The sequence below is a fragment of the Akebia trifoliata genome, chromosome 8, assembly GCF_017979445.1.
Source record: "Akebia trifoliata isolate Shusen 1 chromosome 8, ASM1797944v1, whole genome shotgun sequence".
NCBI classification, from domain to species: domain Eukaryota; kingdom Viridiplantae; phylum Streptophyta; class Magnoliopsida; order Ranunculales; family Lardizabalaceae; genus Akebia; species Akebia trifoliata.
The window spans coordinates 3,953,511-4,023,136 of NC_141382.1; the positions used below are offsets into that span (position 1 = coordinate 3,953,511).

Below are 69,626 nucleotides of genomic sequence, written 5' to 3' on the forward strand. Positions count from 1 at the left end.
GTGAATGTATGGTCATGGGGGGTGGATCGGGTTTCATATTGAGAATGAGAGGAGGTAGTGATGATTTGGGTGTAGTGATGGTAGGGGAAGTTATGTGAGGAGTCGATGGAGTATATGGAATGACGAGTGGTGGACGTGGAGATGAAGTATATGGTATATGGAGGGGGGGTCGAGTTGATCCTCGGGAATATGGTGGTGCGTAGGGTATAACAAGGGGAGGCCTGGTTGAATTTTGATGATGGGGTGATCCGTAAGGTATGACTAAAGGAGGTTGGGTAGTAGCATTTTGATGAGTGGGATGGATGGTGAGGTCGGCTAATCTGAGTGGTAGTGAATTTTGGGGTGAGTTGGTTGTGTAATGGTTGACTGTGCTGACTGTTGGTGCTTCTGATCCTTGAGTTAGATGGACCCTGATTTTGGACCCGATAGGTGCTATCAGATCCGAAGGATTAAAGTAGAGTTCTCCACAGATGACATTTACCCTGTGCCCACTCCCCTCTCCATTGTGGGTAGGTAGGGGGTTTTGGTTGATATTCTGTTGTTGGGGTGGGTTGGGAGGCCCATCCAGGATAAGAGCCTTCTTGTCAATCAAGTTCTGTACCTGATGTTTGAGCTGCCAGCATTGGTCTGTCGAGTGCCCCGGTGCACCCATATGAAATTCACAAATCAAATTGGGGTTGTACCCTGGCCCTTTGGCAGCTTCAGGATTTGGTGGACGTTTGACAAGATACTCACCCTTGAGCAAGATTGGCAGTAACTCAGATAATGTCATGGGTAGCCTGGTAAACACTCTATTAACCCTGTTTGGTCTCGCTTGTTGATTCTGCCCATATAGTGGTGCCTGTTGGTTCTGTCCATATTGTGGTGCCTGCTGCGCTTGTGGAGGAACTGTCCGGAAGGGATTCTGCGGTGCTGGAGCCCAGGCAGCTCGAGGTACTGGCGCCCAATGTGCCTGGGGTGCCTGTGGCCGCTGAGTTGGTGCTTGAATGATGAGAGGTTGGCTGGGTTGTACATTATTGACTTGGGTATCCTCTTTCTTCTTGACAAAAGGCACTGATTTCTTTTGTGCCGAGGTCCCCGCTGCTGCACTCAAGGCTGTAAAGTCAAATATTAGACCGGTTCGGATCCCGTCCTCGACCCGGTCTGCCACTTGAACTAAATTCGAGAATGTGCCTGTAGTGTGTCCAACCAAATGAGTGTAAAAGGCATGCCCCAGTGTTGAGATAAACGTAGTGTTCATCTCCTGTTCAGTCATTGCGGGCCGTACTTGTGAAGCGGACTCCCGCCATCTCTGGGCATACTCTTTCACTGTTTCCTTGTGTTTCCTCGTCATCTTAGCCATATCGTTTCGATCCAGACCCACATCTGTATTGAACCGATAATTGTGCCAGAACATTTCAGCCAAGTCCTGCCAACTCTTGATGAGTGTATGGTCCAATCCTGAGAACCACTTGAGAGCCGGTCCTGTCAAGCTTCTTTGGAAAAGTTGTACCAGCAGTCTGTCATCCTCGCCATATTGGCACATTGACCCACAATACAATTTGAGGTGTGACAGAGGACACCCAACACCATTATATTTCTCAAATTCCGGGCATTTAAACTTAGCCGGCAGCTGTGCGTTGGGATAGAAGCATAGGTCCCTGAATCTTGTTCCTCCCAGGGTATTTGTGCCCTTCATCCGCCGCATTTCCTCCTGAAGAGATTCAATCTGTCGGGCCATTTTGTCGTCAGTAGCACTCTTAGCTTCAGGAGCCCTAAAGTCACACTCGTCATCTGGGATCATCACCGGAGGCGGTGGGTTCTGTGGTATATAGAGCGGAGGACCCTGATATATTGGCACAGTAGGAGGTGGGGTGGTTTGTTGGTCTGGTCGTATTTGCTCGGGGGGTTCGGGGTTTGACCCGGATGCTTGATGCTGAGTTGCCTGTGCTTGCAGAAAATTGGTGCTACTCAAGACAGCCGCTAAGATTTGTTCCTGCCTTTTCGTTGTTTCTAACAGCTTTGCTATCATTGCATTAGCTTCGGCCAGTTCATTTGTAGCAGGTTGTGGTTCATCTGAGTTACTCATGTTTGATGAAGATGATCGGAGAAAGTATGGAGGCTTCTCAGGAAGTTTGTACTTTTTTCGTTTGGCCACCTGTGGGTACAGAAGACCAAGTGTTACTATCTTATTTACAAAAAGGAAAATGCATGATGTTTTATTAGGTCCGGTAATTATTATGGGATGGTACTCAAAAATGGAAATTTAGTTAGGTGAGCTTGAAAACATGGTTCGTCAGCGCGGAGCTGGATTGTTTTTGAGAGAAAATAATTACATCAGCGCGAAGCTGGCATCGACACGGAGTCGGTAAAACGGTTTTGAAAAGAAATTACATCAGCACGGAGCTGGCATCGACACGGAGTCGGTAAAACGGTTTGAAAGGAAATTACATCAGCACGGAGCTGGCATCGACGCGGAGTCGGTAAAACGGTTGGAAAAGAAATTACATCAGCACGGAGCTGGCATCGACACGGAGTCGGTAAAACGGTTTGAAAGGAAATTACATCAGCACGGAGCTGGCATCGACACGGAGTCGGTAAAACATTTTGAAAAGAAGTTACATCAGCACGGAGCTGGCATCGACACGGAGTCGGTAAAACATTTTGAAAAGAAGTTACATCAGCACGGAGCTGGCATCGACACGGAGTCGGTAAAACATTTTGAAAAGAAGTTACATCAGCACGGAGCTGGCATCGACACGGAGTCGGTAAGATATTTTGAAAAGAAGTTACATCAGCATGGAGCTGGCATCGACACGGAGTCGGTAAAACATTTTGAAAAGAAGTTACATCAGCATGGAGCTGGCATCGACACGGAGTCGGTAAACGTTTTTGAAAAAGGTAATTTCATCAGCACGGGACTGGCATCGACACGGAGTCGGGAAACATTTTGGAAAAAGGTAATTTCATCAGCACGGGACTGGCATCGACACGAAGTCGGGAAAACATTTTGAAAAGAAATTTCTGAGATAAATTGAGTTAGAATAACCCGTATTTTTGGCAGCCCCCAATTCAGTTCTCTGAAATCATCGTCGGCCAGGCGGATCTCCAAGGAAGAGGCGGCGCACAATGGCACTCTTAAATCACCTTGTTCCCTGAATAGACGTAGTCTATCCCCCTCGTATCAACAGGGTAAGATCTTTCTAGGCACCGACTTTGATCAAGGACTGCAATTGGTGCTTTGTTAACATCCTTTTTTTTTTTTTTTTTTTTTTTTTTTTTTTTTTTTTGTTTTTTTGTTTTTTGTTTTTTTTTTTTTGAAAAAGTTGAATGTGTTTGAGTCGATTGATTGGTTGTTGTCTTTATTAGATCATAGATGGATCATGAACTTGATTCGCTATGAGTCGTGGACTTGATTTGTTGTGGATCTGGATTGTGGATCCAGTTGAAGTGGATCTGGGTCGTAGACCCAGTTTGATTGGATCTGGGTCGTGGACCCAGTTTGATGCGGATCTGGGTCGTGGACCCAGTTTGATACGGATCTGGGTTGGGAACCCAGTTGGACATGGATCTGGGTTGGGAACCCAGTTTGATGCGGATCTGGGTCGTGGACCCAGTTTGATATGGATCTGGGTCGTAGACCCAATTTGAAATGGGTCTGGGTTGTGGACCCAGTTTGGTTGGATCTGGGTCGTGGACCCAGTTTGAAATAGATTTGGGTCGTGGACCCAGTTGGACATGGATCTGGGTTGGGAACCCAGTTTGATGCGGATCTGGGTCGTGGACCCAGTTTGATATGGATCTGGGTCGTAGAGCCAATTTGAAATGGGTCTGGGTTGTGGACCCAGTTTGGTTGGATCTGGGTCGTGGACCCAGTTTGAAATAGATTTGGGTCGTGGACCCAATTGGACATGGATCTGGGTTGGGAACCCAGTTTGATGCGGATCTGGGTCGTGGACCCAGTTTGATATGGATCTGGGTCGTAGACCCAATTTGAAATGGGTCTGGGTTGTGGACCCAGTTTGGTTGGATCTGGGTCGTGGACCCAGTTTGAAATAGATTTGGGTCGTGGACCCAGTTGGACATGGATCTGGGTTGTGGACCCAGTTTGAAATGAACACTCGATGAAGGACAAGTTTGATTATGATCGAGATTGATAGTGAGCCGCGTTGGGCAAAATTCGTTTGGAGCGAGATCGATTACAAGTGGTAGGCCCTGAGTTTTCTAGTAAAGTTAATCATTTGATCATTTTCAAGCTTTAAAACTCAAAACTAAAAAAAATTTCAAGAAGAAAAGTTGTTAAGACTGATGTAAGGAACGAAATTAGCAAAAAAAAAAAAATTTTTTTTTTTTTTTTTTTTTTTTTTTTTTTTTTTTGGGGTCCGTTTTTCAAGTACGGACCTAAGACTTTTTGGCTGGTCCGTGCTTCAAGTACGGACCAGAATATCAATTTTTTTTTTTTTTTTTTTTTTTTTTTTTTTTTTTTGGGTCCGTTCTTCATGCACGGACCTAACACTTTTTGGCTGGTCCGTGCTTCAAGTACGGACCAGAACATAAAAATTTCCACTGGTCCGTGCTTCATGTACGGACCTAAGAACATTTGCCCAGTCCGTGTTCTAAGCACGGACTTGACAAAATTTCTTGAGTCCGTGCTTCAAGCACGGACCAGAACCTTTTCTGGCCTTCCAACCTTGCTCTGTTTTTGATCCTCATCCCATTTTGGCCATGTTTTTCTGGATTTTGAGGCACATAGCCTCTGTTTTTTGGCTTGGGCCACAAATGTCACTTTTTTTTTTTTTTTTTTTTTTTTTTTGATGATGCACATGATAGCATAAAAAAAAACAGATTTCCCCCTTTTACCTAGGGGGACATATGAACGAGAACAAAGTAAAAAATCCTAAAATCTATACAACTTGCCTTCGTGGGCTTAAAAAAAAAGAAAAATACATCACATATGAACATGGGATGGATACGGAATTAGTTTTGTAAGTCTTAGTGTCCTTTGTCTATTAATTACGCTTCGATGCATGCGGTTTGTGGGTGGTTTTTCGGCTACCCATTCTTCAAACCTTGATGGACACCAAAGTGTACACATCTTAGGTTGGTGAATGGGGTGGATGTTCTCCTCCCAGCCACCCAAAATAGCGATCTCGGGGGCTTGAGAGTACCGGCATCCGGGGTTAGAAATTTAAAGAGGAGGAGGGGTGGCTTATGCATGGGGGTGTGAGTCGCATGTGCATGTGCGTGCATTCTTTGAATTGTATCCATCCTTACATCCTTTGTCCAACATACATACAAAACACGAAATAAATAAATATTACAAGCATTCTCCAATGAAAATAAAAATAGAAAAAAGAGACATGAAAAATGTTAGAAGGTAAACACAAATATGGAAATGAAAACACATTCCCCTTTTTTTTTTTTTTTTTTAGAAATAATGACCGAATCAAGGAAGAGGGTCGGACCCACTAGTATGGTACTCCCCAGTGGAGTCGCCAAGCTGTGGACACGGGATTTTCGATATTCTTCAAACATCCCTCCACTTTGGGGTGTTTTGGAGTCGCCACCATTCAAATATGGAATTGGGTGTGAATGGTCACCCGATGTCTCATTTTTTGAAAATTAAATTATTTTTGATGTGATGACTCTCGTAGGATAAAGCACGTGGTCCAACCTTTGATTCAAGGTAAGGGGGTCCATTTATGGAGTAGGGAAGGTGTTAGGCACCCTACTCCACCCACCTTAGGTGGTAACCTCGGATTCGGTCTTTTGAAAATAAAAAGAAAATGAAAATGAATAAAAGGAAGAAAATGGATATGTGTCCTCAAATTTGAGGGACCTTCGATGTTGGATCCAATCATTAAGGGGCACCCTTATATAGAAGGGGCCCTTTTGTGATTTAACCCATGGTGGTGTGTGCAAGTGCGTAGGAAAGGGGAAAGTAGAAAGGGGGAATGTAGAGGGGGTGTTCCTTTTGTGAACCCACCTTGTCCCAATCTTGATCTTCAAGCCTTTTCTTGATATTCTTCTTTTGAGTGGACTTGGACTTGCTTCCTTGAAGTTGTAGAAGATTGAGTTGAGTTGAGAGTGATGTGTTGAAAGTAGAGTGTTGAGATGAGATGAGAGTTGAGTGTAGTGAAGAGAGTAAAGTAGAGAGTTGTAGTATTTTGAGGATTTTTTCTTAATTTTTCATTAGTTGTTGTAAGAAGAGAATGAAGGGGTTTTTATAGAAGTTGGGATGTATTTTAGGGGTATAATAGGGTGAGGGTTTAGAATGGTGGATAATGGCATGGGTTTTAAAGGAAAAGGGTATGAAATTTGAGATGAAAGTGAGGGTATTTTTGTAATGATGGAAATGGGTTGTGTTTTAACCCAAATGGTTTGGATCTTACCCAAATCCATTTGGGTAGAGTGTTTGGTGGGGTGAGATGAGTGATGGTTGATGGGAGGAGTGGTGGTGTAAGGGAGTTGTTTGGAGAAGGAGTGTTGAGATGGTTGAAGAAGTATGGTGTTTGATTTGGAGAGATGAGTGGTGATTGGTTTGATTTTGAGAGGATTGAAGGGATGATGACATGTGGCAAATGGAGAGATGGAGAGATTGGTTGATTGGTGATGGTGGTTAGATGATTAGAGAGAAGAGTATGGGAGGTATGGGTTGAGGTATGGGTTGAGGTGATTTTATGGGAGTGTTTTAAGGGAAAGTGATGGATAGATATGGGTTGTGATGTGGGTGGTTAAAGAATGAGGGATAGGTTAGGGTGTATAGGGTATGGGTTGAGTTGTGGGTTGTTGATGATGAGAGGATGGGGAATAGGTTAGGTTAGGGTAGGGTTATGGGTTGAGTTGATTAGATGAGAGAGGTGGGAGGATGTGATGACATGTGTCATTTGAATTTGTGATTGGTTTGATGAGATTGATAGGTTGGATTGGGTTGGGTATTGAATTGGGCTTGTGTTGTGAGTTGGGCCTTGGGTGGGTTTGGATAGGAAATTGAATAGTAATTGTAATGGATTTGGGTTTAAGAGGAATGGTTGGGCTTGGGTAGCATAGTATTGGGTTGAATGGATGTGGGTTGGACTTGGGTAATGAGTTGGGTTTAGGTTGGGTTGGATTTAGGAGTATAGGGTGGTTTGGGTTTGGATAGAATAAAGATGGGTTTAGGTAGAATAATGTGGGGTTGATTTTAAGGACGTAGGAGATTGGTGAGGTGTGCGGGTCCATGGGCCACGTAAATGGCCTCGAACATTCACTACTTGAAACGTATTGGATTTTGTGTAGGTTTGGGCTTCAGGGCCCATTCCAATTTTTGATTTTTGGGGGCATCTTACGTCGAGGGCCCGCTCAAATTCGGGTGTCTACAATATGGATAAGGGACATTGGTTTATATAAGATCTAGATAATGGTAGGGGTGCAACTTGGTTCAAGTTGATTTGGTTTAGAGCAAAATCAGAACCGAACCGATCAAGATTGGTTCTATTATATGAGAACCAGAATCGAACTGAACCAATCCAAACCGACCTTATTTCGGTTTGGTTCCATGGGTTGCCTAGGAAGAGTCGAAATTCTCTCATATCTCCCATTGTTTGGTTATTTTGCAGATTGAGAGAGAGAGAGAGAGGGAGGGACGTACCGTCGCAGGTCACATTGATGCAGACGCAGTCGTAGGTCGCACCATCACAGATGTAAAGAGGGAGGGAGAGGGAGAGACGCAACGTCGCAGGTCGATGCAGATGCAGATGCAAGTCACACCGTCGTAGACGCAGAGAAAGATGAGCCGGTGGCAGCCGTAGAGACGAAGGTTAGGTACTGGTTTTGTAAAAAATGTAAAAAATTAAATTAAAAATTAAAATAAAATTTTAATATTGGTTCAGTTTTTGGTTTGGTTTGATTTTTTATTATCTGAACCGATAACCGAACCGAATTCATCAGTTCTTTATTTTATAAACCCGAAACCGAACCGATACCCGTCAAAATCGAACCAAATCAATCCAAATTTTACGGTTTAATTCGATTCTCGATTTGAACCGAATTAAGTTGCACCCCTAAGTAATGGGGTCCATTTAGGAAATAGATAAGGTGTCAGGCACCATATTTCTTCTACGTTGGGTGGTAACCTGTGGCATGGTCATTTTTTATTTTTTAAAAATTTTAAAATAGAAAATTGGTAGAGATGAAAATTTTATACTCTCAAATTTTAAGGGATTTTGTTTTGGGCATAGATCACGGGGATGACCTCATTATAAGAAGGACCCCATTGTGTCTATGTTTACAAGACTTACATTTTTAATAAGAATGGACTTTCAAAACCTAAAAAAAAAATGAGAAGTAAAAAATAAGAGAAGGAAATGGAGATGGGAGAGGGGAGTGGGGGGATTACATGATCCTTTTACACCCTACCTTGAAGCTTTTTTTCCTCTTTCTTATTCTTTTTGAGGTATGTCTTGTCTTTGACTTGAGTGGCTGGAGTGTTAATATTGAAAATTGAAGTGGTGAGAGGAGAGTTCTAGATTTTTTTAGGGGGTTTAAGAGTGTGTTTTTTAAATGAAAATTTGATAAAGATGACTTAAGAAGGGGTTGAAAGTACATGGGACTTTTAGATAAGGTTGAGAGTGTGAGATATGACTTAAGAGGAGGGTGAGAGTGTTATTAGGGAGGTTGAGAATGTGAGAGAGATGATTTAAGGGGGGTGAGAGTTTGTTTTTGATTTGTGAGAAGATGGAGTTTATATAGAGTTGAGGGATGATTTTTAAGGAAAAAAAGGTCCAACCCTAAAAATAAATAGAAATGACATTTTATTTGTTTTATTTTTCTTTTAAAATTTTCAATTGTATGAAGATATGAATGAAATTTGTCTTAGGATGTTGGAAAATTCGTTATGAGAATGACATGTGAAAAATATGTTAGATGTAGAGTAGGATAAGGTAGTGGAGTGATTTGAGCAGTAATTTAAGAAATGTGTTGAAAGAATGATAGGATAGGATAGGATGGTGGAGTAATCTAAGGAGTGATTTAAGGAATGTGTAGGGAGAATGATTTTTGATTTGAATTTTATGGATTTGGGTATTGAGTAATGGTTGTGGTTGGATTGGATTTAAGATTGATTTATATCTAATAGGCTTAAGGGTTGGGTTGGATTTGATTGGGTTAGAGTAATGTATAGGATTGGGTTGAGTTTAGAATTGAGGTGATGCAATTTAGGTTTATAAAGGAAGGTAGGTTTTAGAAATTATGTAAGTCTTGTAATAGGCCCATGGGACTTGTTGGAAGTTATAAAGCCTTTATTTTGAATAAAACATCGAATTTTAAAATTTTGAGTCATTAGGCTCGTTGATAATTTTTTGACAAAAATATCTTTTTTTTTTTACCTAGTTTGGTCCGTTCAAATTGGGGTGTCTACAGTTACCATAAAAGTTGAAGAGTTTAAAGCTAAATCATTTTGGAAAAAAAAAACAAATATGATTTTTGAGAAAATTGGAAACATTAGCATTTTGGGTAGAAAAGATTTTATCAAAGGACTAACTCTAAGTTGAAAACGAAGAATTCAAGATAAAGTTGAGTAGATATATCATGGAGGTTGGAGAGTTTGAAGATGATTGATTTTGAGAAGAAAATCTAAGTTTTTGGCTAGAGGTTGAGAGGAGGGCATTTGGGTATTTTCCTATTATTCTACTTAAAAGATTGGGGCCAAGGGGGCATGCCATCAATTTCAAAATAAGAGAGGTATATCTAATATTCAACAAAATGTGATGGGGTATGTGTAAATCACCCTTTATTTTATTATTGTCTTTGTTATTAAATAAAAATTGGTGTGACAAGAGAGGTTTTTATTTTATTTTGATGACACTTTTTAATGAATATTTCCCATTATCACCCCGAACTTCAATTACAACACAACAATTGATGAACTTGTATATCACCCCCAAAGAAGATTAAAAGAGGCACAAAATATCTCATCTCCATTAGGAACTTCTTTTATAAACCCTTAAAAAGAGGAAGAAAAAAAGGATAGAGAAAGATAGATCCCTTGTTGAACACTCCATTAACATTAACATCCCTTTTGGACCACTCCACCGATAGTGATGTTTCGATTAACATCTTTCTGAAATCGTTGATTGTTCTCATATTCAATATTTGAATCTTGAAAAAAAAAAAAAAACAAACAAAGAAACTAAATGATGGATCAATATCTATGACAATAACAATAGGACAAGAAAATTGAAGATTTAAAAGAGATTCGGATATGACAGGAAGGAATGTTTTAGGATGGGTAATTATCATTTCGTGTACCGAATAAGGAGAAATTCTCATTCTAGTACATTGTTCATTTTAATACTGAAACCATACTCCACATGTTTTAAAAATTATTTTTCAACAAAATTGTCACTTTTATAATTAGTGAGATTGTCACTTTAGATTAAATACATATGATCACCCTACCTCATGTTCTAATTTTTTATGAGCGAGTGGTAACTTTCAAATACTTGTGATCTCGTTGTTTATGTTTTGGGAATTTAAATTAAACGTGTCCTAAAATGAGAATTTTAACAAAAGTTGTGGGAATTTTCCTCTCTAGGACATGACAATTGACAAAAAGTATAAACTACTTAATTGCAAGGTTCAAACATCCATCCATTCACTGCCCACGTCTACCTTTGGCCTCCTCTTATTGTGGGACAAAGCATGTAGATTTGGAAAATGATAGAGAATCAAAAATGGATAAAAACAATTTAAATTGACAAATATTAGAGGGAGTGATGACAACAAATAACATGTTTTTATGGAGACTGAGAAGTAGAGTAGGTGTTCACACTTCACATCATCTAAAAAGAGACTTGAGTACCATTTTGGGTGGGAATTTTTTTTTTTTTGTGGTGGTGTCTATCTTTGGTTACTATACACATGAAAGTGGATATGCAGTTGGATTTTCCTAGAACAGGGTTTAGAAAGTTGAGTTTTCAGGTAATTATAATGATGGGTGAGAGATATTTTTGAAAAAAAAAATATATATAAAAAAAAAAATCTTGAAAAAGAAAAGAGAGGAATGAAAAATGTGAGTAGAGAAGTGAAAATGAGTTTAGATCATGATATAGGAAAAAAAAAATGGGGGTGTGATTATAAAAAAGGGGGGGAAATTGCTATCTACTTCCCAAATAGATTATTTAATTTGAAGCATTATTGATTTTAAAAGTTGTGGTAAAAGTTATTGTAGTCACTATTCCATATTGGTAAAGGGGAGATATTTTAAGAGAAAATTTGTATCATCACATCAAATTTTCATTATAACACACCAATTAATAATATTAAGTATATATAACACATTAATAAGTAAATGAATGCAAAATATCCTTATCTTTTAATCTTCTTCTTCTAAAGTTTTCTTTGAAATGTGATATTAAAATTTATTTTCTTTTATAAAATACTATTTATTTTCTTATAATTTTTAGAATCCTTCTCCTTTGCTTCTTCAAAAGGAAATTTTTTTTCATATGTTGTACGGCCCTTTCTCTATTTATCACTTATAGTTTTCTATTGAGTCTCCCTCTCAAATAAAAATAAAATTCTAAACTCTTTCCATCTTGCCCTGTCTCTCTACTTCCTCTTTTCTTAGACTCTTCTCAACTAGCCACGCCTTTCACTTTATATATATATATATATATATATATATATGGGTCCGTTATTTGGCCAACAGTTTGGCAAACACTTTTTCAAAACATGGGTTAGAGGTCTTGGAATGAGCTGATTTTTTGTGAGGATGATCTCTACGGTGAGGAGATCATCATCACCAAAAATCAGCTCATTCCAAAACTTCTAACCCCAGTTTACAAGTTGAAAAATCGTGAACCGTCCATTTTTTGTAAATCATTTTTGATGGGGTTAGAAGTTTTGGAATGGGCTGATTTTTGGTGATGATGATCTCCTCACCGTAGAGATCATCCTCACCAAAAATCAGCCTATTTCAAGACCTCTAACCCATGTTTTGAAAAATGTATTTGCCAAAATGTTGGCCAAATAACGCTACCCTATATATATATATATATATATATATGTATATATATATATATATATATATATATATATATATATATATATATATATATATATATATCAATTTATCTCACTTATAATTTGAAATAAGAGTTTTGTTGACATGTATCCTACGGACACAAGATAAAGTGCATTAAATAGAGAGTTGAGAACTGATTTTTTAATCAAAACTGCTCTTAGAAGGTTTGTTTGTTAAACCAAAAATACCTTCCAAAGGCTTACTTCCAAGTGTATTTAATTATGAGTGAAAGACAAAGAGTAAAAAAAATAAAATAAAACGAATCGTAATAAAAAGATGCACTAAAACACATATAGTTTGTACCTAGTTTATGTGGTAAGTGCACAAAATCATAGATCTTTTCTTCAGGATACACAAGAAAAAGGATCTACAATTTTATGCACTTGCCATGTCAGCCATGTATAAATCATATACGTTTTGACGCATCATTTCATCGGTAAAAAAATAAAAATTATCCTCAACTGTATTATTTAGAGAATTATGTGATAAATCTAGATTGCATGCACCCAGGGTGGAGGATTGAAACCCTCCTTCTACATCTCATCACATGCCACAAAAGTCATAATCCAAGGAATTATTTAAAAGCGTCCAGATCATATGCACCCAGGGACCAAGGTGATGAATTGAAGCTCTCCTCCCACACCTCAACATCTGCCACGTAAGTCGTAATCTAAGAAAATTTTAAAAAAGAGACAATTTAGACATTAATTCAGTGAATTATGTCTTACGTGGCATGTGTTGAGGTGTAGAAAAAGAGTTTCAAACCTCCATCTTGGGTGCATACAATCCGGTCTCATTTTTAAAAAGAGATATTTTAGACGTCAATCTCTTAATTGTGGCATGTGTTGTGATGTGGGAGGAGGGTTTCAATCCTCCATCATGGGTGGATAGGATCCAGACTCTTATGTGATAGAGTCTATTAACAAATAGTGTGACAATAGACTTTCCACCTTAGTAACGTATACTTTCGTAATTGAATTATTGGAGTGCCCACAAAGACACGTAGGCACAAACACTAAACTCTCAAATCACATATCAGCAGTTCACCACCTTTAACCTCTCTTGTTTTTTTCTTCTCTACTCCCTAAAGAGTAAAGAGGGTGAATTTAGCTGCAATTTTTGGTGTTTGTGTGCTTCTCTCTCCTCAGTTGCACCAGCCTCGAGAAAAAGAAAGAACGGATCTTTCTTCTTTCCTGCTTTGATTCTATAGATTCTCTCACTTTTCTCAATTGGGTTTGTGAATGATTCCCTTCCACTCTTTGGGTTTCCAGCACATGTGCTTTTCTCAAGCTTTTTGAGTTTTTCTTTATCTGGAATTGGAGGGAGTTTATAGAGATTGGAGTTGTAGAGAAAAATTCTTATAGATTTTTTCAAAAGCTTCATCTTTTCTTCAAATTTCTCAACTATTTATAGTTTATTTCATCCGGGGTTTTCGTAATTCTCTCTCTTCAAGTGGTTTCAGATCTGCTAGAGTCTTCTCTCGTCACCAAGATCTTTCTTTTATTTGTTTTTCCAGATTTCTTGGATTTTTGAAAGTTGGGTTTTTTCTAGATTCTTCAGATTGAGCTTCTATGAAAAAGTATTCTGATTCTGATTCTTATTCGCTTCCAATGGTTCTTGATTAATACCTCTCTACACCTCTACTTATTCTGTGTGATCAATTTGAAAGCTTTTGAACCAATACCCTTGGTTCAAATTGTTGAATTATAGCCAAAAACCAGGATTAGGAGAGGTCTCAATTGTGAAATTGCCTTCTTGGATGATTTTTCTCTGTAATTCAAACTGATGAAGTTGGAAATGGAAATTCTCTCTCCAACATCTTACACTAATTGGTTGCTCGACACGAAATGGACCCAGGAAGAGAACAAGTTGTTCGAGAATGCTCTTGCCATATTCGATAAAGAAACTCCCGAGCGATGGCAGACAATTGCCTCCATGATCCCGGGAAAGACTGTTGTTGATGTGATGAAACAATACAGAGAATTGGTAGATGATATAACCCATATCGAAGCAGGGTTGATCCCAATTCCGGGGTACACCACCGCATCCTTCACATTGGATTGGGCAAACAATCATCGTGAATTCGATGGGTACAAACAGTCTTACGGCTCAGGCACAAAGAGGGCTTCGTCGGGTAGGCCTTCTGAACAAGAAAGGAAGAAAGGGATCCCATGGACAGAAGATGAGCATAGGTAACTTACTTTAGAAATCATGTTATCTTTTTGAATTTTAACAATTTGTTAATGTTGAAAGTTTTATATAAAATGGGTGGAAAGTTTTGTTCTTTCTAGAACTTCCAATTAGTGTGAATTTTGATTCTTATATTATAAGTTATTTGGTGTATTTTTTTGAGGATTTTGTATTTAGATGAGATATTAATTTCTAGACAAATTAAGAATATTATCTAAAAGCAATCTTAATATTGAATTAGTCCTTGCAATGGGGTGTATTTTGTTCTTGAACTTCCAATAAATATGACTTTTGATTCTTATAGTATAAGTTATTTTGGCATATTTTTTGAAGATTTTGTATTTAGATGGTATGTCAATTTCTATACAAAGGAGAGTACAATCGAAAAGTAATTAAAATTTTGAACTAGTACTTGCAATGGGTTCATCAATGGGCATGATTGCACCAAGTTTGTCATACAAATGAACTACTTAACCTTGTAAAAAAATCGAACTAGTTAGCGTATTTTTTTCATGAGAAGTTAAAATTGCTCTATGAATTGTGGACTTATAATGTTTTTCGGTGATTAATTGCAGGTTGTTTCTGCTCGGTCTTGAAGAGCATGGTAAAGGAGATTGGAGAAGTATCTCCAAGAATTTCGTGACCACTAGGACTCCGACTCAAGTAGCCAGCCATGCTCAGAAGTTCTTTATGAGGCAACAACCAGGAGGGAAAGATAAGAGGAGATCAAGTATCCATGATATCACAACCGTCGATCGCACAGGCACTACACCACGTTCAACAGGTGATAGTAATTGTTCTCCCGATCAACCAACCATGCTTCCCAATCAGGACAATCAGGGAGCCAAACCCAAAGCACATTTTGATTGGAACGAGTTCCACGATGGAGCATCCATGGTTTTCAGTCCAACACATAGGGACATGGCTATGCTACCCCATCACAGGATAGCTTCATATGGAGTGAAACATCAAGAAAAATATCTTCAAAGAGGCAATCCTCACAACGCCGCTCTCATGGATAAGGCAGCATTGTTTTCATTTCTCAATGGATCAAAATTCTAAATTCATTTCGGTTCAGTGGGATTCCTCTGTCCATGCTTTTTTCATAGTTTTATGTGAATATGTAGTGGTAGTGTACTAGTCTTTGAACATTAAAGGGAGATAAGATTATATATGGCTTTGAATCTCAAACTTTAAACTATTAATTCAAATGGAAGGTTCTCAAATTTGAATTTTCCTTGTATTAAGTGGTCCTGTTGTGGAATTTAAGATTTTCAACTTGGGTTATAAATATTATATGCTTGAAGAGAATGGTGATCTTTCCGTGTTATATAATGTTTTTTTCTTCAAGGTACGTGGGTTTACCATAAGCGGCCTTGAGTTAAACTGGTTAAGTAGCTTAGTCTGATTCGTTAGTGGATCCCCTAAGGTGGTTACCCAAAATCAAAATTTCTAGGAAAAGAAATTTGTATTGGCATGGGGAGCCATGCAATATTGTGGTTTGTGGAGCCTGATGGTATTGATCAATAAGGAGGTACTATAAATCGAGCCACATGTTACAAGGGTATTTTCGTGATTTCACTAGTATTATGTAAAATCCTAGTTAAGTTTTGCTAGTATATATATCTTTTTTGATGAAATAATGTAATCCGTAACTACGAGTTTTCTCTTCATAGTGGAATCAGTGTGATCCATGGACGTTCCTCAATCTTGAGGGAATCACGTAAAATCTGTGTTTTTATGTGTGATTGCATCTTATTTTTTTCTTCTCGTTCTCGTTGCTTCTGTGTTTTTCTTAACATGCAGCTGCCAAGTTCTTCCAGTGGTGGTGGTGCCAGTGTCTGTGAGACGGTCTTTTCTAATGTGCAAGCTTAAGGCTTGGTTTGTTCAGGCACAATTTATTTATTATCCGTTGTTGATGCAATTAGGCTTAGACAATCAATAAGCTTGTTTTAGTTCTTAAATATCATAAATTACATTTAGACCCCAAACTAGAAAGACACATTGAGCTTAATTTGTATCACTTCTTTCCTTTTACTTTGTGAATTATGCTTATACTTGGTTATTCCCTATTCCTAATGTAGATGATCGGTTTGAGCTGTTCGACATCCATTTTACTTGAATTTGCAGATTGAAGCCTAAACTACAAACATTTGAAATATTTGTAGCCACACCATGAAACCAAGAGCTAGGTAATAGCTTTTAACTATTGAGTTTTTACGTCTTTTTGAACATCTGTTTGATTTTTACAAGGAGACGTCATTCTAAAATATTAAAGAGAAAAAATACCTCAGAGATGCGTAAAAGAAGACATCGAGATTTTTTATTCATCTTGGGGCTTGTTTTACCAATCTTGAGGTGTTTTTTAAGGTCGATGAGTCTTAGCAAGCCTTTTTTTACTCACTATCTTAGTAAGTCTAGTCGGACTCAATATTAAATATGTATGTTTTGATATGTGGAAATCCAAAATCATCCATTGGACTAAAGTACAACTAGTTGGAATCAGACGAGAAGCCATGTCATTGGGTGCTTAATCCAACTTGGCTGAGTCACATGGCACCACGATCTTTGCTTTCCATGGTTGTATGTCACTGCTCACCTTTATTTTGTGACCCTTTCTGCAATTCAAGCTTTATTCTTGTGGCCTACCTCAATGAACTTTACCACCAACCATAGTTTATGCTGAGCCTACCTTCCACTAGCTCTTACATCACTTGCTTCACTGAGTCTTCCTTTTCTGTTTCATTTTCTTCATGAGGAAGACTTTTGAGGATATGATCCTATATAGTAAAATAGAATGTGAAAAAAAGCTACACAATGTGAAAAAAAAGCTCAAATTTGATGGCCTTGGGCTGTCAAATTTCATAAAATTCGACAGACCAAGAGGTCGAATTGGCATCGAATTTTTTATTATCAAATATTTTTTTTCGACAAGTCGAAACTGTCAAATTAATGAAGGATAAGAGAAATTCGATAGCTCTAAACTGTCAAATCTGGGAACATCAAGAATTTTGATGGTCCTAGACCGTCAAAATTCAGTTTCTAAATGTCGTGGGCCTTTGCCCGTTAATTTTTTCTGTAAAATTTTTCAGTTTTCACGTAGTGATATTTCGGTCTTTTTGTCGATTTAGTCATCAATGGTATGAAAATAATCATAATAGCAAAGACAATATAATTGCACAAAATACAAAGATTTACATGGTTTGGCAGTGTGCTTACATCCACAGAACAAAACAAGAACAAGAATAATCGCTATTTTCTCATAAGTTTTACAGTCCTAGAGATCTCTACTTATATAATCAAGAGTTACCAAAACATGTAAAACTCGCAAAAAATATAAAATCCCCAAAACATTATAGCGCTGCCCCCGCAACTCGGCGTAACGCAACAGAATACAAGACATGTACACCACAAAGGGTTCCATGGCATAAACCTTGCAAAGGTTTTTTGGGCTGCTGTTGTTGATATTCTTCTCTAGTGCTAAAACAAATATTCTTGCTATTCTTCAATCTCAAGCACACATTGTGTGACTTTTGTTGTTTAACAAAGAATCTACCGTTTGCATTATAAATCCAGGATAGACGTAATCATGCAATTCTTAAAAAATATTGGCTTGGGATGAAATTTGGCTCGAAAGGTTTTACAAAAAATGTCTCAATTTGAGGTATTATTTCATTAAATGTCTCAATTTGAAAAATAAAAACTTCTTTCCATAATGCATGGGCCCTCAGCATTTTGGTGAATATTTGAGATACCCCTATGTATTAAAATTCATGGCATGGGGGGTCTAAAAAAACACTTGGGGACACAGCTTGACCAGGTCTGACCGATTTATTTATGGTCAAAGCCCAGCTCATTCTTGATCTAGGATAGAGTTGGTCTAGACTTGGGCCTAATTTTTGGATGGTTGGCCTGATTAGCCCAGTCCGAACCTAGAGGCTAGCACGACTCCTCCCGAACTGGGAGTAGGATTCGAAATTGACATAAAATACCAAAATATACCTTCACCTACAGAATACCTGCAATATGGTCTTGAGCTCGGTCAAAATTCTCCAATTTTTCCAAAAGTTTGTAAAAAAAAAAAATTTGATAACCGTGTATCCTGTAGACAGTGGACCGGGCCAGTATCTGGGCTTTTCCCAGTCCATAGACCTTGGTCTTGTCCAAGAACTAGTCCCGGGGCACGTGCAACATTTGCACATCACACACACCAGGTAGGTAAGTGAGGGTGCACCCTCATGGGTGGCCCCTAAGGAATTAATGCTCATATTGGGTATCGAACTCATGACCTATGGGCACTAAGTGCTTATCGGTCCGAAATTGCCATTGAGCCAACCCCTCAGGGTTACATTGATCCATTTGATTCCATGGGAGTAGTTAATAAATTAATTAATTAGCAAGCAATTATATTCCTCAAAAATTTCGAAGTAGGCCAACCATAAGCCCCTCATGAAGAAAGAATTAATTGGGCCATGGCCGGACTTGGGTTTAGGAAATACCTATTGGGTCGGGTCAAAGCCCTACTCAATACTATATTGACAGAAATCAGGTCCAACCCGAAGGAAGCCTGACTCAATACTATATCAACCAGTAGCACGTGTAAGCCAACCATTGCTTCCAAAATGAAGTAAAAAAAAAAAAAAAAATCATTTAGGGGTCAAATTGAACATTTTCGATAAAACTTTCTGTTTTAACGGTTTGTTGAGTTTTTCGATTCTGTAACTTTTGAATGTCTTTCGTAATAATTATATTAGAAGAGTTTAAGTTGAATTAGGAATTTCACAAGTTTTCAAAAAAAAATTTATTTCAAGGAGATTCGGGATTTTTGGGGTTATAAGTTGACGAATGTAATAGTTTACAAAGAACTTTTGATTAATAAAATTTCCATCATTAGTGAATTATCTTCGTTTTCCAATTGCTAGGTATTTCATATAAAAAAAAACAGAATTTTTACACCTAATTATTTGGTATTCTTTAGAGAATCAACGAAATAATTAAAAGATTATTCTTTTTATTGCATCATAAGTACCTGTGGTTCTTAGCGAGTCTAATTCCAATTCCATTAATATTAGAACTAACATATATAATAATCGGAACCAAAAAATATTATGATTGCAGTTCTAGGTACATTAGGGATCAAATCGAAACCAGGCCATTGACACTTCTCTGGGTCTGTGTGAAAATGATGAAGTGACATTAAAAATGACATCGATTCACACATCACTGATATGGATGTGTGTCCTCAGTCATAAATGATCTCATCTTGGAAAATGCTGAAGTGACATTAAAATTGACAACATTGCACACATTACTGGCATGGATGTGTGTACAGAACCATGCTTTTCATCAGAGATACTAGTGAAAAGCATCTATGGTTCTGTGCACTACTCCACGTCAGCAATGCGTAAAACAATGTCAATGTCAGTGTCACTCCAGCATGAATCTTTTCTCTCAAGAGTGGGGGGAGGCCTTAAAAGAAAAAAATATATATCTTACTCAAAAGCTTCAATAATTTCATCTTCAAATTTCTCTAACACTTGTAATTTATTTCTCATTATTTCATATGGGGTTTGTTTATATATCTCTCTTTCTATGGTTTCTGATCTGTTTAGAGGTTCTAGTGTTTCTTTACAACAAGATCTCCCTGTTTCTTTCTTTCGTTTTATCTTTTTTTATATACTTATTTTCTTATATTTTGGAAAGTTGGGTCTGTATTTAGATTCTCTCCCTTGTGCTTGTATGTCAAGTTATTCGGATTCCTTTCTAGTGGTCTAGTGGTCTCGTGGTCCAGTGGTCTAGTGGTTCTCTCTCTCTCTCTCTCTCTCTCTCTCTCTCTCTCTCTCTCTCTCTCCACTTATTCTGTTAGATCAATTTGAAGGCTTGAATCAATACCCATTGTTCAACTTGTTGAATTACAGCCAAATCAGGATTTAGAATTTTCATTTTGAGAGATATAAAGAAAGCTCTGAAGTGTGAAATTTTCGGGTCCATTGCAACGTTGCATTATTTTGCACTATAATTCGAGCTGGTCGATGGAGCGGGAAATGGAAATTCCCTCTCCATCCTCCTACTCGAATTGGTTGCTTGACATTGAGGATACCAAGAACGTGAAATGGACCCACGAAGAGAACAAACTCTTCGAAAACGCTATTTCAATATTTGATAAAGACACTCCTGATCGATGGCATAAGGTTGCCTCCATGATCCCAGGAAAGACCGTCATGGATGTGATCAAACAATACAAAGCATTGGAAGAGGATGTAAGCGATATTGAAGCTGGGCTGATTCCAATTCCTGGGCATTTCTCCCCCTCCTTCAATCATCAAGAATTCGATGTGTTTAAGCGATCATACGGCTCTGGCTCAAAGAGGACTTCCTCAGATAGGCCTTCTTCGGATCTGGAAATGAAGAAAGGGGCTCAATGGACAGACAATGAGCACAAGTAATTAATTTACTTTAGTTATCATGTTGTCTCTCCGAATTTGACAATTTGTTAATGTTGAGAGTGTTATATAAAATGGTATGAAAGTTAGTTCCTTGAGCTTCTAATAAGTGTTAACTTTTGATACTTATAAGTCTTCAAGTTATTTGAATTTAGTTTTTGTGGATTTCGTATTTAGATGGGATATTACTGCAAACGAAGATGGCTAAATAAGTATTTCTATACAATTAAGAGTATAACCTAAAGCAATAAAAAAAAAAATATTGAGTTAGTCCTTTCAATGTGTTCATCAATGGGCATATGATTTCACTGAGTTTATCGAACAAATGAACTGATTGTTATTGTTGGTGAAGCATGATGGTACTGGTCAGTAAGAAATTTTCTCAATGGTGTTTTTTGTAATTTCACTAGTACTATGTAAAATTCTAGTTAAGTTTTTCCTGGGAGTAGATATTTTCTCTTTTTTTCAATGAAAGGGTGTAATCTGTAACTAAGAATTTTCTCTTTATAGTGGAATCAGTGTAATCCGTAGATATACCCAATCTTAAGGGAATCACGTAAAATCTCTTTGTTCTTTATGTGAGTTTTTTTTCCCCTATTCATTTCTTGGTTTGATTGCGCTTGTTTTCTTAACACTACTTAACCTTGGAAAGATATCAACCTTGTTTGCATATTTCGTTCATGAGATTGAGAAGTTAAAATTGCTTTACGTCCCTCAAAAAAATATATTGACATGGATGCTTTGGCTACTTTTATTCCCCAAAAAGGAAAGAGGAGATCTAGCATCCTTGATATCACAACTTTCAATCCCAGACACTAAACCTTCTTCACTAGACGATAGTACCGGTTCTCTCGATCAATCTACTATGCATGAGCTCGACAATGGAGTAGATATGTTTTTTATGTGAATATGTTGACTTGAATTAGTGGTAGTTCATAGTCTTTGAACTTCAGATAGAGGTAAGGTAAGATTGTATGGTGCTTTGAATTTCAAATACTAAACTGTGAACTCAAATGTAAGGTTTTCAAATTTGAATTTTCCTTGTATTATTGAATTTTAGGTTTTCTCCTTGTCTTTAAAGTACACGTGTCGGCCTTGAGGGAAAAGAGTTGATTAGATTAATCCACAAGGTGTAAAATCTCATTTCAAGGTATTTGAGTACTTAGGCTATGAAGCATTATAATAAAGTGTCCTGTGTATTTTAAGATAAAATTAGATTTGAAGAGCGAGTTCAAACTAATAAGGATTTGCTTCCAGTATATTTTCTATAAAATATAAAAAAAAAACCATTTTATTGTTTTTGCAATTAATCATCCAAGAATAAATCAATTTTATTGTTTCACATGAGGCAATGTTTCATTCAAGAGAAACATTGATAATATCTCGACAGAAATGTTTTGAGTCAGCATTTCAGAAACATTGATAGTGTGGCTTGCTTTGCGAAGAAAATTAATCACTAGCAAAAATTTCAAAAACGCAGGTTGGGGTGTCTAGATGTTCACTTGGTCAGAACAACATGGAGACCAATGATCATATTTTTTAGTTGCCATTACACAAGTTGGATTATGGAATCAATTCTTAAAAAAGTTTAGGATTACTCGAATGGGATTCGAAGTGTTGAAGTGGGAACTTGCAACAAAGGTGTTGTTTGAAATGCTTTGTGTTTCTTTTTGCACTACTATTTATTGTTCTTGGAGGGAGAAATAGAAGGCTCTTTCAAGGCATTGCGATGTCTAAAAGGAAGATTCTCCAGCAACTTGGACAAGTTATAAGAGGTATATGGAAGGAATGCGAGTAGATGAAGACCTGTCAGATTCTTGCGCTCAGTTGTTGAAAAATTGAAATTGTGTCTGTAGCTGAGGAGATTGTCTTTTGTGAGTTGTTTTCCTTTGAATTTTTTATGAAGAGAAGTGAACGGTGCAGCTGATTCTTTGGCACGATTAGTGTTTATACTGAGAACTACTTTGTAATTGATGAGGAAAATAGTGTACTCCTCAAAAGCTTAAAAGATCTGACATGTAATTACACTCGATAGTAGTGTTTTTAGGCGATGGAGGGGTCCCCTTTAAACCCAACTTTTCAATCAAAAAATTTTTGAACAAAATTCCTCAATGCGATCACTCCTAAAGAAAAATAACATAAGGACTTGAATCAGACAAGAAGCCATCTCGTAGGGTGCCCAGTCTAACTTATTCGAATCACAAAGCATCCTCCTCTTTGATTCTGACCTACTTGACTCTAACTTTACTTCCTACCTGCCACCAGCTCTGAAGTACATTTTTTTGATAAATTGCCATTGCTTATTACCCTTTTTAGACATCATCGAAGGACATTATTTTTTCTTAAATTCATGAAACAACAAGTATTGAGGGTATTTTTGTAATTTGAATGAATTCTTTGATGAGCTTCAGTAAGTTGAAATTTTACCATTGCAACATATCAACCAAAACCAAAAATGATGATTTCACAAGAAATTTTCCAGTGACCGTCACGCAACAGTAGCTAAACATTCCCATCTACAAATGACAAATCAAGCGACTTGTAGTGTACCAAGAAGGGTCTTAATTTCAAAAGGTTTGGTTAGTTGGTGTGCTAATAGAAGCTCTAATTTTAGTGTTGCAGTCGTTGGAATTACATTGACTAAAATTTATTGTTTAGGAGAGATGATATTGATCTCTTCCCACAACATGCTATTCTTGATTAGGGACTCTACTTCTCTGTGTGTGATTACTTCTCTGATATCACCCTACAAACGTCCAAACACATTCAATTAATTAAAATTTGGAAAGTTTTGGATGATTACAACAAACAAGACATATCTACATTTTCTGGCGGGACGGGGCAGACAGACTAGACTAGACTGGACATTCAATTAACAAGACTCATCTCGAAAAGCATCATCTGAAGTGAACGAACCTTTTGAGCTACCAACTCCCTCTGAACGATTCTCCAAATCATGATCGCTAACATCACATCTGGTTGCTGCTGCTGTGTGTGGCAGTGAAACCACACCACCCATGGCCGCAATGGTGTTCGCAATGGCATTGACATCTCTTGTTCCAACGTACAGACCACCAATCCTGTTTCCAGCAATTATCATATTGTCAGCAGCACTGGTTAAAGCACCACCACCACCAGGCAACACATCCATAAACTGTGGGTTTGTCTGTGTCGAACTCAGGAGCATCCGCAGAGTCTCCCTTGCGCCCTTCTCCAACACTGATTCAGTTTCTGATATCAATGGGTTCACAATGTTGGAGTGCAACGGTGGGATGGTGGTCGAAATCGCATGGCCTGCACTCACCAGGTAACCTTCACCAGAGGAGCAGACATCAATGATTGGAACATGCACGATAGGGTCACAGATTAAAGGTGTGAAGGTTGGAATCTGCTGCGAACTTGGACCTGTGATGAAAGAAGAGATGGGAAGTGGTACTCGAATCACTGGATCTGGCAGGAAAGCAGGGAAATCCAAAGATGGAACATCGGCCAGATTGAGAGGTGGCTTCAGTGGGGCTAATGAATTTGAGGACCTCACAGCCGATAATAAAGATGATAATGGTGGGAGAGACAGAGAGTCAACCCATGAGGTTGGCTGATGTGGGGGTGTTACTGCATATTGAAGGGTTGACGTGGAAGGGGGGCACCAACAGTAGTAGGGGGAGAATAGAAGAGAATCTGTGACAGGAACTTCGGACATTGGAAGTCCGAGTGACAATGGATTTGAAGAGGATGGGCAAGTAGGCTTTCCAAGAGATTCAAGGAAGCTCAGAGATGAGGGATGGGGTTCGCTGACTTCTGGAAGCTTGTCATTTTCAGGTCCAATGGAGTTGGCAACTTCTATCATGGATGTTGTTGTAGTAACATGCAAGCTGTCAACATGCAAAAGGTTACAATGGATGTCTCCAAGCTGCCTAAAATTTTCTCTGGACCCCTTTTTTACAGAGGAAAAGTTCTGTGGAAGACCACCATCGAAGAGAACTGATGTTGGACTCAGACAGCTTTGATAGAGTGGACGGTCCTCTAATGCGTGGTTGCCACTGTGGGGGGAGGGGAAATGATTTGATAACGGGAGTGGAACTTGGGTATTCAGATCCTCCATTTCAGGAGGGTCAGATGCAGTATCCAACAAAGTGGTTGATGAGACAAATGTATTTGCTTGTGTGTGGTGAGCAGTTGATCCAAGAAGATAAGCTCGGAGATGAACTGAAAAGCAATCAAGGCGAGCCTGATTGATTCCAGTTAGTTTAGCTAGAGAGGGCTTCCTCCTAAGTAAATCCTTCATCTGCACATGCGAGGTAAGGGGAAGAATAAACATAAGTAGGCAGTCTTCATGTCAAAACTAATGCAAAAGCGTAAGATACTTCGTTCATTATAAGAGTTAAAAATACCTTGGCTAGCAACTCGGCTCCGAGGAGCTTTGACTTCTCTGAAGACCAAAAGTATGAAACTTGACCGTTGGGAAGCTTTATTAAGAAAGAGCGACCGGAACTATCAGCTGGTATTTCTTCAATCATTACTACAGAGCTCTCAGCATTGCTACCAAACGTAGCCAATCTTTCTGTGCAGCCATCATCACCAGTGAATGAGACACACAAATCAGATGAAGGTAGGAGTGTGAGGTTCAGATTTCCCCTGCAGCAAGGTAAGAAAAAAAAGGGAAAGATGGGATTTAAGATCATTACATGATAAACCAAACCAAGTACATAAAAACAGTTGCTGAAGACATCAGAATAGTGATCTAACATTGACATGAAAAGGTAATTGCAGGTAAAGTGCCTGCACATGAACTTTATAATATTGTACTGATAAAACTATAAACGTTAATTATAGTAGGCTCCTGCAAGTGGGAAATATGTTTCTTCTTTCCTCTTTTTTTTTATAATTGGAGTTTTAAGTGCTAAATATTAAACCCTATAAATAAGGATATTAATATAACTTCTTAGCTTTTAGAGAGTGCAACGTCCAGATTCCAACATGTTAATTTTCTGTTTGTTCTAGGAATTTAACTATTGCTAAATATATATATATATATATATATATATATATATATATTTGTTTCGGTGAGTAATTATTGTCAAACTTCAATTCTGATATTAAAAGATCAGATTCAACACTATGAGTTATCAAATTGAGTCCTAAACTTCAAACGTTACAGACATTGTAAATGTTTTTCAGCTCCTACGCAAGTTTATAGATGCAATCATTCTTGCAAATTGCAATTGTCCTGAACTCCAGTTAAAGAATATCAATAACACTTGGTTTTACTAAAAACGGAAAAAAAAACCGTCTCCATCAACTTCCTTCTAATCAAATAAATAAAGTGCTGTACTCTATAATATCTTCTTAATAACCATAGTTTCTATGAAATCTCATGCAGGAAGAGCGTACTAATAAAGGTGGAAGTGTGAGTGTGAGTGCGACTGAGGGGATGTAGTAAAGTTTATAAACACAAAACTGGGATCACAACCTGGCCTTCACCCTTAAACCTCTAAAAAATGAAGTAAAAAAAGTGTACTATAAGGAAGTGTAAGTCGTCCAAAAGATACAAAAAAGTGGTTAATAAGGCAGCTGAAACTTGCAAGGGGAAAATTAGAGTAAATGAATCCAATGCCTCTAGATTTTTCTTGAACGATTGTAACAGGAATAGAAGAGAGTTTCGGAATCATCCAAGTCCTCTCATCACAATGGAAGAATTCAGGCCAAGATAAAGACAAAATAAAAAATAAAAATTGAACATGGCATGAATGTTGGTATGAGATGGGAATATGAAGTGTCAAACTGAAACCCAGTAACATGGCACCAGGACCCATCCAGACACTTTATGGCATGTGAAAATTTTCCTCTAAAAAATTCTGAATTTAAGAATATCAAATATGGAGAAATATTTAGACAAAAGAAGTAACACAGAAGCATAAATTGATATGTATAAAATTAAATTCTAATTTGTTTTCACACCTACTATAAGTACACTTGTTCTGTTATTTAATTTTTTTTCATAGTGTACATAATTTTTATGAGTTCATATGCAATATATCCATAGAATGTACTAGCAAGATATTCATGAACATTTCATCATCCTTTATTTCCAACAAAATCCTCAATAAAACCCAACAGAAAAATAAAAAAAAAATCCTACAGATATTAATGAACTCTAGCTAAAACACTCCACGTGATGGCAGCAGGAATGTTAATGCACCACAAGTATTCAACATCAAAGATAAGCTAAATACTAATAATTCTGGATAAGCTCTTCACCAAGCATCCACACACAGAAGGAACAAGAAAGAAACAGAAAAGTGGATTTGATTCAACTAACAAAAAAAATAAACAAATATGTCAGAAGATACTGCAAAGAAGAAAAGTTGTAAAATTTATACTCAAAATCAAATAATGGCATACAAACAACAATAATCTTGAAGTTATCGCATAAACACAATTGCTCAAGGTTTCTATAGCCCATTAAAGACTAGAAAATTCATTCCTGACTTCTAACTTAAAATTGAAGGTTGACTCCATATACACCATAATAAATAAGGAATCCGGAAACAACTACATTACATAGGGTCTTGAAACTACCTTCACTTCCTCTTAATTCAGAGATCATAATAGAACATCACACACGCCCACTTTACCTACAAATCAAAAGATATATTTATTTGGAAGGATGAACAGTGTCACCATTTATAAGCTTAAATACAATCCTGCAACTTCTGGTCAATCCAACAACAAATACAGGACACATTTTTTCAGCCATACTATTTTTAATAGTGAACTTGATATTAGTGGACAGTTATGAGCAAATAACATCACCACCTTCAACTGCAAAGTCACCTCTAAAGTAAAATATCAGATACACAATAGTAGGATCAAAATAGATCCCAATTCAATCATCAACTGAACCAAACATACAAGGTAGAAAAACACAAGAATAGGGAGACAATAAGAAGGAAAAAAGAAGTTAAATGTCATCCATAACGTGCATACTCAAGATATGCATCATAAACTTCCAGTAACATTTCAAAAAAATCCATAGTTGAAAAGTTCAAGGATTTCAAAAGAATAGTTGTAGAATGGTTCCCAGCTAATGAACTGCCACAATATATAATTATTTCACCAATCTTCATGTTCACAGAATAATTCCATGACATACCAGATTCTCATATCAAGATGGATGGTATCAGAACCAAATAAATATAATCCAGAAAACAAGAGGATACATCCGTCTGTAGCACATACAAAGGGTATTTAATGTGTACATCAAGTGCTGCAATCATACAAATGAACCGCACCCTTGACTTGGTTAGCTCCTCAATGGGGAAAAAAGATGGTCCATCATAAACTTCAATACATACAGGCAAGGAAAAAAAATTATTTCAAGATTTAAGTGTAAAGATGGGTTTTGATCTCCGGTCTGTGGCACTAGCATCATACACAAAATCTACCACTTCACTTAGGCAGCACCTTCAAGAATACATAATCTTCAATATACTGAGTTCAAAATATTGTTATTGAATTTACAAATCAAACCAGAACCACGAGTCTCTGAAATCTTCAGTAATAAAGTTAGCAGACTGTGTTGCCAGAATTAATGGTGGCATTTATTTTATGTGAAATTACAGATGAAATATGAGTAATAGAAAATCTGAATATTCAATGTATATATAGGGATATCATCTTCGATGTTTATTCAATGTATATGCTCAGACCATCTTAATTGTCCTTTACTTTATCCCTTTTGAAACTATTCCATTGGATGTGCTAATTCCAAATTTTATCTTTCCACGTATCCCAATGATCCATCTCAACGTCGTCACCAATGCTGCACTCATTCTATGGCAGCGTTATTTCTCAATTTCCCATCTTTATACTCCATAAAACATAATGGGTCTTACTATTTTCTAGTGACATTCTTCCTTTAGTAATTGGAACACATCAGTTAAGAGAACATTTCACAACATGTCCAATTTTACTACTTTAGCGTTACCCTCATGGGTAAAATCCTCTGAGTATGCAGTTTAACTAAAACCCAAAAACAAACTTCAATTTTTTTTTATAAGCAAAACAAACTTTAATTTTGGTGAACTGTCGTTAATATGAAAAGATATTTTTTAGTAAGACAATTTAATAAGAAAAATAAACGATAAAATAACTAGAAATAATGATCATCAACAAACTCAGACAACAATCAAGGTGTCAGTGTGAAACTACACTATCTACATAAAATAAAATAAAAATCGTCATAATACTTATATGGAAAAACAATGAATGGCATTTTCTGACTCAATATTGATTTCATGACCTCGAATTGCATCAATAAGAACCATACCAATTCACTAGATAACTCATAATAACTTCCAAAGCAAGACACGGGTACAGACAAGAAAACCACTGCAAGAAACTGGGACACAACTTTTCATCCCCCAATCATGGGTATCCTCTCCAATTCTTTTCTTTCTTTCTATTTTTAATTTGATAAGTAGGAATCCTATCCAATTCTTGATATCATACTTTACATTTTTTTTAAAGCTAAATGACAATGCAACAAAGCTTCTTATTTTATGGGTTGGTTTCACTTTTTCCTTGTCCTCCCTCCCCTTGATAAATTCTTTGGTAATCAAAAAAATAAATGAAAGATTTACAATATACCATTTACACAATTTTTGTTGAAAATACAAATGCATTTCTAAGAAAGAATAACTAATCGTACAATATCATTTGAGAAAATTTCAATGTAGAATTATTATCCATGCATTATCTGATACTGGTATCATCATATCATGTGAATATGTCACAGTGGCATATTGAAGTAAATGGGTATCATAACTTATCAAAAAAAAAAAAAGAGTATAACATTGGTATCATAGCTCCTCATAATTATGTCTCCCCACTCTCCCATCCACATACTATATTGCTCACATAGGACTTCAAATTATACAGAAACAATGTACAGTTTGTAGTGCATTACAATCCTTAATAGTAGCAGTTTTAACCTTGAAAATATACATAGTTAAAGAACAAACAAAAAACAAAACTTAGTCACTGATGAAAATGTGATAAACAATGATGGGTGTACATCAACAATTAAGATGAATTACATATCAACTCAAGTACTTGGCTAGAAAACATATTATGATCACTACAATTAATAGGCTGCTTTGCAGAACCAAAGAAGTTCATACAAGTGTATGACACATGTATAATGCAAGTGTGTGGTCGATAAATCTCAATCATTACCTTGCAGATGTTGGACACAAAAGTGTCCCTTGCTTGATGATCCTTCCAACACGTACGGACACAAGTGGCATACACAAGCACCTCGCTAGCATACCAACCTCTGCTGCCTCAAAATGCTGTTTATTAATGAAAAATTAAAAAGAAGGTTAGATTCCGATATAAGACAATATCAACTCCACTAAATTAATCCAATTCAAATCTAATAATTCCACATATGCAAAATCCAAAGAACAAACCTGACTCAAATGAGCCAGCAATCGATCTTCCGCAATACCACACGATACATTAAGCTTCAACAATGGCTTCAATCTCTCATCAGCTCGGCAAGCCCCAATAACCTGTAAATCCAAAGCTTGAAGCCACTGTAAAACGTTGATATCAAGATCGGTCTGCATAATCGACAGATCCCCATCCCTTTCATCACTTCCAGAACTTCTTACAGTCCTCTGATCCACTCTCGAAGGTCCAGAAGATCCAATTTCAGAGGAATCCATCTCCTTCGTCGAAACACAAACAGAAGATCCCTCAAAAACTTCATCAACCTCTCGAATTTCACGATCTGAACCTTCGATCTTGCGATCACCGAAAAAATCATCTTCCTTTGAGTTAACCATCGTAAATCTCCAATTCAAATCCAATTACAGCGAAATTTACAAAACCTAATTATACCGCCTCAGAAACCTCGAAATTTTACAGAGATCGAACAAGAAATCCGATAAATTAACGCGAAATCGTAGATAGATCGCTCGTAAGAAACACAGAATTCGAAGATCTGAAGCGATTTACAGAGATTATCTACAGATATCTTGAAGATCAAAGGCAAAGGAAAATGAGGAGAACAAAAAAAACCCTAAATCGTCTCTGTTAATCAAAGAAGGTAAGAACGACCCTACTATGTATATATATAGTTACACGAACGGCCTTTAAAGTCCGGATTTGAGAGGTGTTTATAATTTGCAATTAATGATAATTTTAGGTCCGACAGCAATTTTGCATTTGTCCCCATGTCACGTCAATCCACTCTTAGTGGTCCCTAAGCCTTGGATTGTGGGACCTACAAGAATTAAAATCCAACAAATATCCACGTCACCAAGACTATTTAAGCGAATTTCTTTTTTGGGAGTCGGTCTCGTAGAGAAAAGTACTTTTGTAGCATCAAACGACGTTTGAGGTTGTCCACTAAAAAGATTTTTAAATTAAAGAACAGTGATTTAAAAATACCCCTCCACTTTTCGGTAAATATTAGAGACACCCCTATGTTTTCAAATTGATGATTTACTACCTGATCCAAGTTTTGTTTGAACTATGAACCACTAATGTAAAATGACCTAAATACCCTTTTCTTCAGTTTCAAACCAAAGACCCTTCGTATTTTTTACTTTTTTTTTTTCAAAACTCCAGGATAAATTATTGTTAACTTATGTAATGTCATTTTCAAAAATCTCTCTCTTCTCCTTTTTTCAAAAATCATATATATATTTCTTTTTAATTTTAAAAATAAAGGTATCTAAGCCTATCAAAGCACTCGACTAATCCTTGTGACGCATGCATCCGCTCCCCATCTCCTCCTACCAAATAATTTATGAGATAAATGCCTTAGAATAGCCCCTAAGGGTGATTCAAACTCAAGACTTTCACTTCTTGATGTGTTTTCAACCATCTCATCAAACCTTTTTTTTAATGACGAGGGTGTCCGAACTTAAGTCCGACTAGAGGGACCGGAAGAGCCAAGGCATATGGGTCCCTCCCCTGAACACGTGCAACGCCCACACATCACACACGCCGGGTAAGTGAGAGTACACCCTCGCAGGTGGTCTCGAAGAAATACTGCTCATACTGGGTATCAAACTCACAACCTACGGACTCCCACCTCATCAACCCTTGGATGGTTATTAATTCCTAAGGGTGGCCTCTAAAGGGAGGATTCAAAAATCATATCTTATTATAAATATTTGAAGATTGACGGAGATAGTATGTTAAAGTTGTGAATGTAGATAAAAATATTTTATCTTCAAGTTATTATTCCTTAGGATAAGCTATTTTTAGTCATGTATCTAAGGGTATGTTTGATTGCATATGAAAAAATGATGGAAAATGACATTTTTCATGTATTTAATTGCATTTTTCCATGGAAATTGATTTTCCACTCCAATTAAAAAGTCCACCAAAATTAACTCATATTTTTCATTCCCAAAATATTATCTTCTTCTTCCCCACTCATAACTTCTTCTTCCCTGTCACCACCACCACCACCATAACCACCATCACATTAACTTCGTCGTCGTCGTCGTCGTCATCACCATCTCCGACCACCTTCTCTCTCTCTCTCTCTTTGTCTTCTTCTTCTTCTCCTTCTCCTTCTCATTCTCCTTCCCACACCTCTGCCGCTACCACTACCACCACCATGGCCCTCCCCCCCTCCCTCTTATCATTTCTCAAGCCTCTCTCTCTCCTCTCATCTTCTTTCTCCTTGTCCTCTCCATCTTCTTCTTCTTCTTCTTCTTCATCTATCTTAGATAATTTTTCCATGATTTTATTCAAGTAAAATCAAACAATAGAATTTCATTTTCCAACCCAACCTATTTTCTACCATTATTTTTTCATGAATTTCAAATTTCATGGAAAATCATTTTCCATACAATCAAACATACCCTTGTCTTGTAGAAATTCATGAATTTTTTATTCAAAATTTTAATCATCTTTGTCTTTTTCCAAAATGATATATTCTTTTTTAGATTTGAAGGTTAAAGAAGATACACTTTAAGTATGAGAGAAGATAAGAAAAAAAAAACTTTACCCAAAAGTCCAAGACCTATAATTTGGTGGAGAAAATCAGTCATACATATCACTGGGAGCATTCAGATTATTTACATTTATCTCTCAAGAAAACATAGCATATCAGATTGAAAACACATGGGGTTACCTATCATTTACATTTATCTTTTGAGTGAAAAGCATTAACGATTATGTGTAAATCTCCACGTCAAAAATGTGAGAATCGCAGTAAATCCAATGTCACCACAGCATTAGTGATATATATATTTAAACTATTTCATCAGTACTCATTTACTAGGGCTTAGTATAAAAATGGAAAATCTTGGGGTGACATTGGATTTACTGTGATTCTCACATTTATGGCGTGGAGGTGTGTACATAACCATAGATGTGTTTCCTCAATATACGAGTAAAAAGCATCTACAGTTATGTGTACACCTCCATGTTAGAAATGTGAAAATCTCAATAAATCCCAATGTCAACCGCACCATTACTCTATAAAAAATTGTATGATAAAAGAGGAGACATTCTAAAATATAGTCTTTCCCTATGAAATCTGGTCTAGACGACTTAGGTTGTGTTTGGATTGAGAGAAATGGAGAGAAGAGAAATAAATGAATTTCTCTCCATTACTCTTGTTTGGATTGCTAAGTGAGGAGTGGAGAAAAGAATTGGAGAGAAAAAAAAAATGTGAGTTTTCTTTCTCTCCAAACGTGGAGAGGAGAAAAAAAATAGAAAGAAATCCTTTTAAAATATTTTATAATTTCAACTCTGTCCTAAATCTCTTTTAAGATAATTTAAATTTTTAAAATTGTCCCTAGTTCTCTCTTGTCAATCCAAACATGGTGAAAAGAAATGAAGTTTCTCTTCCCTTCTCTTGACTTCTCTTAACGAGTTTCTCTTCTCTCCACTTCTCTCAATCCAAATATGACCTTAGATAATTGGGAAAATTACCCAATCAACCTGAGATAGGGATTTCTTTCTAAACACTTCAAGATTTTGGATTTGCCTTAATAATCCAGCTAGTAAAATCTTTATTTTCAATGCACTCTCATTGTAAGACCAACTTCAAAGTTTTCAAAATATTCTTTCGAGACAAACTAATCATTAGGGAAAGGGGAAAGAAAAACACTTTCCTTACTAACATAGTTAGATTTTAAGCCTTACAAAGGGTCATTTTGCTCAAATGGATTACCACAATAGCTATCCAACACCATAACCTTCACGATTTCATGGAAAAACTCAGATTAAAAAGAAAAAAAAAAAAAAAACCAATTTGCTTAGAGCTTTATCTAAGGTTTTGAGAAGGGATGGTTACTGAACTTCCACCTATCCCCAGAATTTAAAATTAAAATTCAACGGTTATAAATAATTTGTTTTGGATTTTTTTTAAAGTTCATAGAATTATGTCCTCTACAACCCTAACCCATCTGATCATATTTTTGAATGACACAAGTTGAGCCCAAAGACTCCTAGTAAGGGTGAAATCCCTGAATGCACAAATTATTTTAGAAAAATGGGCATTCAGATCATACCCTAATATAATAAAGAGTGAAACATTTGATCCAAGTGTCCACAAAAGATAAATTTGAATTTTGGATTTTTCGAGAAGATCTATCCAATGACTAGCACTCCATTCTCAAAAGTGAAGAACTCGCGAGTTTCCCAAGCAATAATTCTCAAGAAACAATGTCCATACAATCTTAATAACTTTTCATTTTTTTAACTTTCCATTTCCATTGGACTAAGAATTTAAGAATAAAAAAAATAAAAATAAAAAAATCTCTTATGAAGTTAACTAGGTTGGGTGCAATGCTGAATCATGTTTCTATTGTGCATGTTGTTCAATTCACGTTTCTTGTTGTGAGAATGGATGTTTCACTAAGAATAGGAGGACTGCTATGTTATATATATACTACTGAACAGTATCTCCTGTTTGTAACTAAAAATCTACAACCTCAAACAATGATAAGTGATAATGTAGGTGTAAAAGCTTAACTTTACACCAACTTAGCTGTTACCAGTCTTTTCTTGCTTTTATCTCCTCATGTCGCATGTGCATGTGCATTTGCTGGATTCCTATGAATACATGCAAGTGATGGTACATTTCATATCCTAGAATCAAAATTCGTGCAAGAAGTATCTCCCACCAAAAAGTGATCTTTCCTTCAATTGTGCCCATATCTAGAAAGATTAAAAAGATAAAATCCTAGCTTTTTTATGTTGTCTTTATGGTACATATCATGGCACTTTCAGTCTTTGCACATGAGAGTTCATTTCGATTTCAGAGAGAGACCTGAGCGTAGAAACCAATATATAATAATTTCATGCAATTAAGGCTGACAATTGAACCTGAACCAACCAATCAACAATGATATCAGTGACTCTAGATCAATCCTGCATATAAGAGAAATTATATACATTACACATTATCATATTTTTTTTGGAATTTATGATGTTTATCTATATGTTGTTTATGGGATCAGTTCTAATCCAATCCAAACCACTGGATCAAGGCGTTCGAGATTTTAAATGTTGCTGATCCAACAAGAAAATAAATTAGGTTTATCTGAGCAGATCCAATTCATTGACAGCCTTAAATGCAGTATTAAAAGGATTGGATGGACTTGTCTTGCTACAAAGACAGACCTTAGTATGATTGTTGGGTTCAACCAGCTGGAAGGTTAAGGTTTCTTTCCACACCCAGCTCTACACAGCCTGCAAAATTAGGTTGTTGATGGATATAGAAAAGCAAGCAGAAGGCCTTCGAAAATCTAGTAGACTACTACTAGTTTCTCAAAACTGTCTTCAAGGATGAAAGCAAATTGTACTTCGTGCCGAATGGCGGTTGAAGGAAAATCAGGAATTCATCTAACAAACAAACAGCACAGATTCCATACAGGCATCAAATAATCATCAGCACAGGTGCAAAACTGTGACAACTAACTAAAAGGTTCTGATTGGCTTTTCCTTTGTCAGTATGTAGTAACATGTTCTTTGAAATTGGTAAAGACCGACTGTTTTGATTTAAAATTCTTTAGCAGTATCAAAGATTCGAAGAATCAAACGTTACCACTGGAATCTTTTCTGTCTGACTTCTCTCCTGTGTCATAGTGGAGAAGATTAAAAAAGGCTTGAAGTCACTTGGTCTTCCTTGATTCTCCTGTATACTTGGTGATCAGTCCCTCGACATCTTTCCAGAATAGACCTTCCACCAGAATTCCATCCTTCGTGAACCTGCAACATATTCACCTAGGAAAGTGAGAGAAAGCACTTGGACAACTTAAAAAGGAAACCGAGAGAGAGAGAGAGAGAGACCATTGAGTAACACTCTTGGTGAGCTCGACTGTTTCCTTAGCTGAAACAGACTTGGGATCAGCACTAGTTATCGATAGAGTGTACATGTCAGAGAACCTTGGTAATTTAGAAGAGACCACCAACCCAGTGCTGTTGAAGGATCCCTGTACAAAAGAAAAGAAATGCTACTCAATTTAAATATAAAAAAATTAACAGAACTGTAACCAAATTTTTCGACAATACATTGATGTAGATTTAATTTTCAAAAGTCAATAATATGCAGCAATTCAACACTACGTTTGATAGTATATTTAATTTTCAAAAATTACTCATCTTTGCAAGTGTTGTGATAAGCTACAGGCCAAAGAGAAGAATTTTAAGTTGATACCAATTTTTTGCAGCAAGGTTAATGGGAAATGTTCTTTCTTTTTTCTTTATCCAAGAAAAAAAATAACGTCAAGAACAGGAGCAATAGTGGACTTTGAACATCGTTGACAGTTATAATGGTTATAACATTGAGTACTTTTCCTAATATCTTATAATTTGATACGTTGCACTATCGCATAATACAATCTATTTTGAAAGAAAGAAATTATTATTAAGACAATTTTACAATGTTATAGTGGTCCTAAAATAATTGCATGACAGATACAAGATAAGTAGCATTATTATATGTACAAAATAATCGGCTATGATCCACCACCATATCACTATTAATAATGATTACGACAATCATCACTAAAAACCATGGCCTAGACAATACTTACAGCCACATTGGACATACGGTAAACTAAAACAGAACTCATAAAATGGTTTTAGCCTATTATTCAGAAATTCTTTCCAATACCTGGAAGTGGTTTTACAAAACAAACTATAATTACAGGCATATTTACCACATGCATTCTGGGAGCCTGTAGCACTTATAAAAAACAAATGAGCCTTCCTAACCTATTTGCCTGTTAACTCTGATAAAGCCACCGACACAAGGGTGTTGTTCACTCATCCTCACCACCTACTCTACTTACTATTATAAGTGATACAGTACAACATTTAAAACTATTGCTCCTATTATTATCTTCCTTTCAAATACTCCATCCCCATCCCAAAAGATTCCTAAAGAGAAAGAAGAAACACCCAATCATTAACTAGGACATCTCAAAAAACAAAAATGACTCCAAAGCCCTTTCTTTTATCCAAAGAAGAGTCAAATGACCCACATTTCCCCTCTCCCTACACATTATGCACAAATGGCAACATAAAGTTTGCTTGTTAAAGACATTTGCAGATTAGAACTTTTTCTGGATAAGTATCTGCTGATTAAAACCCTGCCCAAATTAACTATCCAATTTTGTGTTGGTCCAAATGATCATCCAATTGGGGCTTTGTTAGTGTCAATCCTCTGCAACTGTGTGGGCTCAAAATTGTCTTGGGTGTTCTTAGGAGTTTATGGCCCCACAAGGGATATGGAGCAAGATCAGTTTTGGAAGGAATTGGACAATGTGTCATCCAACTGGGATAGGCCGAGATGCTTGGAAGGTGACTTCAATTCCATTGGATTTAATTTTGAAAAGAGTGGAGGATTGAGTTTTTCTAGAAGCTTGACGGGGTTTACTGACTTTGTGAGTAGAAATGAGTTGTTGGATTACCAATGGGAGGCAAAAGTTTTACTTGGTCCAATAATCAGGAAATTCCAATTTTGTCTCGTTTGGAGAGATTTCTCGTGACTCCAAGCTGAGAAGAACTTTTTGGGTCTGTCCTTCAATCAGCAATGCCAAATCCTGCTTCTGACCACTCTCCCATCATCTTGGAGGCGGGGGTAAACTTGAGACGGCAAACTCCTTTCCACTTTGAAAACATGTGGCTTAATCACAAAGGTTCCTAGAGTTGGTAACTTCTTGATGGAATAGTTTGAAGTAACGGGTAGACCAAGAGCGAAGTTTAGGCAAAAATTAAAAGCGCTAAAGGAAAAGCTAAAATACTGGAATAAGGAGATCTTTGGGAGAGTTGAAGATAGGTAGCAATCTTTGTTGGAGATGATAGAAAATCGTGATAGGAAGGAAGAGTAAGAAGGGTCACTTTCTGTGGAGGAGAGGGCTTCTTGTGTTAACTTAAGAGAGAAACTTTTGAAAGTGTCTCTGTTGGAGAAAATTAGTTGGAAGCAAAAAATCAAGGGTGAATGCCTTAAGAAGGATGATAACAATACCAAATTCTTTCATCAAAAATCACCAACTCTCACAAGAGGTCCAATTTCATTGCAAAGATCTGGGTTAATGATAGTTTTCTAGAAGAGGAGAGAATAAGAGAAGGATTGTGGATTTCTACCAAAATCTCTATTTAGAGGAGTGGGTTGATCAGCCTTTTTTGGACAATTTAGGGCTTGAGCCCATTACGCTAGAGATGAAGGATTGGTTTCTAAAGACCATTTGGAGAAGAGGAGGTTTTCCAAGCTATTGGAAGCTCGATCGACGATAAGGTCTAGGAAGGCTTCCTATGGCCTTTTATATGTTCTGTTAGAAAACTATTAAGGAAGATTTGATGTTGGCCATTAAGGATTTTCATTAGTGGAGCTTTTTGAATCACAATTCTAACGCTACTTTTATTTCTTTAGTTTCTAAGAAAGAGGGAACAGAGGAGCTGAGTGATTTTAGACCTATTAATTTGGTGTGCTCGATGTACAAGATTTTTCGAAGGTTCTTGCTTCTAGGCTAAAAGTTGTGGTCCCTAAAATTATAGGTTAAGAACAAGGGACTTTCATCAAAAGGACAAAAATCTTAGATAGGGTTTTGATAGCCAACGAATATATTGATTCAAGGAGAAGATATGGTATGCTAAGGTTAATGTGTAAAATCAACATAGAGAAGGCCTATGACCATGTCAAAAATGAATTCTTGGGTAAGCAAATGTGTCTCCTACACATCTTTCTCCATTACGGTTAAGGGTAGTCCTGCAAGCTTCTTTGGAAGCTCAAGAAGACTAAGGCAAGGTGACCAACTATCCCTATTTCTCTTTAACATTGTTGTCGAAGCTTTGGGTAGGATGATTTCCAGAGCAACTAGTGTGGGGACCATAACCCACCCTATACAACTGCATGGACAATATTCTCTATGATGTAAATGCTTCTACTAAGATTGCAAAGAAATTGTGGAACATGCGTTAAAAAAAAAAAGTAAAAAACAAAAGATAGAGAAGACCAATGTTTTTCACCGCTAAGGAATGAAGGGAAGTGTTACACAAGCCAAGGCCTTGAAGAATAAGGCCACAAGCATGCATTATTCCAAATTGATAAACAAATAAATAAATAGAAAATTCTAATAAAAGAAAAGGAAAAAATCTCAAAAAAAAAAGGGAATAATAATAATAACTCACAATTTCATTCTAAAGTTTAATATCCAAAATAATCATGTTCAAACTAAAATTGCACCAGATCCAGAATTTCATATTTCAAACTTGCAAAGTTTTAATCCCCAAATAGAAGAAAATACTGCAAGTGTAACAACCACGATAACTAAAAACCATACACCACTCTATGGCCATAAGAAGTAGTGAGGGAGTAGGTTCAGGTATAGCCGGTGCAATAGAAATAGAGAAGAAATAAGGGGAGGGGAGGGGTGAAGAGGAAGAAGATTAAGAGTTAGAAACAGTTGAAGTTTATATATGGCATTTAGGGAAATTAAATGGTATAACAGGAACAGGTTTATACTCATAATAAATATTATGTGACGACACTACAAAAATATAAAGGAAAAAGTGTAACACATCATATCTTCAAAAGGAGCCAAAAAGGCATGTACCACCGTAAAATATAAGCCTTTTCAATGCCTCTTTGAATAAGGCAAAAGCCTTTTTTTTTAAAGAGCTTCTCAATAAAGCAGGCCTCAAGACGTAAGCCTTCAATGCCTTCGAAAATATTGGCTCCCACATGTGGTGTTTCTAAGTAGGTCCCACATCTTTGTAGTATGAACTTGAGATTCATGCATTTGGTTGACAATTAAAACTTTTGGGTGCAGGAAAATACCAAAAATGGAAGGCATTGCAATGTTTACCCTTATTTTTCTCATGTCCTCATCAGAATTTTCAGTCCCACACTGAAAAGGTATAGAAGTAGTGAATATGCTTAGTTTTGGCCTTTGATCTAGATAGAATTTGAGCTCAATACAGGAGATCAAAATGGCATGCGCACCACCTCGCATAGCAAGGTATTGAGTTCCAAGTTGACCTAAGGACCATGGCTTCTAAGAACTTCCAAGTTCCAAATTTTTGGACATAACTAATTTGGTCCTTCCCTTTATCTTCTGTTTTACCCACTTTTGTATCCGTTGGAATTGACTTGATCTTGTATCCATCGATGAGCAAAAGGGAGAGCAGGTCTATGACTATGACGTCTCCTTTTGCATTGAGCCTCTTGCTGATTGTTCCATACATGTCACACTAAGATGTCACAATTTTTTGGGGCTCTGTTTTCAGACATCTTCCTGAATTACATTTTCAGACATAAATCTTTCCACCTTAGCTTTTTTTTTTTTTTTTTTTGAATTTCTTCTTCGAGAGGGTATACAGCATCTTGCCATTGAGATCAGTGGTATTGGAGTGTTGTCAAGTGCCTAACATTTGATCAAGACCGTTAAACCCTGGGAGTGAACATCTAGCTTCTTGTTAACATCATATTGAGGTGTATGACTAAAAGGAATGGTGATCTTCCTTAGTAGACTGTGCAGTGCATGCCTTAACCTTAGATAAGTTTTCATCATTTGTACAAATCCCTCTGCTGCTATAATATTTGAACTTTTTTTTACTGCTAATTGTTATGGTATATTGCTTCGACTGGGCACTGTTATTGTCACACTAAGATATCGCAACTGTTTGGGACTGCGTTTTCAGACATCTTCCTGAATTACATTTTCAGACCTAAATCTTTCCACCTTAGATTTTTTTTTTTTTTTTTTTTTTTTTTTTTTTTTTTTAATTTCTTCTTCGAGAGGGTATACAGCGTTTTGCCATTGAGATCAGTGGTATTGGAGTGTTGTCAAGTGCCTAACATTTGATCAAGATCATTAAATCCTGGGAGTGAACATCTAGCAATTTGTTAACATCATATCAAGGTGTGTGACTAAAAGGAATGGTGATCTTCCTTAGGAGACTGTGCAGTGCATGCCTTAACCTCAGATAAGTTTTTATCATTTGTACAAATCCTTCTGCTGCTATAATATTTGAATTTTTTTTACTGCTAATTGTTCTGGTATAGTGCTTCGACTGGGCACTTTTATTGTTCGTGGAAAGGAATTAATTTCTGTTGCTTATCTTTGCATAAGAGCCGTTACAAAATTTGGTAATTCTATGTAATCTCTTTACTGTATTAATCTATTGTTACAGAAACACATCTGCATTGTTTCCACCAGCTAGTAGTTACCAATTTATAATAGCCTTCCCCAGATAGTTTTCAACATCAAATTCAATATCAATAGTTACAACGACATATTTCTTTTCCAAGGTAAATCACGCAATCAGTGTTGTCAAATGCGGTCGCATATTCGCATATGCTACAATCGCATACCCCAAACTATGCTATCTGCCAATGTGTGATTACATATCTTTGAGTGTGATGGCATATTTTGCAAAAAAATAATTCTTGCAGCAAATGCCACCGCACATGCGCTGTGCGAAATTGCATATACGAACAGCATGTGCTGATCGCACATGGTTGCATATGCTATTCAACAACATTGCACGCAATATTACGCAGGTATTGCATATCCATGAAATCCAAAACACGCAATATTACAGTTAACAGTGAATTTCTCAAGTTTCTATATTCAAAGAAAGTCTGTTCTACTAAGAATTTAATGCACACCGTATGCATAACTTCAGATGACTATGAAAACAACAACTTTGTAGATCTTATGCCCCAAAATTCACATATCACATGCTAAATCCTCAAGAAATCATAGATGAAATTGATTAGCTATATATTTAAAGAAAGCATCAAGGATTTCAAATCTATGGGATACATCCGATTGTACCTTTCCTTTAATCTAACCCAATAAATTCCCTAAAAAGTGCAAATATTTGAACTTCCAAAGATCAAGAGTATCACAAATTTAAATTTAAAAAAAATAAAATATAAAAATAAAAAAAAACTTACAGCGAGAGGATAAGTAAACAGAATTGCGTTCTTCTCTTTGGTGTATATGATGAGCTGCAACAATCCATTGAACAAGATATACTTGCGAAACAGTCAAAGATAAAACAAAAATTCTTACAGATCAACAACACCAGTAAAATACCAAATCATTCCTCTAAGAAAAACAAGAAATCTAACCAAATTAGGTCATAAAGAAGGATATAATATGATGCACCCAATCAAAAAATCTCTGTTCTCAGGGAATTTCTTGGGGTAAAACTGCGCCACTAGAGCGATGATTATGATAATTGTTCCCATAAACAATCTTATGTTGCTCATCCTCACATCTTCCTTGTATCCTCGACTGGTAACGATCTGTGAGAAGAAAGAATAAAGATTGATAGACATAGATAGAGAGATCTAGGGTTTTGGAGGAAAATAAATGAGAGATTGTGGTGTGAGTAGTTGTTACCTCTGAGACGGATTCGTCGAGAAGGTGTTTGATGGAGTGAGGATCCATCAAATTCGCCTTTTTAGGGTTTGTGGTGGGAGAGGTGGTCTCATTTTTCGCCATTTCTCCTTTCTTTCTCCTGTATTTCAGAAGATTATTTCGCAATGTCGGAAAATGGAGGGAGAGAGTGAGAGACTCGTCAAGGCGAGACTTGACCCTCGAGAACCCCTTTTAAGAATGTCTCAAGCGACTCCATTTATTACCGAGGCGCTCCTCTAACATGCGCTGGGTGTGCGTTACGGACCCAAAAATTTGATGGGTTCCTGTTAAGAGTGCAACTCGGTTCGGTTTGATTCGATTTATGGGTAAATTGCAACCGATCCAACATAGGTCGGTTCACTACATAAGAACCAAAACTGAACCGAAATGGCAATAGAACCAAACCAATCCAAATCAAACTAAGGTCGCTTTGGCTCAGTTCCATGGGTTGCCAATATCCTATACTTAGTTGGAAACGACATATTTTTAATTAAAAATAATAATAAATAAAAAAATAATTATATAATAGACAATTAATTTATTAATTAAAAAAATTATTAATTTATCTCTAAAGAAGTCATTATCTTTGTCCAAACTTCTAAAATAATTCACATAACTGAATAAATTTATTTATTTATTTTATAAGATTCGGTTTGATTTATACAAGCCTTGAATTAGACCCGAATCAAATTGATTGGTTCTCCATTTTCTAAACTTAGAACGAAACCTCTACTTATTCCAAATCGAACCAAACATGTCCAAAACTATCAGTTTGATTTAATTCTCGGTTTGCACAGGACCAAGTTCCACTTCTAGTTCTTTTCAATCCTTCGAAGGAGGTTATATTGGCACACCAACTTCTACTTCTAACACATTATCCTTTTGAAATTATAAATTATTGAGATATTTCCCAAAGAATAATGATGAAGTGACGTCATATTGCACACCTTGACATGGAATTGTATGGAAACCATAGATAATTTCCTTGAGATACGAGTGGAAAAGAATATATCGGTCCTATCCATTTTTCACATGAAGATGTGCAATATGAGGTCCAAGCTTGAGGTCACTCCAACACGGCTCTCCTTCCCAAAACATGCACAACTTAAGTAAAATTTCACCCATTGTACACAATTCATTTTAATTCCCAAAACATGTGTTTTCCAGTGAATTTATCACTTTTATAATCAACAGATTCGTTGATATGGCAAAACCGTTGGTATTGTATCAACGAATCCATTGATTATAGAAGTAACAAACTCACTGGAAAACACATGTTTTGGGAATAAAAACGAGCAGTGTACCGGACTTGAAATTTTGTCATATTCAACGCAAAAATAGAGATTCACCCATTATTTGAAATATTAACTACCATTTCAACCCTCTCCATGAGATAAAAGAGTAATAACTTTTTTGGAGGCCTAGTGGCCTGTGGCAGTATCACGCCAATATATTATGAATGAACATTATAAAATCAACAAAATCTCACTATGTAATAAAATCATGTATGGTGTTTATTCTTAAGATAATGATATGGTCAATTGCCTGTTTTATAAGGGTCGGGATTGGTAGACACGTGGAAAGAGAACTCATATGTTGACTCACAATCTTGATTGTGTACATGTGAAATCCAAAGGTCAAAATAAACAAAAATATCCCAAGAATATAACACAAATCTCGAAGATAAATCTCAATAGTTGGATTAATATTTACACGGTTGGGATTGTGTGTGAACACATTAATTCACTTTCATGAGTATATGATACCAATCCTTTTTATGATGTAGGGTATTTTACATCCCTCGTGATATTTCTTACCTTTAGAGTGTGCAACCATGGTTTATAGTAGTTTGAAAAAAGTATTTTTTTCATCATGATTTACAATATAACCATGTGCCAATTTATATTATATGACCCTGTCTTTCCTCCACTCCTTGTCTTCCCTTATTATCTTCATTTTCTAATACTTTCTAGCAATTATCGTTTGGGGCAGAACCAAGATTTTCTTGTAGTGGGGGCCAACTATTAATGGTACATGTGAAGACCTTGAAAATGAATGGTTTCGTGGAGAATTCTAGAGATTTTTTTTATTGGAAGTTGAAGAAAATGATATTTAGGTCATTTCCAATTATTACTCCCATTCTCTCCTTACTAGTTCCGCTCTTAATTATCATAGCTTCCTCTCCCCTCCCCCCTCCAAAGAAGAAAAAAAAGCTTCTATGATATGGAATCATATCCCTCAAGATAATAAATAACACTAAAAACCGGATTAGCCAAGGTTTGAGCTTGAATATGGGCAAAATTATATTTTTGATAAAACAAACCAGATTGGGTTTCGGGAATAAACATTGGGTTGCTTGAACTTAATATGATTATAATTTAAGAAGTTCTCATTGAAAATTCACATTTCAAACTCTAATTAATCATCATCATATTTTTCTTAACATTTGCTCATAGTTTCATGTATATGAACTTTGAAATAAAATTTTAGAACAATAATTGTAACTTTTATATTTTTTTTACTACTTTATATAAGTCATTATCATTACTACCCGAATTGGGTTTGGCATGGCTTGAGCATTTCATGCCCAAGATCGTGTTGGGATGGGCATGGGTTGGTGTTTGTCAAGTATGGGTTGATCTCCAACCTACCAGAGTTGTAGCCTTACCTCTCTGACCGATTTGAGATAGCTATTCTCCTAAATCCAAAAGGATAACAATATTATTTTCTATTCAAAATCCACACATAAATATTTTTAGAGACATTTTAAAACCAACTAATCTTAATGCAAAATTCAAACTCGTCTCACTCCAATCCTAATCAAGCATAATCCCTAAAATTAGGCAACTAAATATGTTATTGTGCAACATAACTTGCAATTAATTCTACCATACATAACTCACAAATGGTCATGTTTAGGATCCTGGCATTTTGTCCCTTTTTGAAAAACAACCTCGCCATCAAGGATAAGCAATTACACTTGTTAACCAATGTCTTCCAGACTACTCGTTGTTAGAAAAATCTGCAGTTTTTCCAGATTTTGTGACCGAGTAGGGTTATTTGAGCTACGATTTAAGTGGGTTCCATTAATTTTTGTAGCGGGACCACTTGGAAACTTATTCATTTTATTGAAGAGAATATTTTCACGTTTTTAGTTGTCAAAAATCTATTTAGGGTGAATAACAAATCAACTTCTAAGAACCCCTATTAGCCATGGTTTGTTATATGTGGTTTATAAAATTATTGGGTTTATAAGTAAAACTCTTTAGTCCCACATCGGATAAGAATAAGAAAATTGTCTAGTTCTTATATAGAACTTCTCATATCACTTAAGTGTATACGAGAAAGAGACTTGAATAAGTCCACGCACGCGCACAAGGGACTCATGGGCTCAAGGAGGATTTGATCCATTGGTCCAAAAAATCCTTAATGCGTGTGCAGGCACACGATGCGCGCGCAGGGGGGTGCAAATTTGGCTTCACGTGGGTGCGCGTGACGGGCCTCGCGTCCTTTTGCTAATTTTCGTGTTGGGCTTGGGCTGGGCTTAAATCCGATTTTTCATTTGAAAGGGGCACACCCCTTAGTTCCTATCACCGTTCATTAAACACCATGGGTGCCTGTTCGGTCAGTTTAGGACACCTCCCTTGATTTCTTTGGGTTGTCTCTTAAGAGACACACATACACATGTCCTTTTCTAAGAGACATTATATCTCTTAGATCATTCTTTTTTCTAAGAGACGCATTGTCTCTTAATTTTCTATAAATAGGTCATCTCGACCTCTGTTTTACTCACTCAAAAATTTTCTCTTCTTCTTCTTTGCTGTTTAAACGTGTGTTAGCATTCTGATTTTTCGTTTGCATTCTTTAAGAGTACAAACAGTAACGTTCGGTTCGCTAGACGTGTAGTTTGTAGTGCTGCCTCTACACGTGTGATTGTTGTATCTTGGGAGACAATTGTTCATTGATCCGTGTGCATCAAGTTACGGGAACAAATTTGTTTTAAAAACATTGTGTTCAACACAGGCCTCGGTCAAATTTCAATTTATTCATTCTCGGATATCTACCGGATTACACTCGTGTCTTGTAGTTGATGACGATGTTACACAAAATTATTCTTTTTGGTGATCGATGCACAAAATTATTCTTGATCTCTTCATTTTGTAGCCTCTTAAAAATATGCCTCGAATTCAGCTAGGAGCATGAAATTGATTGTCTCTTATTCTTCATTACTTTTCTTATCATTTATCTTCCATATGCGTAATGATGTTGACATATAGTCATAGGTGTGTTAGGATCAATTTTCAACCTGAGAAAACACCAAGAAGGTTAAATTGATTTGAGAATGCTTTTGAGGGAAATCGAGGTCATCAACAAATTGTTGGAACAATGCTTTTTTCCTTTATTTATTTATTTTGTTAACTTTTTTTTTATTTTATAATATGTTTAGTTAGCTTCTACTATAAAATCTCTCTCTCTCTCTCTCTCTCTCTCTCTCTCTCTCTTTATATATATATATATATATATATATATATATATATATATATATATATATATATATATATATATATATATATAAAACATTATAGTGGTCCGGGTTGGGGATTGTTAGGCTATAACTTGCTCGAATTTGATAAGTGAAATTTTTTGAGAGCTACTATTGGCAACCCAACTTTTAATTGTTACACCCTTGTTAAAATAAAGAAAACAAGTGAATGGTTGAGAATGAGTCAAAGTTGGGTTACCACTAGATGCTCTCTTATTCTTTTTTATTAGATATTTCCCAAAATGTGGGCAACTTATGACAAAATTCCAGTTCTAATAAATTGTTCATTTTAATTCCCAAAACATGTTTTCTCTAGTGAATTTGTTGATTAACTACTAGTAAGATCATAGGTAATGATGTGTTCATTGGTATTTTATCAACGAATTCATTGATTATAAAAGTGAATAATTCATTGAAAAATCATGTGTTTGCGAATTAAAGTGAAATAGTACACCGAAATCAGATTTTTACCGTAGACAATGCATGAAATTGTAACTAACCCTTTTTTTTTTTCCTTTGATTTCTTTTTTTTTTGGGTTTTGGATTTTATATAAGTTAAATCATAATTGTAAACAACTATTAAAATTATTTGAACGTGTGTTATAATGTTTATATTATTATTTGACCGAAGCATGGATACTATTTGAAGAGTGTGTTTTAATATTTAATTTGGGGGGGTGATAAATAAGTTAAGAAATTGGAGTGTAATAAGTAAATTTTGGGTGCCAATAAAATCTTTTAATATTTTTTGTTTGTTTGTTTTTATTTTGAATCGTACCCATCCCATCATTGTGGGTTCGAGATCAAGGTCGTTCTAACTCATGATCCTTTTTTTTTTTTTGGATGGGTCGGGTCGATTTGGCGGGCCATGGGCTCAGTTGGACTCCTAGCTGAGGTGGGTCAACTTGCGAGTGTAAAAGATGACTCTCCCTCTACCCTATCGCTTTAATTATGAGGTTATTTGCTTTCCTAGGTTTTGAACACTAAGGAAGAGGAGGTAAGATCGAATAACCCATCGATTGGATGTTAGGATTTGTTGTTTCTTGATTTATAATATAGATATGCGCATAAAATCCATGTTGCTTTTTTTTGGTATCGATATCGTTTGATGTTTTTAATGCTTATTTGAAGAACAAAATGAAATTATAGTCTAATTGGTGTAAAAAATCCTACTTTTATATGAACTTATGATGGATCAAATATATATATATATATATATATATATATAACATTCAGTGAAAGATAACTATGAAGGAGGGCTGAAAATCCACTATAGAAAGAACTACACTATTAAAAAAATATAAATAAATAAATAAAGAAAAAAGAATCCAACATTTTGCTCATTTTAGTTCAATTCTTGCTTTCCAAGGGGTTGGCTTTTTTTTTTTTTTTTTTGGATGCGTAATTAGGAAACCGTTAAATTTTAGATTCTTTTGTATGTGATTTTAAACTCAACTTGAACATATTTGTGTGGGTATGATGAGTTGGAGAGTCATCTGTATTTTGATATTTTTTGGGTCATTGTTTGATGAATATTGACTAGTTTGAGATCACCCTTTATGTAATTTGTAATTCAATTCACCAAGCAATAAAATGGACAATAAATTGCTTGTTTTCCTTTCATAAAAACTTGAAGGACTTTGCTTAGCATACAATTTAAATACATTTCATGATCTGTGCAAATAGAAATTGCATTACAAAAACTGATTACAGCCATAGTAGCCAAGTTCAGATTCGACTGCGGGAGGTATCAGTTCAGTTAATTCAGATAAATTTGGGAAAGTTTTGAATATATATATTTTTTTTGGGAATTATACAAATGATGTTTTTGGGTGTCTTCCCAAATACCCATCATCTTTCACCTTCGTAAAAATTCTATCTTGTTCTTGAGAATTGAAGGTTGATGAAGATAAAATTTTGAGATTGAATGGTATATTTTTTACTCTAGTGGCTGAAGATGAAGGGTAAAATTTTAGAAAAGAATTTTTAAGGAAGTTTAAGGTTGAAGACGATGGTATCACGGATTAATTTGTCGATTTAATTGTCTGGTCCCTTAGTTGGTGATTTTCTTTCGAAATTTTGGGAAAATGGAGATTTTTTTTGACAGGTAAAAGGTCGTGGTTAGCAAGGTGAAGTTGGGTTCTAGGGGGTTTGAACCTAAGACGTGGGAATAACACTCCACACGTCTTACCAACTTAGCTAAGTTGGCACTTCAAATTCGGAGAAGTTTTTGACAATGATTATAGCCCTAGTTAGAAAGAATGTACAAATTAAAGTTCTAAACGTGTAAGAGGAATACCAAAAAGAACATGGATTGAAGTAGTAATAGCAAATATGTAGATCTTTGAATTAAGGGTAAATTCCCAAACAAATGACAAAAGTTTTCGGTATTTCCAAAATGTTGCTAATGTTGACAAAGTTATCACGTAATGTTGACAATTTGATAACATTTTGTCAACATTACGTGGTAGTTGTGTCAACACATGTAACACTTTTGGAATTTTTGATAACTTCGGTAATTATTTGGGAATTTACCCTTGAATTAATAGAAGACACGGCTCTAAAAAAATTGAATGGAAGAACAAGGGTCATTCAACTGACTCACACTTTTGTACAAGGCATTGATAATGATGATGAAGGTGCCAACTTAGCTAAGTTGTTGGTAAGGTGTGTGGAGTGTTGATCTCACGACCTAAGTTCAAAACCTCTTGAACTAGTTTTCATGCTTACCACTAACCCCCTTGCTTGCCTAGCAAAAGCAAATAATGACGAAGTGTGCTATGTAGTCTGTGTGCTTCACTTGCTCTTGAATCCAACCATGAATTCGACCAACCCTTTTATTGGAAAAGGTCAATAAGGAGTGTCTTGAATACTTTCTTAAAGGTAAGCAAGTTTGACTTGTTGACTCCTTACTAGAGGATGAATTGTGTGATTGAGAAGAAGAGCAAAGCTTCTAGTTGTAACATTCAATCCCCAATTGGTTAATGACAATTCAATTACAGGAGAAATATCCAATTCCTAGATCATCTAATGAAGATGATGAATGTGAGACTTATTCCTACCCTTAAGGCTAAAAATCATAAAACAAAGGACTTGGAATCTTTGGACAAGGTGGCCTTTTCTGTGTAGGAATTTTCCATAGAAATTTAGATGGGGCCATCATTGGCATCAATAAATAGTGGCAGTCCAAAACTGATAATGAGGGCACAATTATGGCTATGCCAAATGATATTAGCTCAATTAGTTGGGTACATAGGACTGAATTGGTTTTCTTTTGCAGGGATAGAATGGAGGTGCAATGGGCCAAGGTTAATGTTGTGTAGGTGAGGAAGTGAAGTGTTCACATGTTCAAGAGCAAGATTCTATTGAGGTTGAAAATGCTCATGGGTCTGAAGGGATCAAGCTTCTGGGTAAGAAGTTTGGGGAATTTTTTACTCTGGTTACTGAGAAACTAAATGAATTGGAGGCTTCCTTAGGATGTCTTATAAGGGACACGAAACCCTAGTTAAACTCTTGTAATGTTATATGCTTAATTAGAAAATGAGGGGTTCTAGGGAGCCTAGGTTAATGTTTTGATATTAATTTTGAAGGGTGGTTAGAAGGGAGAAGCAATGGGGGAGGGGAACAGTTAAACCATCATGAAAAAGTTGAAAAATATGTCTTGAAATGTGAGAGGTATAAGGTATAAAAGCTATGAGGCTGATTGTGGAGATCAATTAAGAACTGGAAGCTTATAATTTGTTGTGGAGGATTCTATCATTAGGAATCTATGGGTCTTTGGGGTGAAGGGTTGTGGGCTGGTCTACTACTTTGATCATAGGCATGACTTGAGAGATTTCGATTATTTGGGACCTATAGTGTGTAACACTGAAAATCAATTTCATTGGAGCATTCTTAATGTCTATTTTGTGTCGTAGCTTGGATATTGTTATATGGCCCATTAGATTGGTATCTCAAATTGGACATTTGTTATGAGTTGGACATATTCAAGGCTTATAGTAGGCCCCTTGGTGTTTTGGGGGAAACTGAAACTTTTTTTAGTTTAACAAATGAAAAATAAATGAAGAGAATAATAAGAGCATCAAAGGTTTTCCATGATTCCTTAATATAAGAAACGTACCTGTGTTAAGGTTGGTGAAATATATTTAGGATAAATGAGAAGTATGAAATAGTTATTTAGGAGTAGTTGTATTTAAGTGGGAAAGGTGGGAAAGTTGTGTTTTATATGTGGAATATGGATAGATTAGGGAACTATTCCTATTTAGTAGGAAGTTAAGGTTGTAATAGGTAATTAGTACTCTATGTTATTTAATTCTCCAAATCTGTAAGATAAAACATGTAGATAAAATATTATTAGAATTTCGTTGGATTTTGGAGACTAACCATCTTGAATTTGTTTTGGAGGTCCGATCTCCCTTGAATGAGATCATTATTTATCTTTTTTTTTTTGTAAGTTTTATTATTTTTGATGTTCTTTAAAAATTAGGTACATAAGTTTTCGGGGGGTTTTCCTTAATCCTTTAGCTTTCACAAGAATTCTATATTAAGTTCTCAACCGTTAGCCCAATGACATGATTTGATACTAATTGTTATGCACCTACTTATATTAGATAACAAAGAAGATGATGAAGATTTGATTCTAGGTAAATCGAACCTCCAAAACCAAATCAAGATGGTTAAGCTCCAAAATCACAAGCATTCAATAATGTTTTTCTCTAGATGGATTTCAATACAATTACGGTGAATTAAATATATAGAATTCTAACTACCCATTACAATCCCCTAACTTTCTACTAAATAAGAAACAACTCCCTAACTACCCACCTAGTCTACCCATGTAGAAAATAACTTTTTCCCACTTCCCACATAAACACAACTAGTAAAGTAATAGTCACATCCATCAAATACACCTAAGTTACACTACTCCCATCCCCTATAACTAGGTATGTAACATTCCATTCCTTTTGAAAGCAACCTTCCTCAACGTTGGAACTTCTCGGATCGTAAATGATGTTGGAACCAATTACATCTATTTCAAGACCCATCTTCCAAGTTCACTTGGTCAAACAACCAAGATGATCCTAATCTTCGAGACAAGATGATTTCTTGCTGTCATCAACTCGCAAGGAAATGTTCAACCAGGTTACGTTTTCTAGGATTGGCCTTTTGATCATGTTATATTATATTACTATTTGTTGTGGGTGGTGGTGGAGGTCGAAGATTAGGCATATCATGTTCATATTTGAGAAAATTAGGCTTCAACAACCAAGTTTTATATGGTTGGTAACTTTTTGGTGGGAGTTTCATCTTTTCATTTAAGGCAAGTTCTATATTCCATATGAAACTTAAAGGTCTAAAGTAAAAAATTGAAGTCCTTTAACAATGAAGTATTTGGTGGGGTTGACTTACGAGACAACTTTCTTATGCCTGAAGAGAGTGTCTATGTTGAGAATAAGAAGTAAGAGGCTAGGATTGAAGAACAATTACTTTCATGTAGCTCATATGGAAGGGAAAAAATATTAACTTTGCCCATCACATTGCCAACTTTAGGTACAACAAAATATTTAGGTTTAGGATTGGGGGTCATGTTTTTGAAGAGGATAACATCACAAATGAAGTGGTTAGCTGCTACTTTGAGTTATATTATGAGCCATACCAATACAAACATGCTTTGTATGAGCTTTCCTTTGAGGGCATCAATACTTCTCAAGGAGAGTACTTGGAGGCTGCTACTATTTAAGAAGAAGTTTGTAAGGTGGTGGGTGAAATGTTTAGACACAATGCTTCATGGTTACACAGATTTTCTACTTCATAAGGTGTTTTGGGTCTTGATAAGAAGATGATTTCATGAATATGATAAAAGAGTTCTACGACGAGAACTTTATTGAATATGGCCATTGTATACCTTCATTACCCCGGTTCCCAAGAAAGATGCACCGTCTCCCTTCAGAATTTTAGATCGATCAGTTTGGTAGGGTAGGGAATGGAAAATTATTGCAAAGGAGCTAACTAACAAACTACAAGAGCTCTATTTTCTCTCCTTTCTAAAGTGTCTTTCAATTTTCTCTACTCAGATCAAGGATGGCTATTCAAATAGATGATTATCTACTTTGATGAATGCTCTATTCAATAGCTTTGCTCTATTACTCTTTACTTGTTCCATCTTGGATCTTGGTTCTTGCAATCCATATTACTCATGGTGCTTTAAAAGGTGGGTTGCGGTAGTGACGTGGCACAATCAGGATAATGTACACATGACCCACATCAAATGGTATGCCAATTTATTGCCACCTCAAACAATAGTATTATGATTTCATGCAATCTTTTGCTTCAGGTTTTTCTAGTCACCAAAGATAATTTGACAAGTTGGAATAATAGTTTTAATGTAGAAGGAAGGTCAATGGTGGGGGTTATTGATGGCACTAGAATAATCAAGTACTGCATAAATTTAGGTGACATAATTGAGAAGAAAATCCCCTTTTTGTGGAGTTAGATCTTGTTACTCTTTTATTGATGCTTTATGGATGTAAACTTAGTTTGATAACATCATTATAGTAATGTAAGCCTTCATTTTGTTTGAGCTATGGTACCAATACATCGGTTGGGTGGTAGGTCACTCGGTATAGTAGGCGCCAAGCGAGGAAGTTTAGTTCCAATGAGGCATGTGGAGGTGGTTTGACGAGTCACCGTTGGTTTATTTTGGTTAGATGAACAAGACCATCCTAATCTGACCATGTTTTGTGTTACACATGTTTTCTCCACATACTAAGAAAGTTTGTGAGAATTGGACTGGCAAATAAATTTGGTTATTTGAGGTCCTATCATAAGCTTATAGGGCTATGAATGTGGTTATTTGAGGTCAAGCTCTAGTTTTTGAGGTTGGTAGATGATTGAATTCTTTCGTAGTCATGTAAGTCAAAGACACATGAGGGAGATCTAAGCAATTTGTTGTAGTAGACAAGTAAGATCGGAGAAGAAAAGAAGAGAAAATAAATAACAGTTGAAGGATTAAAAAATGATGTTGTTTGTTGTCTAACAAGACAATAAAGTCAAGGGTTATTACTTATTATTGGGAAAAAACAATAGTTTCCTCTTTGGGGTTAAGAGGCAGAAGAGGAAGGTCGATAAAGTTGGAGGGATATTAATGAAAAGGGAGATAAAAGAGGAAATACAATAAAGTTGTAAGGGCATTCTTGGAGAAAAAGATAAGAGGAAGGACAATAAAGTTAAAAGTTGTTCTCGAGTTTCTTAGTGATTAAACCCAACCCCTTTTTATGTTGGTGATAAAGGGGATGCGATCCTCAATTGTGTTTTATATATATATATTAGAGGGTGAAAGAACAAAAACAATAAATTTGGAAGGGTATTATTGGAAAAAGGGAAAATAGGAAAAATAATATAGAAAGTTGCAGCAAAACAAATGGAAATTGAAGAATCAAAGAATGGAGATCAAGATAAAAAATCAAAGTCAAAGCACGGTCCAAAAGATTTGATTGTCCCGGATTGACAGAATCAAGTTTTCTTTCACTCTAAATTTGCCAAGTCATACCATTTTATTCATAATTTTTGACTTATCAAATTAAGGTGAACCATATAATATGAGTTGTGTTGGAGTAACATTGTGGGGGACATCGTGGGAGATATTTCTGACATGGATGTGTGTTATAAGCATTGATGCTTTTCATTGAGATACGAGTGAGATCTCGATGAAAAACATCTATGGTTATGACACATCCACGTCAGAGATGTCCCCCACGATGTCCCCACAATGTTACTTCAGCATTATCCATTTCGTATCTAATGAAGAAAGGTCAATTTTGACATTTTCTTGGTCAAATACGTGCGACAAGTCAGATTTTAAATCTGTCACATTTAACCATTATGGACATAACTTTTAGCCCGATTATTAAAATGAGATAATTTTAGTGGGGTTGAAATTCTAATTGAGAGGAAAAAATATTTTTTTTTCACGAAGAAGAGTCAATTTAGACGTTTTGGGGGTGAAAACCTGTTCTTAAGGCAATCCTAGATTTTCTTTATAAAAATACCTTAACTCCAATTATCCTCCTTCACGACGGGCATCTAATATAATGGATTTTATTTTAATACTAACAGATCAAGCTGAGCATGGCGGATAAGGAGAAATAATTGAAGAACACTTCGGATTCAGGTTGTTGAAAAGAAATTCATTAAAATCTTTAAAAACACATGCAACAACAAAATTACTAGAATTAAACCTAACTAGTTTAATATGGCTTCATCAATTTCCCTAGAATGAGAGATTAACCAAAGATGATCATGGAAATACAATAACAAAAATAAACAAAATACTTACCTTTATTATTGATGAACTCCTTGAAATCCTTGAACAAAATCTTTATTGTCTAACAAAATTGTAGCAAAAGTCAAAAAAATAAAACGTAAAGCTAAAAGATAGAGAGGGAAGAGAAAATTTAGGAAATGAGAATGATCGAAGAGAAAGCCCCCAAAATAGAGAGTTAAGGACTTTTTATTGAAAAAACTACGGTTGTCTTGACAGCTCGTTTTTGCCCCCAAAACGTTTGAATTGACTTTCCTCTGTGAAATAAAAATATATTTTCCTCTCAATTAGGGTTTCAACCCAATCTTTCTCCGTTTTAATAACCGTGTCAAAAGTTATGTCTATAATTGTAAAATGTGACAAATTTGGAGTCTCTTATTTGTCATGCGTTTTTAACCAAGAAAAAGTCAAATTGACATTTCTTCATTATATACAAAATTGTTCTCATCTGAATCAATTTTTTAACCCCACTGGCCTTGTTTTAATTTGATAAGTGAGTCAAAAGTTATGGATAAAATGGTATGACATCGCAAATTTAGAGTGAAGGTAAATTTGATTCTGTCAATCCGGAACCATCGGATCTCTTGGATCGTGCTATGACTTCGACTTTGATTTTTTACCTTACCTTTGACTTTGATCTCCATTATTTGATTATTCAATTTTCATCTGTTTCGCCTGCAAGAAACGAACATATAAAATATGTGAAAAAACATACAATTTAATCAATAAAATGTCACTTATGATGAATTAACTATTATGCATGATTTCATGAAAAATTCTAGTTTTACGTTAGAAAATTTAGTTAAATGCTCTATAAAACAATGAGAAAATACACACTTTCAGGTACTTAATGGGGGTGTTTTTGGAAAGGGGTAGAAGAGAAAAAACAATAAAGTTAGGGGTATTCTTGGGTTATTATTGAAAAAAGTGTAGGAGAGGAAAGATAATAAAATTTTAAGGGGGGAGAATAGGAAATGCAATAAAGTGGGGTTATGTGGATCCCACTCATTTGTCTCAATCTTTATATCCCACTGTGTCAGCTATAATTTTGTGGGGGTCAAAGCAATAATGTTTTCTTTTACTAAAATATACTAGAGTTTGTTCGTGCCTATGCCTACAACACGAGCATTCTCTTTGGGTTTAAATGTGTAAAAGAGGAATGATAGTAAAGTTAAAAGGGGCATTATTAAAAAAAGGGGGGAAGAGAGGAAAGACAATAAAGTTGAAGGGGGAAAAGAGGAAAGGTGGGGTAGTGTGGACCCCACTCAACTGTAGTTGGAAGGGACGTTTATCACCCACAAATTGTAGTTGGGTGGGGTTCATTATTGTGTTTTATTATATATACATATAAAATAAAACACAACAGTGGGTCCCACTCCAATTACATTTGTGGGGTATAAACATTTCATTCCAGCTACAGTGGTGTGGGGTCTACACTACCCCACTTTATTGCCTTTCCTCTTCACCTCCTTCAACTTTATCGTCTTTCCTCTCCTCCCCCCATTTTAATAATATCCCTATAGGGGATATTATTGCCCATTTCAACTATAATGGAGTGGGGTCCACACTACCCCACTTTATTTATTGTTAGGTCGCTTGTTAGAAATGAATTGTGAAATGTCAAGTTTAGGTAAGTAGGTTGCCACATTTACCATATCACCAAGTTCGGAGACACATTAGTACTTATGATACTAGTATTGACGAGTCATGGACATCATTATCCTTTGACATCATCTTACACTTCTATAAATAGGTTTCGGGGGTCATTTATAGATAATGAACATTGCTTAGAGGGTGGGGAATCTACTAAAAACATTTATCAAGCTAGCTTTAATCCTTTCCTCAAATTCTCTTTTATCGTCTTGCTGGGTTTTTCATATTGTTCGATGTAACGGTGATAGAGCAACAATTAGTTTAGTTTAGGAAAAAATTGGAATACCTTACTCCACCTTTCAACCAATATACGTTTATATTCACATGTACGCTCATATATGAACATTGAATGTTGACCATTGACCGTTGTATATGTTCTCTTGCAAATTACACGTGTAACATGCGAACATTTTCCGACGTACATGCTAATAATGATTGCTTGTGAACAATATCGTGAATGTGTACACGTATATGTTCGTCTTCATTCACATGTGAGTGTATAAGAGTAAACTTTGCATGTGAATGTACACATTTGACAACGCTCGCATGTATACATATACATGAATGTTGCTTGCATATGAGCATATAAAGCAGCTAATGTTTGAGTGTGAGTGCACCTGGTGGTCACAGTTCACACTTGAGCGTACATGTAACTATGAAATATATTTTAGTTGGGGCGAGTATGGTTTTAACTTAAACTGAGTTAATGACCATTCACCGTTGTATCAGACAAGAACAAATGACCAGAACATGATGTGAGGAACTTAATTCAAGAAAATGATTAAGGTTAGCTTAATAAAGATTTCAATAAATTTATACTTATAAAAAAAGGATTTTTAGTAGAACTTCTACTCTCCAAGTCATGTCCAATTTATATATGATTCTTAAGGCATTTAGAGAAGTGTGAGATAATATAAAAGGACAATCATGCCCTTGGCTCATCAATATTAGCCTCATTGTTATTAATGTATTTTAAGCCTTGGTGACGCTTGGTAGGTGTTTTAACCTACTCAGCCAATCTTGACATATCATCAGTTTCCTTTCCTATAAACGACCTGGCAATAGATAATTTTTTTTAGTATGGGACCGAATCCTATGACATTGCAATATATTTGTGGTGGCCCTTCTCCCCAACCGCCAAACCATATCATCCATGTTGTCCCTGTGCATCAATCAGGTCAATCAATGAGCTATTAAGTTGGTCAGTCCACACTATGCTAGATTATTATATTTGATACCTACTAAAGCGTGTCACATCATTTTGTTCTACTCGACCTGGAGTGGTCCACTTGACATTTAGATGGTCTGACGATTTGGACATATTGCAATTCATGCCACAGATCTATAGGTTTCTGCCCTAGGCTCGATATGTTCGGTAAATAAGTTGGGAAAATAGGATTTGTTTGGCCAGCTGGAACTTAAGGACTGTGAAGTGAAGGAGTGGGCTTTGGTTGATACATCGAAACAAAGGAGAATTAACGTAGTATGTCCACAAGAGATAAAATATGCAGAAGAAAGCTCGACAACTAGGTGGGGGAACTCTAAGCTATTATAGAAATGAGATGATATATTAAAAATGGGGAACATATAATGTTTGGGAAATGCTTGGTAGATTCTGTTGTCTCACAGGCGTAAGCGATAAACTCCTCATGCCAATTAAAGTAACCTTATGAGAAGAGATAATTAATATTGTTAACGAATATAATTAGAGAGTTTCTCAAACCTTAGAAAGGGTAGACAAGTCCAAAACAAAGAGGTTTTTCTCCCATACAATTGAAGTTGCGAATCAAACGAGTCAATCCTATTCTTTTAAATTTCAATCTGTAATGTTTTTTTTTTTTTAAATATTTCTAATCATCTTATCTTGCATGATAATCTCAGTTTCGGTGGTTATTGTGGGTTCATATTTTGATTGAGTCAAAATGTCAAAATTTTCTCAATGTAGCAATTTTAATTGTTTTGGAGCTTTTTCTGAGAAAACATATCTGGAAATGAAATGTTGTCAATGGAAAATGTTACTTTTAGGGCTTCAACAATATTTGATGAGATAAATAGTGGTCGATTCACTAGTAGGAAGTGTGAGGTGTTTTTGTAACTACAAACAAGTATACAACAAGGATGGTTTCTTAAGAGCAAGCGTACGCTTTCTAATGGTTTTAGATGATGTAAAGCTGTTAGCGAGAGTGTGGTGACATAATTAGGTTGGGTGTGTTTAAGAAGGAATTAGTTAGTAAGACATGGCTTCGGGCAGAATTGGCTCACAAAGTAGCAAATTGATGAATTTTGTTCATTAAATTCCCACATTTATTTGAAATTTCTTCCCCCTCCCCCTTTTTTTTAATAATTTGGGAGTCATCAAATTTCTTTTTGTTTTTTGTTTTTGGTACAATGAGATGCTCTATTTGAGTTGGTGATCTTTTGGGGCTGTTGTCTAGTACAGCTATAAAATAAAAAGCCTACATCTATTATTTTGAGTGTTTGAAGAATTCGCTTTTCTAATATATCTATTGGGATGTTTTTGGATTGCAATCCTTATGGGAGGAATGATTCAACTTAGATGGTGTGTTTCCGTAGACTATGTTTACTCTTGTTTTTTGATGTTGTAAGATTGTTCCAACATATTTATCGTTAATTCCGTCCTTGTCACTTTTGGTTGGTCTGCATTTAGTTTTCGTATTGGAGCAAGCTCGCTGTTGGTACATCCTCATGACTTGTTTTTTTTTATTTTTTTTAATTATAATGAGTAATGCATGAATTTTCTTTGCACACAATCAGATAGTTTCACATTTTTGAGAGAGATCTAATGTTACTTTTTCTCTGTGATTTTTTTCACCATTAAATGTTTAGCTGCAGAAAGTATTTTGGATTGGCCAAATACTGTGAAGCCTCCATTTTTTGTATCTTTGATTAAGTGAAGATTTAGACTCATATTCCATTCAAGCCATACATGGCTGGTAATCCAATGGATGGGTAGGGGGCTTATGAGCATGGTCACAAAGTCAGAGTACGGGCAAGGGAAAACTGGGAAAAAAAAAATGTTATCATCATCTATTCCCATATTTTTTGCATTTATGAATCACCAAATTCTATTATGTATCAAATGCCACATTAAAAAAAAGTATTAAAATTTTTTTTTCCTTGTGAAAAAAAAAGGGAATAAAAGGACAATTTTTGTTACAAATGAAAATGTTGCATTTTTTAATCATCAGAGATACAAGACGCATTTTGAATACGTTTTTTATTTTTATTTTTAAAAATGTCATTTTTTTTTGTTACTATATGTTTGCGAGGACAAGATTCACGTGTCACTCTGCACAAATCATAACGGTAGTGCAGGTACTGAAGAAATTCTCGGGCATGAGCCCCAACAATGATAGAAGATGAATCTACCTAGGCTTAACTTGGCTGTTCATCCAACAACTCCACATTCGAGGATAGTTAGCATCACTACATAAAACCCATGGTTAAAGAGGAGGAGAAATTTTAGCGGCTATTAGAGTATGATAGAATGCATTGTAATAAGGTATGTCTTGATACTCCAAATCATGTTTTAAGATTGGATCAAACTTGTTTGGATTGACATTAGATCAAATGAACTAGAGTCTATCTCTAGTTAGGGTCTCGTTCTATTGTTTTTTTGTATTCTGTGTGAATAAGGTGATTGTAACCTAGTTAAAAAGAAAGAAAGAAAGAAAGAAAGAAAGAAAGAAAGAAAGAAAAGGTCGTGGTAATTAATAGGTTGAAGATCAACAAAAAGATTGGAGTACATCTTCCCCATAATCTATCTAGGGTGAAACAGTAGAAATACATTTGGTAAACTTCAGATGTGAACCTAGTCTTGCAATTTGCGGGGTATACTTAATATTGCCAATTTCTTAGGGTGTATTACTAAAATTTTAAAATGAAAATAAATAGTTAAACATTATTAAGGAGTTCCATCCATTTTCAAAGCTTATAATCAGAAGAGCTTATTTCTTTTATTTTAGCCCATATTTTATTCTGGTAATTAGAGGATTATTTGTATAATCCAAACCAAATGTAACATCCGATTCCAGAATTGGATTACGGGTATGGATCTGGATACAAAATCTAAGAAATGCCCCCATACACTAAAATTTCTTTATTATTTTATCATACAAAATTAAGATTTTTAATAGTACATATCTAGGATTTTTTTTTTTTGTTGTTAAATTCTGTTTGGATTATGCTTAGCTGATGCTGATAGAGACGAAACAATCGATAGTGGGTTTTGTTGTCATCCAAAATGAAGGCTGACGTTTTCAATTTGACAAATATATATATATATATATATATATATATATATATATATATATATATATTTGAAGGCCTTTCAATGAAAAGTAATTTTATTTATTGGGGAGAAACTTTTTTCATTATACAGCGAAATATATAATGAATGTTATTTTCTAAGGATAACGAAGACTAAGGAAAAGAAGATTGATAGTCAAGAAAAATCTAAAGTACACGTGGCATGTCATTGAGGTATATTATTCACATAATTAAATAAGAGAGATTTTATTGGCACACCAACTTTTACTTGTAAGAGCAACTGTGCTCTTACTTTATATTCTCTCCAAACTGCTGTTATAGAGAGCCAAAGTCTTTCAAAAGAGTTCCAAGGCACTCGGGTTTTGGTTCTTTATTTCAAAATTTGTTTGAAAGGGAAAGTGCAAGAGGCAGAAAAGAGATTGAATTTCTCTCTTTAGTTGTCGGCGGTAAAAAATGATGGCAGTTGTGACATAGATTATTGTAGTTGAATTTTTGGAGACTGATTTTTGCTAGTACGGTTCGAGTGAAGATCTCTTGAATATGTAAAAGGATTCTCCACAATAGAATGCCTAATAGAGTCGTCTCACAGATATGCCTATTTACGTTGGAGTTGCTCTAACACACCAATTCTTTTAAAATTGAATGGTAGTGGTATGAGTGTTGACTAATCACTAATAGGACACGATTTATGATACTAAAAGGACTTGAGCACCAAATATTAATGTCTTTTTGTGTGTGTGTAATATTGAGGGCACCCTTTGGGCTTCAATGAAAATTAGAGATAACCCTCATTGTTGTCGGATGACATGGTGACCAAAAGATTAATATTTCAAAATGATTGAAATATCCTCTACCCCAACTTCTTATTAAAAACCTTGTATTTTTTTTTTCCATCAAAATTTCATCATGTCTATAAGATTGGAGGATCGCTCGTTATTGTTAACATTGGGGAAAATTCTGTTTATCACCACTCGATTCAATTGAGTTGACGGATTTGGAGTGCTGGGTTAACATTTCGGAGTGGAGAATCTACGGTTGTTGTAATCATTCTCAATAGTTGTGAAACTTGATCACATACAGTTGAAATATGTAAGTCTTATGTTTTTTTTTATCTAATATATATGAGGAGTGTTTGGCCGACCAAACTGAAACTTCTAACCCCATCAAAAGTGGTTTACAAAGTTGAAGAATGGTGGATTGTTGATTTTTATTGTTAATTGCAAATCACTTTTGATGGGGTTAGAAGTTTTCGATTGGGCTGATTTTTTTTTGAGGATGATCTCCTTACCATAGAGATCACCCTCACAAAAAGTCACCTTAAAACTTTTAAGTCATGTAGGATAAATTTTGTCTTCCAACATTATCCTCCTAAGATTGTCTTTTGAACGCTACTATATATATATAGGGAGGCGTTCGGATCGAGGCTTTAAAGATAGCCAAATCTTTTTCAATATATGGGCTAGAAGTTTTGAATTGAACTGATTTTTTGTGAGGATGAGCTCAATGGTGAGGAGATCATCTTATATAAAAAAAATCAGCCCATTCTGAAACTTCTAACCCCATAAAAAATAGTTTACAAATAATTGATTGTCTATGATGCTTCAACTTATAAATTAGGGTTGAAAGTTTCAGAATGGGATGATTTTTTTTTGTGAGGATGATATTTCTACCACAGAGATCATCCTTAAAAAAAAAAAAATAATAATAAAATAAAATAAAATAACCCATTCAGAAACTTCTAACCCATATATTGAAAAATGTTTAGCACTCTTTAGGGCCTTTGAACATTCCACATATATGGATAAGCCCACATGAAGAAAATTGAGGTGTAAATCCATTGGAACTACTTTTGATAATATCTATTAAAGGTTATTGGGTTGTTTTAATACAATTAAAGTAAAATCAACCATGTCAGAAACTTTATGGGATTTTTGTGAAAAATTGAAGAATATTTCTGTCATTTTCATAATCTTAAGAAAGATTAAAGTCGAGGGATATGTCATCAATTTCAAATAAATGTTAGGAGACGAAAACTTGGAGTGGTACCTCAAAATAACCTTTTTTTTTTTCTAATTTAATTCCCCACTTTGAAAGGATGGAATCCCTAAACTTCATGGTGGAAGCACAAATGATGGTTTCCATGCGCTTTTGCTGATAAATAACCTTTGATTTGTTCTAGAAAATCTCTGTGGGTCTTAATTATATGTATTTTAAAAACTAAAAAAACTCAATCCAACTCGGCTAAGTTTCGAGTTGAGTCAACAAGTATATGGGTTCAATATCCAATCATGAAAAAGGGACTATATATCTTTTCCTCTGGGGATTATTTGTATCCATATGTTATTGAACATAAAGTTAGAAAGAAAAATCCAACACATAAGGCATTAACATTCAATGAAGTTCTCATGATTCTTATCTATAAAAGCATGAAACATGCTTTTAATGACAAGGCCTTATCCATTGATCTTGGTTTGTGGAGGAGACTAAGAACCCATCTTGTCTTCTACCTACCTATTAAATTACCATAATTTTAATTTATCATGTTTATTTTTTATTTTTTTATAGGTTGGATGACTCTTAATGGATAAAGTCTATGAATCTGACACTTGGAATGGCCCCATTGATCCTTGTTCCCTTAGATAGAAAGAGATTCTATTCATCATGAATGCTTCATCTCAAGTTCATTGATGTATTATAGTGCCCATATGAAGAGATGGGCAAATTTGTTTGTTTGGAAAACTTGTCAGTCCACCTTCTCTTCACCAGTCTATGTCAAATCTCCAGTTAAAGATTCAGATTAAATGTACTTGCAGTTCTTCTGGGCATGAGATTTGACATGGATCCAACTAAGTTTTTCCTTATTTGTGTGGTGTGAGTTTGACAACTATAAAAGTTTGATTAAAAAAACTGGACGCCCACTTGGTTTTAGTGGGATGGAAATGTGGAAACTTTCAACCTATGAAATTATTGCCCATAGGAAATATGGATGCAGAAAATAAATAGATATTTAAGTTACATGATGATCTGATAATGATATTTTAAATTCGATATCATTCTTGTAAAAATCATTAGTGTACAAAAGGTTTAAGATAAAGTTTTTTTTTTTTTCTAAAATAGCAAGCCGAGCCTTGATTAGCTCCTAAAAGGAGTAGGTCAAGTGTTCGAAACCTCAAGAAATTATAAATTTCTTGGGGCTACCCTTCAGGGTCCAATAGACCCCTAACTCAACCTATTGCATGTAGGACTTTCTGAGGGGACTTTGCGTGTGATTGTTGGATTAGTCCCACCAGAAGGGTGTGGATACCCACGATATAAAAAAAAAAAAATTAGGTCTTTGTTATTATTTTAGATGGGAGTCAAATAAAAGTTTTGATCAAATTACATAACAAGATATGATTTTGAAATATTTAAGTTTAATTTATCTGGTAAGAATTTTTGTAGTGAATTTATCCTTATTCCCCCTTTGATTTTAAAATATATCGATTATGTAATTTTAAAAAAAATTCAAAGGGTATAAAGGAAAATTTATCATAAAAGTTTTTAACCAAATGATAAAATTTATCTAGGTACGTAAATATTTTAAAGTCCTCTTTTCTTAAGACGCTATTTGTTTGCGCTCATTTTCATCACTTAATGTTGAAAAAAATAATAATTCAGCACTTAATGACAAATCAACATGTTTGTTTACTCTATATTTTCAGCATTTATGGCTAAAAAATAAGTGAAAAAAAATTAAGTGAAGTTGGGTCACTTAATTTTTTCGTTGAAATGGTAAGCATCGGTCTTTTTCAGCACGGACAAGTATGCCCTTATACTTAAAAGCATATTACCTCTCATGTTCCCATGGATAATTATATAAGCACCCCCTCACAAATTAATAAGACAACCCACATCATAGCCAAATTGTTTTGTCTTATATGGGTTACAAGTTTTGGAATGAGCTGATTTTTATGAGGATGATCTCTACGATGAGGAGATCATCCTCACTAAAAATCAGCACATCTTGAAACTTCTAACCCCATCAAAATAAGTTTAAGAATAGTAAATTGTATAATTTTTTTTAAAAAACCAATTTTGATGTGGTTAGAAGTTTTGGAATGGGCTGATTTTTGGTGAGGATGATTTCTAAACCATATATATCATCTTCACCAAAAATCGACTCATTCCAAAAAATTTATAAGACAAAAAATTGTTTATGGTGTGAGTTGTCATTATTAATTTGTGGGGTGCTTTTATAATTACCCATCCTTCATTTTCATAAAAAATTATTCATTCAAAATTAAGCTTTTTCATCTTTGAAATAAGATGATGGAATACTCCAACTGTTACTACAAGAGAGAAGATCGTGTGTGTTGTATGAATAGATTTAAAATTGGATGAAAAAGTTATTATCTTGTAATTTAAAATTTGGGTATAATGAATTGTGTACGTAATTTAGAATATCAAACATATTATCTTTTACATTTATGTTTTTTTTATTATGTGTTATGTGAATTAGTAGTTAAAACAATCAAATAAAATATATTGTGATTGAAAAAGATAATATAATTATTTTATTAGCTTTTAACAGTAATTAACATACAATATTCTATGATTACAGTGCTTAATTTGAATCAGTTCAATACAATTCAAATAGGTAGACAAACAACATTCTCAACACTTAAATTCAGTGCTTAACAGTTTCAACAATTATAGTATTCCAACACTTATTTGCTCAGTTTAATAAACGGCTCCTAAGTAACTTGACCAAAAGATTTACCCATTTCTATATTTTCAACTTTTTCAGATTATGCATGATTAGATCGTAACCCATAGCACCCTCAATGGAAAGTAGATAATGCAGAAATCATCACCATTATCATAATGAAAATTTTTTCCTAAAGATATGGGTGACTAAACAAATCACATTCCTCCATTCAATTATATCTAGAGTCACATCTCCCAATATTGAAAATGAGTTCATTTTTGTTTACTTGTTACCTCAATCCATGTCCTTTTTTTTCCCTTTCATTTTTCTTGCTAATTTTTGAAGGAAATTAGATTTCATGAAAGTACATATTTTTCTAATTCATTTGGTTTGGTCTCATTGATCAGTTTTTGGCTTAGCTAAGTTCGGTAAGGTGGGTAGAATGTTGATCTCATTACCATCAATCCTCCCTTCACACTACCACTAACCATTTGCTGACAAAAAAAAAAAAAAAAAAGAAGACGAAAAAGAACAAGTTTCGAAATCATGCCATGAAACCATCTTGTTTACTAGGATGATACATATTCCAAACTATTTACGAGGTCATCGAAAATTGGTTTTGATAAACATGTTATTTTTAAGTTGGTTAAAAGTTACGTGGTGAAATATTGATTTTGCCTCTTGTAAGTGCACGGTGGTATAGGTATTTTAGTAAAAGCATGGGTGACTTGGATATAGTTCCCCATGTTTTAGTGAATATTTGAGATACATCCCTATATTTTTAAAATGATGATACGAGTCCTTTGACCTAGGTTGATTAATGGAAAAAGGGACCTTAATATCTTCATATTCAAATTGTAACAAAAAACCCCTTGATTTTCCTTCCACAAAATTAGTTATCTTCAAGTTCTTTAACCTCCTTAGTAAATTCCCTCGAGGATTTTTTTTATTATATCTATTGTAACCTCATCTCCAATCCATCAACCTCACCTTAATTTCAAAATTTTCCACCCAAAATGTCATCGTTACATAAATTCCCTCAACTTCAACCTTTAACCAAAAAATCCTCGAAAATTTTCTTCTTTCCAGAACAATCATCTTCGATCTATCATTTTCAACTTTACTTTAATAGTAACCCTTTATTTTTTTCAACCAAAATCAGTCATTTTCGAGCTCCTAACCCCAATCCATCATTTTCAACCTCACCTTAATGAAAACCCTCGATTGATTCTGCCCCAAACTAGTTATTTTCAAGTATCCATTGTTTTCAACCTCATATCTTAGCTAATGTGGGATTAATTTTTTTTAAATGTTATTTTATCTTTTTGATTATGTTTTTCTAAAGTTTGAACCCTCACTCTTTACCTTAAAGTTATGATAATGAAATTAATTTCAAAACTCATTCATGTGTTCTAAATATCTTTTCCTTTTTCAATTCAAATTTTGTTTCACCTTTCTTGGGAAGAAATGTTCTCTAGTACATGTTGGGATTTTATATTTATAATATATATATTTGTTTAAATAAATTTTTTCAAAGGATAGAAATGGTTGGTTATTTATGGAGACAACATCTCTTTGACATCCATGAATGGATACATATTTTTGTTTCATGAATGAATACATCTTTTGAGTTTTCATTCTGAATGGATATATTTTTTGGTTATTCATGTATGTTCTCTATTGACTATCTATATATAGAGACATCTATTTGTCAATTAGTCTTTATAAAGAGACACTTAATCCCTTCAATATCTATAAATACGATTGCCAAGTAGGCGGAACTACTCATATTTTGAAGAACTCAGCTTAAGTTTTACAATAACTCAATCAAGAATTTTAATTTATCAAATTATTAAGTCAGAGATTACATACTTTTGTGTAAGAGAATTCGTAAGGAGTTTTTTTAAGCTTGTTGCTTGGAAATTCTCATTGTGACTTTGTTGTATAATAGTGGTTATTTTTTGGTAACTCATCAATAAATTCTTTTATTATGTTGACAATATGATGCGGTTCTGGGGCATGCACTTGACGTATTTGCTCATAGTCCAACAAACGTTTGACATGTGGTGTGAATGACATTAACAATAGAGAGATTCTCTCTCTTTCCCGCTGTTCACATATTTATTTTTTTAGATTTCAAATCTTAAAATGGGTCGTTGGACCTACATTAATTGTCACATTTACAATCCTACAACATAGCCTTTTAGATTCATGAAAATATTCATATTAAAATATATATATATATATATATATATATATTTGAACTTGATCCAAGGTGTTGTAAATGGACGGCCATCGAACACCCAAATTTAAAAATAAAATTTATCGGTGAAAAATAATTAATTTTTTTTAAAAATTTATATAATTTTGTCCTCTATAACTGTATTGCATTGGCTCATATTTTAATGTCACAAGGTGATCAGATTAGAAAATTTTCTTTATTTCACTATGGATAGGAAAGAGAAAATGACGTTAAGTGCATTATCCACAAACTGCGTCATATCATCAAAATTCATTCTTTTATAGGTTGAGATAAATAAAATCTTAAAGAGGGTTGTCTTTTCATGTCTCAAGTCAAAATTCTTGTTTTCTTATTTTTTAACTCCATTTTCCCAATAGTTTCATATTTAGTTGTTTAATATCTTTTATTAGATATTTAAGAGAGAGACTACACTAATAGTACGAAAAGGACAAAGTCGTATTCACATACATGGGGTGCACTTGAGCATTTATGGGGAGTAAAACCTTTGTAGCGTGCCGTATCCTTGTAGTCCTATGTAGTACTCCCTCTATAGGTGAGAGAGTGCCAGATTGAGAAAATTTAATGTCACCACCTTCTTGTGATAATGCTTTAGATTGGATTTAACGATTTTTTTTTTTAATTATTTAAAAAATCTAATTCAAGGATTTTGAAAATGGACTATCACTGAACCTCCATTTTTAAATGGTGTAAACTTATTATGTTGTTGATGTATCGCTCTCCTAACCATTCAATAACGCTACAGAGAACTACAGGGATATGTCACTATAGAGGATTTGCTCTTGCATCTGCATTCATGAATCACACTTTGCATGTATACATCATCTCGATGGACTTTAAAACTTTTCTTACTGTTACTTCTTAGATTGAGTGCCTTAATCGTGCTATTGTGACGTACTAAGGTACTTAGGTGTGGGGCATACTTAGTACCCATATAGTTAAGTGACAATGAATTTCTTCATAAGATCACTAATGCACCACATGCATGCACTTTAATTACATGGTTGATATTTTAGAGTTGACGATAAGGGAGTTATCTTAATAGTGTAGTACCATGTTGTCTTTATCTCCACAATTACAACTCTAAGATGAAGACAAGTGTGATAGGGGTATCACATTACATAATACCATCTCATTAGTTATTGTTGTTGTTAGATGTTATTGTCTCCTTCCTTCTAATCAAACATGAAGATGATAAAGGACGACTTTAGATTCTTCCAATTGTTTTTAATACTTCATTCATTTGAGGGTTATGGGAATCGACTATGTTCAGATAATTT

At 35.3% G+C, this 69,626-nt stretch overlaps 3 protein-coding genes, 1 long non-coding RNA gene and 1 pseudogene across 4 annotated transcripts; 3 read left to right on the plus strand and 2 right to left on the minus strand.

Annotated features, from left to right (window-relative positions):
- Nucleotides 1-13,088: 13,088 nt before the first annotated feature.
- Nucleotides 13,089-15,568, plus strand: LOC147395561 (transcription factor DIVARICATA-like). The gene is made up of 2 exons (XM_086451687.1): nucleotides 13,089-14,235; nucleotides 14,809-15,568. Exons 1-2 carry the CDS (start codon nucleotides 13,829-13,831, stop codon nucleotides 15,293-15,295), a joined length of 894 nt encoding a protein of 297 aa, XP_086307813.1. The 5' UTR covers nucleotides 13,089-13,828; the 3' UTR covers nucleotides 15,296-15,568.
- Nucleotides 15,569-20,265: 4,697 nt separating this feature from the next.
- On the plus strand, nucleotides 20,266-20,679 carry LOC147395562 (transcription factor DIVARICATA pseudogene; annotated as a pseudogene).
- Nucleotides 20,680-23,417: 2,738 nt separating this feature from the next.
- Nucleotides 23,418-31,218, minus strand: LOC147395563 (flocculation protein). The gene is made up of 4 exons (XM_086450670.1): nucleotides 30,150-31,218; nucleotides 29,914-30,029; nucleotides 25,068-25,311; nucleotides 23,418-24,961 (listed from the first exon to the last, which is right to left on the minus strand). The coding sequence occupies exons 1-4, from the start codon at nucleotides 30,525-30,527 to the stop codon at nucleotides 23,549-23,551; spliced, it is 2,151 nt and encodes a 716-aa protein (XP_086306796.1). The 5' UTR covers nucleotides 30,528-31,218; the 3' UTR covers nucleotides 23,418-23,548.
- A 4,406-nt stretch (nucleotides 31,219-35,624) lies between these two features.
- On the minus strand, nucleotides 35,625-42,785 carry LOC147395564 (signal peptidase complex subunit 2-like). Its single transcript, XM_086450671.1, has 5 exons — nucleotides 42,576-42,785; nucleotides 42,327-42,478; nucleotides 42,125-42,206; nucleotides 36,007-36,149; nucleotides 35,625-35,925 (listed from the first exon to the last, which is right to left on the minus strand). Exons 1-5 carry the CDS (start codon nucleotides 42,675-42,677, stop codon nucleotides 35,829-35,831), a joined length of 576 nt encoding a protein of 191 aa, XP_086306797.1. The 5' UTR covers nucleotides 42,678-42,785; the 3' UTR covers nucleotides 35,625-35,828.
- A 5,149-nt stretch (nucleotides 42,786-47,934) lies between these two features.
- Nucleotides 47,935-60,731, plus strand: LOC147395565 (uncharacterized). The gene is made up of 2 exons (XR_015180524.1): nucleotides 47,935-48,133; nucleotides 59,957-60,731. It is a non-coding gene; the product is annotated as an uncharacterized LOC147395565 (long non-coding RNA).
- The last annotated feature ends 8,895 nt before the right edge of the window (nucleotides 60,732-69,626 follow it).

What these genes read in the sequence shown, in the direction of transcription:
- LOC147395561 (XM_086451687.1), top strand. Translation starts at nt 13,829, where the DNA reads ATGAAGTTGGAAATGGAAATTCTCTCTCCAACATCTTACACTAATTGG. An exon ending in TGGACAGAAGATGAGCATAG is followed by an intron (nt 14,236 to 14,808) that starts GTAACTTACTTT and finishes GATTAATTGCAG; the next exon opens with GTTGTTTCTGCTCGGTCTTG.
- LOC147395563 (XM_086450670.1), bottom strand. Translation starts at nt 30,527, where the DNA reads ATGGTTAACTCAAAGGAAGATGATTTTTTCGGTGATCGCAAGATCGAA. An exon ending in TTGTGTCCAACATCTGCAAG is followed by an intron (nt 25,312 to 29,913) that starts GTAATGATTGAG and finishes ACCTTGCTGCAG; the next exon opens with GGGAAATCTGAACCTCACAC. An exon ending in GAGCCGAGTTGCTAGCCAAG is followed by an intron (nt 24,962 to 25,067) that starts GTATTTTTAACT and finishes TCGCATGTGCAG; the next exon opens with ATGAAGGATTTACTTAGGAG.
- LOC147395564 (XM_086450671.1), bottom strand. Translation starts at nt 42,677, where the DNA reads ATGGCGAAAAATGAGACCACCTCTCCCACCACAAACCCTAAAAAGGCG. An exon ending in TCGACGAATCCGTCTCAGAG is followed by an intron (nt 42,479 to 42,575) that starts GTAACAACTACT and finishes TTCTTCTCACAG; the next exon opens with ATCGTTACCAGTCGAGGATA. An exon ending in TTGATTGGGTGCATCATATT is followed by an intron (nt 42,207 to 42,326) that starts ATATCCTTCTTT and finishes ACTGTTTCGCAA; the next exon opens with GTATATCTTGTTCAATGGAT.